The 60,948-nt window shown below is 40.8% G+C and overlaps 4 protein-coding genes across 4 annotated transcripts; 3 read left to right on the top strand and 1 right to left on the bottom strand.

Annotated features, from left to right (window-relative positions):
* Positions 1–478: 478 nt before the first annotated feature.
* On the top strand, positions 479–4,519 carry LOC127180797 (extracellular calcium-sensing receptor-like). Its single transcript, XM_051135104.1, has 6 exons — positions 479–699; positions 824–1,115; positions 1,456–2,244; positions 2,470–2,697; positions 3,377–3,500; positions 3,618–4,519. Exons 1-6 carry the CDS (start codon positions 479–481, stop codon positions 4,517–4,519), a joined length of 2,556 nt encoding a protein of 851 aa, XP_050991061.1.
* A 5,136-nt stretch (positions 4,520–9,655) lies between these two features.
* On the top strand, positions 9,656–13,024 carry LOC127180794 (extracellular calcium-sensing receptor-like). Its single transcript, XM_051135101.1, has 6 exons — positions 9,656–9,876; positions 9,971–10,262; positions 10,529–11,317; positions 11,397–11,630; positions 11,817–11,940; positions 12,071–13,024. The coding sequence occupies exons 1-6, from the start codon at positions 9,656–9,658 to the stop codon at positions 12,973–12,975; spliced, it is 2,565 nt and encodes an 854-aa protein (XP_050991058.1). The 3' UTR covers positions 12,976–13,024.
* A 5,520-nt stretch (positions 13,025–18,544) lies between these two features.
* On the bottom strand, positions 18,545–21,906 carry LOC127180800 (extracellular calcium-sensing receptor). The gene is made up of 6 exons (XM_051135107.1): positions 21,686–21,906; positions 21,282–21,573; positions 20,244–21,032; positions 19,943–20,170; positions 19,575–19,698; positions 18,545–19,440 (listed from the first exon to the last, which is right to left on the bottom strand). Exons 1-6 carry the CDS (start codon positions 21,904–21,906, stop codon positions 18,545–18,547), a joined length of 2,550 nt encoding a protein of 849 aa, XP_050991064.1.
* A 34,465-nt stretch (positions 21,907–56,371) lies between these two features.
* LOC127180804 (extracellular calcium-sensing receptor) lies at positions 56,372–59,661 on the top strand. Its single transcript, XM_051135109.1, has 6 exons — positions 56,372–56,592; positions 56,701–56,992; positions 57,209–57,997; positions 58,071–58,298; positions 58,510–58,633; positions 58,766–59,661. Exons 1-6 carry the CDS (start codon positions 56,372–56,374, stop codon positions 59,659–59,661), a joined length of 2,550 nt encoding a protein of 849 aa, XP_050991066.1.
* Positions 59,662–60,948: the final 1,287 nt, after the last annotated feature.

The following is a 60,948-nucleotide window of genomic DNA, read 5'->3' as shown; positions in this document are numbered from 1 at the left end:
ACCCACACACACAAACATTACTATATAAAGAAAAAAAATCTTTTTTTGTAACTACATGTACTGGGCACTGTGTTCTCCATTTTTTTGATGTAGTGTCTAGCTTTTTTTTTTTTTGATTTTGAGTACAGGTGAAATGGTTTTGAAGCAATTGTTTGATTTTGCCAGAAGAGTCAGGGGTTTTGTGAATTTAGTTTAAACATTTGGATTTGTGTTTTTGGTTTTGAGAAAATGAATGATGGTTTAAAAAAAATGTGTTTTAGCATTTCAGAAAAAAACTATAATAAAAGCTTTTTATTTGTTTGTTTGGATGGATAGAGTCTGTTCTTGGGCTGTGGATAGACGTCTATTAAATTTTCACTGACAGCCCAAATTCAGTCTTGAATTATTATCCTAACCCCAAAGGGCATTTTAATATATGATAAAAGCCAGGACTACCTTTGTTCTACCTCAGAGGTTCCTTCCCTACATACACATTGGCATGGCTAAGAGCACTGTGTCACTGCTGCCACTGTTGCTGGTAGTGCATGGCATCTGTGTACCAGTCTCAACACAAGTCTGTAGACTGCTTGGTCAGTCTGCCCTCCCTCTGGTTTCTGAAGATAGAGACATCAACATAGGAGCAATTTTCTCACTCCATAAAAGTGCTCTTTTGAAGATCCATAATTTCACTTCCAAACCAGAGCCAACAACATGCGGAAGGTCTGTATAATAATGACACTGTAAAACCTGTAATTATGAATAATAAAATTCAAAATAATAATTATTGAATGTGATGATTCTTTTCAACGCATTGTAACATTCAACTGATGCTTTGTTTTCACAGCTTGAACTTGCGTGAATTTAAATTTGTTCAGACTCTGATTTTCGCTATTGAGGAGATTAATAACAGCACACAGCTGCTGCCTGGTGTTTCTTTGGGTTATAAAATATATGACTCCTGTGGTTCAATAACTCAGGCTATCTTCTCAGGCATGGATTTGATGAATGGTTATGAAGAGACACTGAGTGATTCGTCCTGCTCTAGACCACCAGCTGTTTATGCTATAGTTGGAGAGTCAAACTCTTCTCCCACCGTTGGCTTGGCATCTTTGGTCGGTCCATTCAGTGTACCTGTTGTAAGAGCTTGTTATCATGTTGAATCAGTACATTATATGATGAGCATCAGTGTTCCACTGGAACATGCACAAAAAAAAAATATTCTTACTTTGTGTCATATTTAACCAACTAGAGAAAAATGCAGTCTGTTTAGTAAAATTAGGCTTTTAACATAATAGACAGAGTAAAAATGGATAATGAAAAGGTATATGGATAATATCTGTGCATGCACTTAACATAATAATTGTTTTTTTTTCTTTTCTTTTCTTTTCTTTTCTTTTCTTTTCTTTTCTTTTCTTTTCTTTTCTTTTCTTTTCTTTTCTTTTCTTTTCTTTTCTTTTCTTTTCTTTTCTTTTGTAGATCAGTCATTTTGCCACATGTGCATGCCTGAGTAACAAAAAAAGATATCGATCCTTCTTCAGAACAATACCCAGTGATTATTACCAAAGCAGAGCTCTGGCCCAGCTTGTCAAGCACTTTGGCTGGACTTGGATTGGGACGGTCAGGAGTCGTAGTGACTATGGTAACAATGGTATCGCAGCATTTGAGGAGGCTGCAAAACAAGAAGGAATTTGCATTGAGTACTCAGAGGCGGTATTTAAAACTGATCCAGAAGAACAGTTTCTGAAGACACTACAAGTGATAAAAAAGGGCACCGCCAGAGTGGTGCTGGCATTTATGGCATTCGGAGATTTTGTTCTTCTTCTGAAAGTAATTGCACAACACAACATAACAGGAATACAATGGATTGGCAGTGAATCCTGGATCACTTCTCAAAATCTGGCAGAAACAAAGGAATACAGTTTTCTTTCTGGAGCTGTGGGTTTTGCTATAGCAAATGCCAAAATTGTGGGCCTGCGAGAGTTCCTACTAAATGTGCACCCTCATCAAGAACCAAACAATGAACTTTTAAAAGAATTCTGGGAAACAGTTTTTCTCTGCTTTTTCAGGAACAGTGGCAGTGGTGGCTGTACTGGCTCAGAGAGACTTGCAGAGCTGCAGAATGAATATACTGATGTATCAGAGCTACGGATAGTAAATAAGGTGTATACGGCTGTATATGCTGTCGCACATACACTACATAATGTATTAAATGATTTCAGATCCTCCATCAACACCAGCAAAGGAGAACGGCCCACACCACAAAAGGTATGTGAGAGCACAAAGAGTAGAAATAAGTAAATAAAGAAATAAAAAATTGATAATACTGGTAAAACTTTATTGTATAGTGCATATGCATATTCAGATGCAATCCCAATCATAACTCTGACTCCATACATTGTTGGAAATTTTTGTTCATTGTTATTGATTATTGAATAAAGTGTAACCAAAAAACATACTAAAATTAATAATGTTTATGTCATTTTCACTCAGATATTGGAATATATGAAAGATGTGAGCTTCACTGTCAAAACAGGTGAGAAAATCTTCTTTGATGCAAGTGGTGATCCAGTAGCGAGATATGATCTGGTGAATTGGCAGTCTGCTGAGGATGGAAGTATGCAGTTTAAGCATGTGGGCTTCTATGACAGCTCACTGTCTTCAGAGCAATGTCTTCAAGTCAATCAGGAACACATGCTATGGGCAGGAAACAGTGGAGAGGTACATCCATACTATATACACTAATAACATTGAAGGCATGACAAATAGGTGTTTTAATTATGAGAAGGATAACCTTTGAGAAACATGGTATGCCTGAAAATATATGAAAGCAAAGTGGTGCAAAAGCTGGAAAAGTAATTCCATGAGGTCAAGCAAATAATTAAAAAAATCAAATCATCATTTGTGACCTTGAAGCACAAAAACAGTCATAAGGGTCAATTTTACCAAATTGAGATTTATAAATCATCTGAAAGCTGAATAAATAAGCTTTCCATTGATGTATGGTTTGTTAGGATATGACAATATTTGGTCGAGATGCAACTATTGGAAAATCTGGAATCTGAGGGTGCAAAACAATCAAAATACTGAGAAAATCGCCTTTAAAGTTGTCCAAATAAAGTTCTTAACAATGCTTATTACTAATAAAAAATTAAGTTTTGATATATCTACAGTAGGAATTTTACAAAATATCTTCATGGAACATGAACTTAATATCCAAATTTTTCCCTTAATTTTATCCTTAATTTTCCTAAGATTTTTGGCATAAAAGAAAACTCAACAATTTTGACCCATACAGTGTATTTTTGGCTATTGCTACAAATATACCCCAGCGACTTAAGACTGGTTTTGTGGTCCAGGGTCACATTTGGTCTTATTTGAAAATGTATTTTTTCCATAGTTGCCTGTGTCTGTGTGCAGTGAGAGCTGCCTTCCTGGCACTAGGAAGGCTGTGCAAAAGGGGCGACCTGTCTGCTGTTATGATTGTATTCCATGTGCAGAGGGAGAAATCAGTAATGGCACAGGTAAAATAGTACTGATAACTCTCATGAAAGTGTGATAAAGTGAAGCGTAAAAATTGGTCAAGTAACCTCATGATTCATTTACTATTCATATAATCTGTTCTTGAAATTCCTTCACAGATTCTAGTGACTGCTTTCCTTGTGATTTGGAGTACTGGTCGAATGAAAGCAGAGACAGATGTGTATTAAAAGTAGTTGAATTCCTTTCCTATACAGAAATCATGGGGATGGTGCTTTGTATTTTTTCCTTCATTGGGGCGTTATTAACAGCAATTGTATCTTTTCTCTTTTATCTTCATAAAGAAACACCTATTGTCAGAGCTAACAACTCCGAGCTGAGCTTCTTGTTGCTCTTCTCACTCTTACTTTGTTTTGTCTGTTCACTTACTTTCATTGGTCGGCCCACTGAGTGGTCCTGTATGTTGCGTCACACAGCATTTGGGATCACTTTTGTCCTCTGTATCTCTTGTGTTCTGGGGAAAACAGTAGTTGTCTTAATGGCTTTCAGGGCTACACTTCCAGGAAGTAATGTCATGAAATGGTTTGGGCCTCTTCAACAGAGACTCAGTGTTGTTTCCTTAACATTAATACAGGTGCTTATATGTGTGCTTTGGTTAACGGTATCCCCTCCTTTCCCATACATGAATCTGAGCTATTATAGAGAAAAGATCATTTTAGAATGTAACTTAGGTTCAGCTCTTGGATTCTGGACTGTTTTGGGTTATACTGGGCTGCTATCAATCTTGTGTTTTGTTTTAGCTTTTTTTGCTCGTAAACTGCCTGATAATTTCAATGAAGCCAAGTTCATCACATTCAGTATGCTCATATTCTCTGCTGTCTGGCTCACATTTATCCCAGCTTATGTCAGTTCTCCTGGAAAATACACTGTAGCTGTGCAAATATTTGCAATTTTAGCATCAAGTTTTGGTTTGCTATTTTGCATATTTGCCCCAAAATGTTACATAATTTTGCTAAAACCGGACAAAAACACAAAAAATCAAATGATGAAGCAACACAGATGATGCAAGAAACACACACACATATTGTTAATGCTGTCAAAACACAGACAATGTGATTTTGGTATCTGAAGCATTAAAGCCCATTTTAAAGTAACTAGGAAATGTTCTTGGAATTTATACTTTAACTTGTACTTTATAATCACTACACAGGTGGATTTCCATGTCTCACAGCAATAAAAACTACAGCAACACTACTTTCAGGGCTGTCTGACCCATTAGTTCTGCTCTCCACAGGCTGTGGCAGGCTCTGCAGTGTAGGCTGGGTCAGCACTAGGCACAGTGGACTCTCAGTGACCATCTTCTTGACAGCCATGTTCTGGACCTGCATTATATACTTCCTAATAAAAAATGATATTGACTTTTTGCATTTAACAAGACATGGGAATTGAATGTAATGGCCTTTACTCCTTACAGCTTTCATTATTTTGTAAAGTAAACCATATTGCAAAATATTGTGTTCATAATTTGAATGTACACAATTTTCTGCATCCTATATTCATGTTATGTGTTACTCCTCACACGTCATATTAAATGCAAACTTGTAAACTAAATGCAAATGAAGTGAAGTTATTTATACTGACAATTTGTTAGTCAATCAATTTCACTTCTTGCTCCACTATACATGCTCCAGTCCTGTTTTTATTGCATTCATCCATTTAGACCATTTCATAGTACTGAAACTACACTACATCAGAGTTACAAATAATTTGTTATCATCCGATCATCTCTTTATTAGTGTTGTATGGGAAACAGGTCAATTTAGCTCAAAGGGAATTATTTAAGATTTTATGGGGAAATTTGAACAGAATCACTGTTCTACGGCTAAACACTGAGTCGGCCATTGATTCATTTGAACAAGCCGTATAACATCAACTCTGTAATGGATACTAATATCCAAAATATAGTGAAAACGCTATTTATTAGCATGGTAACAAGGTTGGTAGTTCAAGACATTAACTTGTAAACACAAAACACAAGATACTTCTCTTTTGCTTAGTGCCACAAGCTTAGTGCCCTCCTCATCTTCTGCAACGACTTCAGAATCTTCTCTTTAGCAGTCCTCTGCTTGCAAGTTCCAAACCTCCAGGATCCGCTCCAATGACTTCGGAATTGTCTTGTCAATGATCCTCCCTCCTGCACGTTCCAGGTTGTCCAGATCTTCTGTACAGACTTTAGAACCTTCACCTTCAAGGCTCCTGTTTGCGTATTCCAGACCAAAAGGCCTTCTCGGCGGTCAGGAGTTCACCAGTGCTTTGGGTTCAAGACTGAAACAGATCAAACTCCTTGCTTCCCACTGCAATGTGGCCCAGGTCAAAAGTGGAAGATGTTGCCGCCCAGATGTGGAACGTAAATATATCACTCTTTCCAAGAGTGTTTTGTCAGTGTATGTTACTGTTATCTATCCCTTTGTTAATAAAACTCCTTTTATTACACTTGTGTTTTTCTTGTGTTGACAATACAGTGAAAAGTCTCTACAAGTTAATTATATCTCATAAATCCTTTAGAATGGACTACAACTTCCTATAATTTAAACATAATTTGTATTTAACAATCTTCCGTAATTGTTTTTTATTCTCAAGGTGGAAATACTTGGCTGGTGCCACGTAAAATGGCATGACCAAAATTAAATATTAATATTAATATTTCAGCCCAAAACCATTACACTGGTGGTGCTACTTAAATCTAAAATCGCAACATCTAGTGGTGCCCTGTGTGAGGCTATCTAATGTCTGAAACCATTACATGACGTTTCTGTTATGAAGTTTCCACTGTTATGCTGATGATACTCTATATTTCTTTGTGGTCTTATTAAACATACCAACTCACAAAACTAATGGAATGTTTAAAAAAAAAAAAAAAAAAAAGTTTTAATTTAGACCAAACACTTCTGCATGTAGTAACCTGGCCTGTGTTTCCCAAAAGCATCGTAGTTGATCGTAGCTCCATTGGTTTCAATGGGTATACGATGTACTTAAGCTTGTGATGCTTTTGGGAAACGCAGCCCTGGAAAACTGTTTAACACTTGGTGGCTGTCCTGTCAAAGCTTTGTCTTTAGTTAGGAACCTAGGTGCACTATTTAAAAGCCACATTTCTAACATTTGTAAAACCAAAATTTTCCATCTTATAAAAAAAATATATCTAAATTGTGACATGTGTATTCCATATCTGTGACATATGTGAACCAGAAAGTACGACCATATTAGCCCGGTTCTGGCAACACTGTAGTAGTTCTATGGAATTACTTTTGTGCCAATAAAAATGAATGTCAAACTTTGACAAAAAGTAGTCTTTAATAAGTAGTCTTTAATAATGCCTAAACATACAAAACCTAATACATAATAAATAATTAGACTGAAAACAGTTTCTAGCAACTAACACATTCATGGATATACATTTCCAGAGATTGGAGCAACTTTTCCATAAACAAAATTCAGATGCTGACCCAGAGGATGTAATGGTACCAGAGATCTATTGCCCCCATCAGACAAGAATCTTATTTTGTTCAGATTCTTTCAATGGGAATTGATAACAACTTGATAATGAAAGTTCAAACCTTGTTTCATTCTTATCTGGGAAGTCCCATATGTCCACATTTCTTTATTAAATAATTTATTAAAATTAATTTGGAAAATTGTCTTGGTTTTTAACTACAACAACATACACACGTTTTGTTGCAGTCTTGCTGAGATCATACCAGCACCTAAAAGCCAACAAATGCTGGTGCCAGCATGCAAAACATACCTTATGCTGGTCCACCAGTACACCTGCGTACCGTGCTGGGGACCAGCAAACCAGCAACCAACATCCCATACTGGGATCCAGCAAACCAGCAACCAGCATCCCATACTGGGATCCAACAAATCAGCAACCACCATGCCGGTCCCAGCATGCAAAACATGCCTTATGCTGGTGACCAGCAATGCTGGATTTTTCAGCAGGGTATACAATATTTTCAGCATTATATACAGGTGCATCTCAATAAATTAGAATGTCGTGGAAAAGTTCATTTATTTCAGTAATTCAACTCAAATTGTGAAACTCCTGTATTAAATAAATTCAGTGCACACAGACTGAAGTAGTTTAAGTCTTTGGTTCTTTTAATTGTGATGATTTTGGCTCACATTTAACAAAAACCCACCAATTCACTATCTCAACAAATTAGAATATGGTGACATGCCAATCAGCTAATCAACTCAAAACACCTGCAAAGGTTTTCTGAGCCTTCAAAATGGTCTCTCAGTTTGGTTCACTAGGCTACACAATCATGGGCAAGACTGCTGATCTGACAGTTGTCCAGAAGACAATCATTGACACCCTTCACAAGGAAAGTAAGCCACAAACATTCATTGCCAAAGAAGCTGGCTGTTGACAGAGTGCTGTATCCAAGCATGTTAACAGAAAGTTGAGTGGAAGGAAAAAGTGTGGAAGAAAAAGATGCACAACCAAATGAGAGAACCACAGCCTTGAGAGGCTTGTCAAGCAAAGTCGATTCAAGAATTTGGGTGAACTTCACAAGGAGACTGGTGTCAAGGCATTAAGAGCCACCACACACAGACGTGTCAAGGAATTTGGCTACAGTTGTCGTGTTCCTCTTGTTAAGCCACTCCTGAACCACAGACAACGTCAGAGGCATCTTACCTGGGCTAAGGAGAAGAAGAAATGGACTGTTGCCCAGTGGTCCAAAGTTTTGTATTTCATTTGGAAACCAAGGTCCTAGAGTCTGGAGGAAGGGTGGAGAAGCTCATAGCCCAAGTAGCTTGACGTTCAGTGTTAAGTTCCCACAATTAAAAGAACCAAAGACTTAAACTACTTCAGTCTGTGTGCACTGAATTTATTTAATACATGAGTTTCACAATTTGAGTGGAATTATTGAAATAAATGAACTTTTCCACAACATTCTAATTTATTGAGATGCACCTGTACAGTACTTTGTTCACGTTTGATCTTTTGTGCTCCTAAAAGCTTATGTTGACAAAGTAGTATTAATACCAGCAAATAAATACAGGAACTTGTCACAAAAATGAACTGAAACTCTGCAAAATCTAGTCTTTTTTTTTTCGGAGAGAGGAGCAGTGTTCAATTTTGGGCAGAACTAAAGCCGTTGACAAGACATCCTTTGATCTCCTGTGGTTCATGGAGTTCTCAATATATATTTATACATATATATATATATATATATATATATATATATATATATATATATATATATATAAACTATACGCTGTCAATCTATTTGAATTGGTTTAAGCACATGGACAGCAGTTTCACTATATTTGAAGAAATTTCTGGTAGATGTCAACACATAATGTGCATTGATTGTGCATTGATTACTACACTGACTATGCTTTACAGGTGCATTTTATTCTGGGGAGTGATCAAGAGAGAACATTTATTTATTTATTTATTTATTTATTTATTTATTTATTTATTTATTTATTTATTTTTCTCTTGAGTTTCTTGATTCAACTTGTCAAAATATTTACACTTAATTTTTTTTAAGGTTTCTGGGCATGTGACTTTTGTCTATGTTACTTAGAGAAGTAAGAAAAAAACCCTAAATGGTTAAAATAGGGGGGAAAGTTTTTAAATTCCAGTAGTCAAATTTATGGAAGCCTGTTTCCACAAAAAATAAATAAATAAATAAATAAATAAATAAAAATAAAAATAAATAAATAAATAAATAATAATTTAGACTTTTTTTAATCAAAACAAACAAACAAACAAACAAACAAACAAACAAACAAACAAACAAAAAAAAAAACACCAGAATTGTGAGATATAAACTCATTGATTATGTCAGGACGTTATGTAATAGAATCATACTATAATTATGTGCAATTTCCCTGCTTGTGGAAAGTGCAGTATACACACAATTGTAGAGTTTTACAATGAAGTTCCCCTGGGGGATATAGCAACAATGTTGTCTTCCATTGTAGGTGAATGTACTAATTATAGCACCATCTACAATTCAGTCAATAAGGTTTCAGCATCTATGCTTTAATTCCTAAATATTTAGCTGTACAACTGTTTATTTAATAATGAGTTCAATTTGCCAACCCTAGAGCATTCAAAGATATAATAAAAGGTGCCACTTTCCCTGTAATACCTCAGAGGCTCCTGCTCTGCATACATATTGACATGGCAAAGAGGACTGTATCACTGCTGCCACTGCTGATAGTGGTAGATGGTATCTGTTTTACAGGGTTAGCACAAGCTTGCTGCCTCCTTGGTCAGCTTGCTCTCCCTCCACTTTCTGCAGAAAAAGATATCAACATTGGAGCAATTTTTACAATCCACAGAAATGCTCTGCTAAAGATTCATCCTTTCACTTCCAAACCAGACCCACCAACATGTATCAGGTCTGTATGATGATAGTATGATAATAGCTGAATCTGACTCTGTGATTATTCTTTTAAGAATGTAAAATAGTCACACTATGGTTTCTTTTTACAGCTTGAATTTGCGTGAATTTAAATTTGCTCAGACACTGATTTTTGCCATTGACGAGATAAATAACAGCACACAGCTCTTGCCTGGAGTTTCTTTGGGCTATAAAATATATGATTCCTGTGGCTCTATAGCTCACACAATCCAATCAGGCATGGCTTTATTGAATGGCTATGATGAGACTTTGAGTGAAACATCCTGCTTTAGACAACCAGCTGTTCTTGCCATTATTGGAGAGTCAACATCATCTTCCACCATTGGCTTAGCATCTGTTGTTGGCCCTTTCAGCTTACCTGTTGTAAGAACTCTGATAAACCAGTAAAATAATTTAAAATTTACCTAGATAATAATAATAATAATAATACATTTTAAAAGTTTTAAATTGCATAAATCTCTTTCGAATTAAACATTGGAAGAATATATAGAAATGACATTGTGGGAAAAGAACTGTAAAAACAGTATGTAAGAAGTTGGTTAACACGTGTGGCTAATATACTCTCTCTCTCTCTCTCTCTCTCTCTCTCTCTCTCTCTCTCTCTTTTTTTTTTTTTTTTTTTTCTTCAGATCAGTCATTTTGCCACATGTGCATGCCTGAGTGACAGAAAAAGGTATCCATCCTTCTTCAGAACAATACCCAGTGATTATTACCAAAGCAGAGCCCTGGCTCAGCTTGTCAAGCACTTTGGCTGGACCTGGGTTGGGACGGTCAGGAGTCGCAGTGACTATGGTAATAATGGTATTGCAGCATTTGAGGAGGCTGCAAAACAAGAGGGGGTTTGCATTGAATACTCAGAGGCCATATTTCGCACTGATTCACAAGAACAATTTCTGAAGACGATAGAAGTGATAAAGAAGGGCACTGCCAGGGTGGTGCTGGCTTTTATCGCACTAGGAGATTTTGTCCCCCTTGTGAAATTAATTGCGCAACACAACATAACAGGGCTGCAGTGGGTTGGTACGGAATCCTGGATTACTTCTCGAACTCTTGCAGAAACTAAGGAATACAGTTTCCTTTCTGGAGCAGTGGGATTTGCCGTAGCAAATGCTAAACTTGCCGGCCTGCGAGAGTTCTTAGTGAATGTGCACCCTGATAAAGAGCCGCACAATGAACTGTTAAAAGAATTCTGGGAAACAGCTTTTCAGTGCTCCTTCAGGAAGAGTGGCAGTGGTGGCTGTACAGGCTCAGAGAAATTAGCAGAGCTCCAAAATGAATATACTGATATATCAGAGCTGCGAATAGCAAATAAAGTGTACACTGCAGTGTATGCTGTTGCACATGCACTACATAATGCATTAAAAGACTTCAAATTTTCCTCCAACACCAGTAAAGGAGAATGGCCCAGACCACAAAAGGTACTGTATGTAAGAACATAAGAAATGATAGAGGGGAAAAAATGAGACTGAAACTCATATTCCTAACATTTCATATTAGGTGTTGGAGTATATGAAGAATGTGAGATTCACTGTTAAAACAGGTGAAGACATTTTCTTTGATGCAAGTGGTGATCCAGTGGCAAGATATGACCTGGTGAACTGGCAGCCTGCCAAGGATGGAACTCTGCAGTTTAAGCATGTAGGTGTCTATGACAGCTCACTGCCTTCAGAACAACGTCAACATCTTCAAGTCAATCAGGAACATATGTTATGGGCAGAGAACAGTGGACAGGTACACTGATACTGTATAACACATTACTGAAAGCAAAAAAACAAACAAACAAAAAAAAAAAAAACACTAATTTATAGGAATATGTCTGCAAATATTATGAAAGCAGAGTGCTGAAAGTGTAGAACAAGTAAATGAATTACTCAAATAATCAATTAGGGTTTTATATGACAAATTATTTTCTCATAGTTGCCTGTGTCCGTGTGCAGTGAGAGCTGCCCCCCTGGCACTAGGATGGCTGTGCAAAAAGGACGACCTGTCTGCTGTTATGACTGTATTCCATGTGCGGAAGGAGAAATCAGTAATGACATAGGTAAACTAGTGCATGCTGGATAACCCTCATGACAGTGTTATGAACTGAAGTGCAATACTGCCCATTAGTCAAGTGATTTCATGATGCACATTCCAATCAATCCTTTTTTTTTTTTTTAATTCCTTCACAGATTCTAGTGACTGCTTTCCTTGTGATTTGGAGTACTGGTCGAATGAAAGCAAAGACAGATGTGTATTAAAAGTGGTTGAATTCCTTTCCTATACAGAAACCATGGGGGTGGTGCTTTGTATTTTCTCCTTCATTGGGGTGTTGTTAACAGCAATTGTATATTTTCTGTTTTATCTTCATAAAGAAACACCTATTGTCAGAGCCAACAACTCAGAGCTGAGCTTCCTGTTGCTCTTCTCACTCTCTCTTTGTTTTTTCTGTTCACTTACTTTCATTGGTCAGCCCACTGAGTGGTCCTGTATGTTGCGTCACACAGCATTTGGGATCACTTTTGTCCTCTGTATCTCCTGTGTTCTGGGGAAAACACTAGTGGTCTTAATGGCTTTCAGGGCTACAATTCCAGGAAGTAATGTCATGAAATGGTTTGGGCCTCTTCAACAGCGACTTAGTGTTGTTTTCTTAACATTAACACAGGTGATTATCTGTGTGCTTTGGTTAACAATATCCCCTCCTTTTCCGTATATGAATTCAAACTATTACAGAGAAAAGATCATCCTCGAATGTAACTTGGGTTCAGCTTTTGGTTTTTGGGCTGTTCTGGGTTATACTGGCCTGCTATCAATCTTGTGTTTTGTTTTAGCTTTTTTTGCTCGTAAGCTCCCTGATAACTTCAATGAAGCCAAGTTCATCACATTCAGTATGCTCATATTCTGTGCTGTCTGGCTCACATTTATCCCAGCTTATGTCAGTTCTCCTGGAAAATTCACTGTAGCTGTGCAGATATTTGCAATTTTAGCTTCAAGCTTTGGTTTACTGTTTTGCATATTTGCCCCAAAATGTTACATAATTTTGCTTAAACCAGAGAAAAACACAAAGAAACAAATAATTGGAAAATCTTCATCATAAGCATGTAATTGAACAACAAAGATGTAGAAAACAAATACAGAAAAATAACAGAAATGTATCTTTTTACGAAAAAAAAAAAAAAACAAAACAAAACAAAAAAAAAACAATCAATCAATCAAAATTTAACATTTTAACGTTCGAGCGAAAATAAATAAATAAATAAATAAATAAATAAATAAATAAATAAATACATACATACATTCATAAAATGTTTCATTGTTGTATTTACATGTCATATCATGACTAACAATACCTAGACAATAGCACCACTATTTTTACGGTTGTCTGAACCATTAGTTCTGCTCTCCACAGGCTGTGGCAGGCTCTGCACCATAGGCCGGGTCAGCACTAGACACAGTGGACTCTCAGTGACCATCTCCATCACAGCCATGTTCTGGACCTGGATTATGTACTTCTTAATAAAAAATGACATTGACTTTTTGCATTTAAGAAGAAATGGAAATTTAAATTGATACCATACATTACTTGCAGCTTTCTTAATTTTTACAGTTAATTATGCATCCAATTATTTGGTATATTATTTACATTTATGTACACAATTCTATGCCTTTTTGTGCATGTTATTAAACATCAATCAATCAATAAGTTGACTCATTTAATTTTTTTTTCCTCTGCAGGGTTGGAGAATGAAGGGAAAAAAATCATCAAGCAGTGTTAAAAGAGTGCTGATAAAACAGTTTAACAGCACTAGTATGTTTTATTCATGTTTGTATCACTATGTTGAATCTTGTCTGAAATTAAAATAGCATATTTGCATATTCAATTCTTACTTTTATATAAAGTATATATATATATATATATATATACTTCAGTATATAAAGATATACAGTACTTAGAGTATGTTATTCCATATTCAGACACATTCTATCTAGAATAATGTTTTTTTTTTTTTTTATTATATATATTTTTTTATACAAAAAATAGGTTATATTGTTACATCAGTAGGTGGCAACAAGTGACAGTCCATCTATCGTCCAAACCACCTGTCCTATAGACAATTGCGGTGTCTTTATGAATGAGCCAGTTAATTATTTCTTCAATTGATTAGCCATTCACCTGGAACAAAACCAATGCCTGTGTCCATTTATGTGCTTTAGAGGTGACTCTGAAGAGAGGAGAGATCTTTTCCCCTTTTACACTTTCAAAGCTAGCTTGCTATTGCTAGACTGTACAAAACTGCACATTTATTTATTTATTTATTTATTTATTTATTTTCCACTTATGACTCTGTAGGTATGTTTTTTTTTTTTTTTTTTTTTTCCAATAATTTATACATAATAGAATTGTGTGAGGCGGGGGTAAAATAAACAGTCATGTTGCATTGTGTTATATGCAGTGGCCTGAAGTGTACATATGAGCAGACTCACTGTCCCTCTGCACCACGTCGTGTATTAAAATCATGTAATGCATACCGAGCTGTGAATTTTTCCTTGCTTAAACCATTTTAACATTATTAAACATACTATTAAACATACTATTAATACTATTAATAATACTACATATACTCAGTGACTCACAATCTTTGTCACAGAACACATTTGTATTTCACAGAGAGTTCACATGCACATGACGTTGCAGTAAAAGACGTTCCTTGTTGCTCATCACATTACTTTAGGGGCTAGCTAGAACAAAAACTCTGATTCACATGAAAGAGACATATTTTCGTGTTGCATCTATTTAGAACGTGCAGCAAACCCACACTCCAGAGAGTGACTAAGCCCGTACTTGGACCTGGATGCTCACCACTCAACGTGATTGGAGTTTAGAACATGCTTCTGCAGAAAGGTGACAAGCATACTTTGGAGGAGTTGAATGTTGTTAAGAGTCTACATATGGCACTGCTAGGCAGGCCTGCCATCATCAAACTGTGCCTTGACAAACATGTTGATGAAATAAGCCTTCACACTTTGCAGGAACACTATCCAGAACTATGGAGTGTGCTAGAGCTGAAACAGAGGCTGCATACCATTAAACTGAGCCCAGAAGCTATCCCATTTTCCCTCAAAACTCCATGACGCATTCCATTCATGCCTAAAATTAAAAATTAACTGCTATGCATGGAGTTCATGGGGGTCATAAGCAGATTTACAGTTTGCAGTTGTACAATTTCCGCCGCCACCAGTGTTTTGAGGGGCAGTGGTCTCCAGTGAAATGTTACATTTTTGGTTGCTTTCTGCCATGTTTTAGGACACCAAACATTTAACATTCCCCCCGGCAAAACAAAGTGTCACAATCCGTGCCCCTTACAGAGAATTTGGAGGCATAGAAGGTACCACCAAATAATCTCTCCTTGAGTCATAAGGACTATAGAAGAAGGCTACAGAATATGTTTTGCAAATCATCCTCTGCGTTTCAACTACATGGTCTCCACTTCCGTGAAACTGGAACAAGTTCAAGGTCATAGAACATCTTTCCCTCCCAGAAAGAGAGTCGGGCTACTGCAGCTAATATTTTCTGGTTCCCAAAAAATGATGGGGGGTTGTGTCCAATTTTACATCTTTGTGAGCTGAACATCAAAATGCAGACAATCAAATTATTGTTTTCTCAGATTTAATCACGGGATTTGTTAGTTACAATTGATCTCAAGGACACATACTTTCATGTAGAATTTTTGCCATAACGTAGAATTTTCCTGAGGTTCACTTTTGGGGGGAAATCTTACCAGTATTGGGTTCTTCCGTATGTAAAGGTAAGGGGTTCTTCCAAAGTAAAGGGCTTCGTACCCTTTTTATGTGGTTCAGACCCCTTTTTTTGGGTCCCACTCTATCTTGTTGTTGTAAGATGCTATAACAGCAGATAAGACTAGATGGTCTTGGACTAGATGGTCATCTCAGACCACACCCCAAACCTCATGGGCTGGGGTGCGGTCTGAGATGACCATCTAGTCCAAGAGATCTTGAGAATCTGGAGTTCATCTTCTTGATTGGCACATCAGTTTCCTCGGAATGACAGCTGTATTTCAGGCTCTGAAATACATCCTCCAGCAGTTAAGGGGCTACCATGTCCTAGTCTGGGGGGCAACACAGTGGTAGTCACTTACATAAGTCGCCAGGGCAGACTGCATGTTCTACTTTGGACACAGGACATGTTCCTGTCCATCAAAGCAATTTACATTCTGGGGCATATAAATGTGGGAGCAGACTTGCTGTCAAGACAAACTGGGAAACACAAAGAATGGAATTTGGAAAAATTTACAAAGCATAGCTGGACCTCACAGGAAAACAGGAAACAGCACAATGTCCAGAGGGGACTTCTTTCTGACACATCCAGCGCCCCTGGATGTGGATGCAATGACCCAGACTGCATCTTTATGCATTTTCCGGATCGCTTTGCTCCCGGCAGTTCTGGCTATGGTCTGTCCACAAGGGTCTCGCCTCTTTCTGATAGCCCCCTGTTGGCCAAGTAGTTCTCATATCTAATATCCCTCCTCAATGCCTTGCCGTGGGTGATTCCAGTCAGGAGAGATTTCCTGTTTCAGAAGTAGGGGACAATATTTTATCCGGGCTCACATGTTCTTAAATAAACATCCCACAGTCATGTCTGAGACCTCTTCAATGTTCGTGCGCACATACTACACAACCTTTGAGGGGTCCAGACACTTCAAGTGTGACAACGTTGGTATTCTTGTTCAAAATTCTCGTTCCCACTTTTTCAGGGAACAACGTTACAATCAAGTAACCCGAGATGCTTTCTTGGTATAGTCAACCAGCTTGGAAAATGTATCTCCTATCTTGCAGAAAAAGATAAACCCCTCAGAGATCTTCTGTCTAAGAAAAACTGTTGGTTTTGGGGGTAGGCACAAGTCAAAACTTTTAAAGACCTGTCATCTGCAGTATTGTAAAGGAGACCCTGTGGCTGACCTGGGCATGTGAGAGATTTTGTAACTTTTTGATTGGTCATCACTTTGTGATAGAAACTGATGACAAGCCCTTGTTAAGTCTTCTAGGTGGCCAAAAACTGAATGTCCGATCTCCCCATATCAAACAATTCTGGATGAGACTGTTGAGCTATTCTTGCAAAATTTATCATGTTTCTGGAAGGAGCCTCTAGACTGCAGACACTGTTGTGTGCTCCACTGTGTCAAAGAAAACATGGATGAGGAGGCTCATGGCAATCACTAACATTTATGTCGACAGTATTGTGGTGCATCTCCCAGCAGTTATTTCTCTGAATAAGTTACAATGCGTGTATTTTGTATGTATTGATTAAGCAACTTCTATTTTAGACTCTTCAAGATCATACAAATTCTACGGCATTTTATTAGCATTACAGTTTCCATAGGAGTATTTTTTTTAATTTATTTATTTTGTTTATGTTGAATTAATTATTAATATAACCAACGTTCGGTGGCACATGAGATGCGGTGATGATGATGATGAAGTGTCGTTGTTACGTTTTAACTGAACCCAGTTAAACCCTGAACCCTGAACAAATTCAGCTGAACCCACAAGATGTGTTGCTGCTGCGTTTTTCATTCAAAACATTAGAGAAATATCAAACCTCAATGTGGAGAAGATTTTGGTTAGGTTAAAACTGAAACCAAACCATTCAAACAGAACGCATATTCTGCGCAACTATGACTGTTGCACTCACATCTCACACAAGAGATGTATAGAAAGCCATGTAAAGTTAAAAGAGGTTCAACTTTTAGAAAACATCCCAGTCAGCAAATTTAATTTGGCTTGGATCTGGCCCATATCAACAGCTAATATGTGGCCCAGATTAGCCTGTGATTGCCCAGAATGTGTTGGTCCGCATCTTTTTAGCCAGAGCTGAACCAATACAGTGTAATAACCCTACCCAAAATTAGCCAAATCATAAAAACAGATGCAGTTGATATATGGACCTTATATGGTATTCTTGTATGGCTGAGTCCTGTAAAGGGATGACAACCCTTATATGGCCCCCATGTGGCTGATAGACCAAAATCCATTACTGAACCATATTTACTTTACTGTCACACTTTTTTTTTTTATTTAAAATACACATTTACACAGTACAATTTATATACATATTAAACACAAAATTGATTCACAAACCTTTTTTTTTTTATTTTATAATAGAATTTTATTGACTTCAAAATTATTTGGATGCATTTAATAAAACATAACATGCACATAAGAGGTTTGTGTCTGTGTCTGTAAATTTCTTGTTAAGTAAATGACCCCCATTGAATTTTGATTAAGAAGTAAAAAAATAAAATGAAATATGCAGGTCCAGATATGCTGAACCAGGAGATTCAGAGAGTCAGAAAGACTTTAAGTGTTGCTACTCAGTACTCATGATGACATGGGAATCCATCAGTTCAGGGAACATTCTTGCTGTGAGATAAAGCAGTAACTTTAAAACTTTTCTAGATTTCATGAAAGCCAGTCTCAGTATGCAAAAGCAAAAATATGTGAATTTGCTAAAAGGTATTTTGTTTATTGTTCACAAATGAAATGAATTTCAGATGCTCTATGTTGTTTTCCTCAAGTTTAGTTCTCAGGCTTTTTTTTCCCCCCTTTCCACTGCATGCATATTACTGAACTTAAAGAGATGTAAATGACTATTTCCTCATCATTTGTTTCTTTGTGTTTTTTTCTGGTTTTAGCAAAATTATGTAACATTTTGGAACAAATATGCAAAATAGTAAACCAAAACTTGATGCTAAAATAGCAAATATCTGCACAGCTACAGTAAATTTTCCAGGAGAACTGACATAAGCTGGGATAAATGTGAGCCAGACAGCACAGAATATGAGCATACTGAATGTGATGAATTTGGCTTCATTGAAATTATCAGGAAGCTTCCGAGCAAGAAAAGCTAAAACAAAACACATGACTGATAGCAGGCCAGTATAACCCAGAACAGACCAGAAACCAAGAGCCGAACCTAAGTTACATTCAAGTATAATCTTTTCTCTATAATAGCTCAAATTCATATATGGGAAAGGGGGAGATATTGTTAACCAAAGCACACAAATAATCAACTGTATTAATGTTAAGGAAACAACACTGAGTCTCTGCTGAAGAGGTCCAAACCATTTCATTACATTACTTCCTGGAAGTGTAGCCTTGAAGGCCATTAACACGACAATTGTTTTTCCAAGAACACAGGAGATACAGAGGACAAAAGTGATCCCAAATGCTGTGTGACGTAACATACAGGACCATTCAGTGGGCCGACCAATGAAAGTAAGTGAACAGAGAAAACAAAGTGAGAGTGAGAAGAGCAACAGGAAGCTCAGCTCTGAGTTGTTGGCTCTGACAATAGATGTTTCTTTATGAAGGTAAAAAAGAAAAGATACCATTGCTGTTAATAACACCCCAATAGAGGAGAAAATACAAAGCACCACCCCCATAATTTCTGTATAGTAAAGAAATTCTACCACTTTTAATACACATCTGTCTTTGCTTTCATTCGACCAGTACTCCAAATCACAAGGAAAGCAGTCACCAGAATCTGTGAAGAAATTATTCCAATATATAAAAAGTGCATCATAAAGTCACTTGACAAACAGGACAGCATTATACTTCACTTTAACAACATTTCATTAGAGTTATCCCACGTTATCATTTTAAAAACTATTATTTTACCTGTGACATTACTAATTTCTCCTTCTGCACATGGAATACAGTCATAACAGCAGAGAGGTCGTCCTTTTTGCACAGCCTTCCTAGTGCCTGGGGGACAGGTCTCACTGCACACGGACACAGGCAACTATAACAAAATAAGCTGTCATATAAAATCTCACAGTGAAGATGGTTTGAATTGATAAAAATAACTTGTCTTCAGTAAAAAGTTTTATCACTATATTGCCACTACTTTGTATACATATTTTGTCATATTTTACTGACTGTTCTTCCTTTACTGACCATTAAATAATTCAAACAGTTATTTTAAAACAAATATTTATTTATTTATATTTATTATATTAATAATTTATTGTATAATATTAATGTACCTGTCCACTTTTCACTGCCCAAAGTATGTGCTCCTGATTGACTTGAAGACGTTGTTCTGAAGGCAATGAGCTGTCATAGAGGCCCACATGCTCAAACTGGAGACTTCCATCCTCAGCAGGCTGCCAGTTAACAAGGTCATACCTCGCTACTGGATCACCGCTTTCATCAAAGAAGATTTCTTCTCCTGTTTTAACAGTGAATCTCACATCCCTCATATACTTCAACACCTAAGAAGGAACATTAGGTACATTATTCCTATATTAATTACTTTCTGCATGAAAATAAATGCTCCTCATTTACCATTTGTGGTGTGGGCCATCCTCTTTTGCTGCTGTTGGTGGAGGATCTGAAGTCTTTTAATACATTATGTAATGTATATGCGACAGCATACACTGCAGTATATACCTTATTTACTATTCGTAGCTCTGATACATCAGTATATTCATTTTGCAGCCAAGCAAGTCTTTCTAAACCAGTACAGCCATCACTGCCACTGTTCCTGAAAGAGCAGTGAAAAACTGTTTCCCAAAATTCTTTTAAAAGTTCATTTTTTGGTTCTTGATCAGGGTGCACATTCACTAGGAACTCTCGGAGGCCCATAAGTTTGGCATTTGCTATAGCAAAACCCACAGCTCCAGAAAGGAAACTGTATTCATTTGTTTCTGCAAGAGTTTGAGAAGTGATCCAGGATTCACTGCCAACCCACTGTATCCCTGTGATGTTGTCTTGCGAAATTACTTTCAGTAGGGGGAGAAAATCTCCTAATGCAATAAAAGCTAGCACAACCCTGGCAGTGCCTTTTTTGATCACTTCCAATGTTTTCAGAAACTGTTCTTGTGGATCACTGCTTAAAATGGCCTCTGAGTATTCAATGCAAACCCCTTCTTCTTTTGCAGCCTCCTCAAAGGCTGCAATTCCATTATTACCATAGTCATTGCGACTCCTGACCGTCCCAACCCAGGTCCAGCCAAAGTGCTTGACAAGCTGAGCCAGCGCTCTGCTTTGGTAATAATCACTGGGTATTGTTCTAAAGAAGGATGGATATCTTCTTCTGTCACTCAGGCATGCACATGTGGCAAAATGACTGATCTGCAATATAAAGAAGCAGTGTATAATGTGTTTATATATATATATATATATATATATATATATAATAGTTTCCAGTTCTTATTCCACCATATAAGCATGCTGCTCTACACAGTTAAACACATTGTTTTCTATATTTACAGCAGTTTCTTTAAATTTTCAACATTTGATGTGAAGCATATATTTTTGGTACATGTTCCGGTAGTTCATCATACTCTGATTACACTAACCAGCAGTAAAGTAAGTTCTTACAACAGGTAAGCTGAATGGACCAACTACAGATGCCAAGCCAATGGTCGGTGAGGATGTTGACTCTCCAACAATTGCATGAGCAACTGGTGGTCTAGAGCAGGATGTTTCACTCAAAGTGCCTTCATAACCGTTCATCAAAGCCATGCCTGAGAGGATTGTTTGAGCGATAGAGCGACATGAATCATATATCTTATAGCCCAAAGAAATACCAGGTAACAACTGTGTGTTGTTATTAATCTCTTCAATGGCAAAAATCAGCGTCTGAGCAAATTTAAATTCACGTAAATTCAAGCTGTGGTGAGAAACAAAATAATAAATCAGCTGTATTACATTCTGCAGAGAATCATCGGAGATTTACATTTAATTTTTTGTGTGTGTGTATTCATCAGTATCATCATGCTTACCTGACACATGTTGTTGGCTCTGGTTTGGAAGTATAATTATGAATTTTTAGCAGAGCATTTCTGTGGATTGAGAAAATTGCCCCAATATTGATGTCTCTTTCTGTAGAAAGTGAAGGGAAGGCAGGCTCACCAAGCAGACTGCAGGCTTGTGCTGAAGCTGGCATAATGATGCCATGTACAATGAGCAGCAGTAGCTGCAGTGACACAGTCCTCTTTGCCATGCCAATATGTATGTGGGGCAAGATCCTCTGAGGCACAACAGTAATGCCTTTATCATATCTGCCTTTTGTCATATCTTGAAAAGTCCTTTGGGGCATATTAAATCCCTGACTCTATTTTGCTCTTTGCAATCATATTTTATTAAGGGTGTCATTGGATGCAAAATTCACTTTTTCATGTTGTTTGAACATTAATGTACGTTGGCAGTGTATGTACAAATCTACCTATAATGATAAAAAGAGAAGAGATGAGAAGAGATGTTTTGTGTTTCAAGGAGGATGGTGCTGGAACCTTTGCATTTGCATTGCTTTCTTTCTTTGTATGTTTCTTGTTTTATCCTATAAAAATGATGAGAAAATCCAAATCAGAGACCACAAATCTAGTAGCATTTTTCCAAACCCCAACCTCTACACAGAAAAGTATGTAACCCTTTATAACGCTTTTCTGATATTTATGTATGTATTTATTTATTTATTTATTTATTGGTATTATTTATTTGTTATTATTAGTTTTTAAAGAGTCCTTCATGACAAAAAGACACTAGGGGTCACACTTGGTAGCCCAGACACCTCTAAAATCATTGAGAAAAGGGCAATGAAATTGGCGAGGAAAATTTGACTATGTGTCTGTACCCTCCATCAGGGAACAAGGGTTACCATACATAATTGAGATGTCCCTTTCAGTTGGTCACTTCGATTTCAGTTGGTCTGTATTAAAGTCTGACTCTAGGGGTCCCTATAATAAACGCCACAGATGCTTAACTGCATTATAAGTCTGTGGGAGCGCAGATATTGACAAGCCTAACGTATCACAATTACATGCACCTCTCCTCCTCGTAACCATCCAACGTCCAAGATTTGTGACCTCACTCTCCACCATATAAGGCAGAGGTCACCTCAGCCAGAGCCTTTTTTCATTTTGCAAAAAAAGAATAAATAGTGGTAGAAAATTCTTGGTTGTTTATGTTGGGGAAGTGTTCATCTCCCCAAGTGGGGAAAGAACAGTACGGAAACCACACCCTACTCGAAGGCAAGTACTACATAGGGAAGGTTTCTGTGGTGGGCTCCATATAAGGGGAGAACTACCAAGCACAGAAATAGGGACAGATCAGCTGTCTGTCTAGGGAAACACTAAATCCTTATTAGGAACAGGGCAGTGGATTAATGTACACATGGGACCACCATAATCAGTCACAACATATAGAGCAGTTCACTCAAGGTATACTTACAAGTAATAGGTTCTTGCAGTGAGTTTCTCTGCCAAACTCAGCTACGCAAAGAGTGCTTGAATGATGGAAAGGCAGTCCAGGGTTAATAAAACATAATTAGCGTAGCTGCTGTTCAAACCAAGCAAAGAAAGATTTGTTCAACCAGAGCTAAAAGATTAATAATGTGCATTTGATATAACTGCAGTAAAAGTTTATGAGATGCATTATTTGAATGCTTGGCTAAAAAGATGAGTCTTTAATCTACATTTAAACAGTGAGAGTATGCCCGATCTCCGAACGTTATCAGGAAGGCTATGTCAGAGTTTGGGAGTCAAATGCGAAAAAGCTCTATGCTCCTGACACATACTATACGTCCATCAAATACTTTTACTTTAAACTCGCTAAATTCCAGCCTCAGTCCAATCAGAAGTACCAGAACTTACACAGAAACCTATACAAAGCAGCCAGAAAGAAATGCTAATTTTAAAGAAATACGTCAGATTGATTTAGAAGCTTTTGCATCTGAACTCTTCATTTTGTAGGTGATGCGGAACCTAATAGGTAGCCAGTTCAGAGACTTTAAAATTGGGGTAATATGATCATATTTTCTTGACCTGGTAAGCTGCATTTTGGACTATATGTAGCTTGTTTATTGAAGATGCAGGACAACCACCTAGTAGTGCATTACAATAGTCCAGTCTAGAGGTCATGAAGGCATGAACTGGCTTTTCTGCATCAGAAACAGGTAACATGTTTCGTAGCTTGGCAGTGTTTCTAAGATGGAAGAATGCTGTTTTTGTAACATGAGAAATATGATTTTCAAAAGACAAGTTTAATATAACACCCAGACTTTTGACTGTAGTGGAAGTAACAGTACATCTGTCTAGTTGTAGATTGTAAGCCAAGAGATTCTGTGTACTGTTTTTTTGGTCTTATCTGAATTAAATAGGAGAAAATTATTGGTCATTCAATCTTTTACATGTTTAACACACTCTGTTAACTTTGATAATTTAGAAGTGTCATCTGGTTGTGTGGAGATATATAGTTGAGCATTATCAGCATAACAATGTAAACTAATCCCATATTTTCTAATAATATTACCAAGGGGCAGCATGTATATTGAAAATAGCAGAGGACCTAGGACAGATCCTTGTGGCACTCCATACTTTACTGGTAATAATTGAGATGTCTCCCCATTTAGATAAACAAAGTGGTAGCGATCGGACAGATAGGACCTAAACCATCTTAGAGCCTTGGATACCCGCATAGTTTTGTAGTCGATCTATTAGTATCTCATGATCTATAGTGTCGAACGCAGCATTAAGATCAAGTAAAACTTGCAATAAGATGCAATTCTTCATAGATATAATTTTTTTGCAAGAAGGAGCACAGTTGAGCAGATACAACTTTCTCTAAAATTTTAGACAAAAACAGAAGATTAGAAATGGGTCTGTAATTTGCCAGTTCACTAGGATCTAGTTGTGGTTTCTTAATAAGAGGCTTAATAACCGCCAGCTTGAATGATTTTGGGATGTTTCCTAAAGATAACGATGAGTAAATAATATTGAGAAGCGGTTCTTCTGCTACAGGTAACAATTCTTTCCGTAATTTAGTGGGTACAGGATCTAATAGGCATGTTGTTGGTTTAGACGCAGTGATAAGTTTATTTAGCTCTTCCTGTCCTATAGTTGTAAAGAACTGCAGTTCTTCTTTTGGTGTGGCGAAAGAAGCTGACGTATTAGACTCTGTAGAATCTACATTTGTTATTGTATTTCTGATGTTATCTATTTTATCAGTGAAGAAATTCAGAAAGTCATTACTATTAAACTGTAAGGGAATATTTAGATCGGGTTATTTTTGGTTATTTTCTATGAGTTTGTGGATATGTTCGGCCCTGGCAGCTTTTAAAGCATGTCTATATCTGGACATACTGTTTTTTCATGCAATTCTAAAAACTTCCAAGTTAGTTTTTCTCCATTTGCACTCAAGATTACAAGTTTCTTTCTTGAGAGAATGGATATTACTTTTGTCAGTAAATGCATCCTAACGCCTATACGTATTATCCTTTGTATTATCAATGTGAATGCTAAAATCTCCAACAATTAGTGCTTTATCAAAATTAACCAATAGTTCTGAAAGGAATTCAGCAAATTCTTTTTGGAAATCTGTATACAGCCCTGACGGTCTATACACAGTAGTTAAAATGACAGATAGGAGAGCTTTCTTTTGCATATCTGATAGAGTAACATTAAGCAAAAGTATTTCAAATGAATTAAACCTGTATCCTGTTTTCTGAGTTACATTGAGAATATCACTATATATTGTTGCAACCCCACCGCCATGAACCATCTGACAGGGCTCATGCTTAATCACTAGGTTTTAGCTAGGTTTCAGTTAAGCAGAGTACATCAAAACTATTATCTGTGATCATTTCATTCACAATAACTGCTTTGGGTGCAAGTGATTTAATGTTTAGGAGCCCAAGCTTTAAAAATGGTTTCTGTTCATTTATTTTGCATTTTTCTGGTTTAATCACGATCAATTTTTTTCTAGATCCTGCATTAAATTTATGTTTTAACCTCACTATTTGAGGAACAGACACAGTCTTTATAGACTGGACAGTGCAAGTACTATCATTTAAGCGTTCAGAACAAAAGCCGTCATAGTAGTTATTTGAGAATTTGCTTACTAGTCAAATAGAGCATAGCATCCTGGAGATGTTGTCCGACAGGAGCTCTGCTCCGACTCCGGTGTAGGCCATCAGCACGGAAAAGCCTAGCACATTCCCAGAAAAGATTCCAATTATTAACAAAGAGCAGTTTCTAGGGGTGTGACGAGACACTTATCCCACGAGACGAGACACGAGAATGAGACGAGACAAGATTTTTAAACTTTTCTTTAGAAATCCTCAATGATGAAATATACAGGGAAAATAGTCTTTTATTCAACTGAAAAAGGCAAAATGCAAAAAAAAAAAAATGTAGGTACATTTTGAACTTTATGAAATTAAACTTCCATTTTAATGAATTATATGCAGTAATAAACAACATTTAAACAAGAGCTTCACGATTCTGGATAAATTGAGAATCCCAGTTGTTTTTAATAAAGTGGAGACCATGATTCTCTCATGATTCTGCAGAAAAAAGATTAGAAAATTAAATAAAATAACAATTTACTAGTGGTTCTGACAAACTGTTCATTGCTTAAGTCTTTTAAAAACATATGCATTTAAACAAAATAATAATAATTTAAAAAAACATTCAATGAAGGAGTCAGTGTCTCACTTCATTAAGACTTATTTGACTACTGAAATCTCCTGAATGAATGATTCAATGACATACTTTTTTTAAGCGGGCAGTTGTCGCCACCTCCTGGCAGAAGAGGATAAGCGTTACTATACATACAAGATACTTTCGTTTTGATCGCTACTGTAGACAATAAGTGTTTATACCCAAACTATAAAGTTTTATCCCAGTACTTCTGTTATTTAAATGTCTGTAACACAGAAATAATGATTATAATGTGGTTGAAAAGACTGCTTATGTTGCTTTTTCTGCGTTCACATTTACCCTGACCCTCTGATTCATTAACATGAGCACCGGCAAAACGTGCTTCTCACTGTGCTCCACTGACACTCGCGATGTGAAACAGTCCTAATAGACATAGCTAAATCGTTGTCATTCAGGAATAAGATTGCGTGGGTGTTTGAATCGAGATCTCCATATTTTAAGGATTAATCGTGCAGCTAAAATGTAAACACTGCTAAATGTTTTGCAAGGATATCATCACAAGATCTCGCGAGATCCGACTGACACCTCAGATCTCGTCACATCCCTAGCAGTTTCTGTTCTTTACACCATGTCAATAACCATTCATTTAGAGCAAGAAGTCTACTGAACCTTTCGTGGCCAAGTCGATATGTGGGAAGTAGTCCTGACACGATGATCTTGATTACTTGTTTCACTTTTTGAGCAGAATTCAGAAAACAGTTTTCAGGAATTATGTCTGTTCACATCTCTGTGGTTAGATCAGTGTGCTTAATGAAAGTCTTTGACCTTCATTATGTGTGTTTTGATGATACTTGTTGTAAATAAAATACAGATAATCTAAAACCCCATTCTTTGAATCTCTTCACAGCCTACCACATCCAGTTCTCAAAAGTATTGTGCACAAATGTTCTGAATGTGTTTCATGGCCTTATTTCAGTGAATTTCAAGTTCCCCTTCAGGAACTCGAGCTGCGTCCGAAAACGCTAGGAAAACGCCTTTGGTGGAACCACACTCTGAACACATGTGTAATCTGGCCAGTCGAAAGGCGGAATGTCACGGGCGGGTGACGTCATCAACCAGGAAGCATAAAAGCATGTGCGACGGAGCCGGCGTTAGCTTCTGTCTTTCAGCGGAGCGCTCTATGTTTGTCTGTTCACCCTGCTTTTTAGTGCAAGTTAACACAACTTTTTTTTGAGGGTGATGTCTGGTAAAGAAGTAGCAAAAAAGAGTGGTCAAAGTGGATCACGTTACAAGCTGTGTGTTCCTCCCTGCAAACGCTACATTACTAGTGGGGATACACACAGCATGTGCGTGGTCTGCTTGGGAGCGGAGCACGCTGCGTCAGCCCTCAAGGGGGCTGACTGCCCGCATTGTGAGCTCCTTCCTTTGCATATGCTCCGCTCCCGGAAGGCTCTCTTTGAGGAGGGAGCCTTCACCAGCATTCCCCAGGGTGCTGGTCCCGCTTCCGCTGAGGCTACACTCTTGGAGTTCGCAAATGGATCTGTTGGAGGGAATGGAGACGGGTGACCCCCTATCTCCTTCCTTACCCGGCAGACCCGTTGCCCGTTCCGAGGGTTCGGAAGCCCGCTCTGCAGCTACTTCCTCCCAAGGGATGGGCTCGTCTCTCCATTTGTCGTCCTCCAAGGAGGGCGACCTGGAGAGCACGATTGAGGAACCACTCCCTCAATCAGTGCAGTACGAGGAACTCCGCAGGACTGCTGATTTAGCTCTCCGCACCACCAAAGAGACCGCCCGGGCAGTAGTGTCCGTCTCTCCTCGGTGCCCTTGGGAGGTCAGTCTGCCACCCCTGCCAGAGTTACAGGGCACAGCGGCCTCCGGCGAGCGCTCGTCCCGGATCTCTCCACCCAAGGACGTAGCGGGACGCTCGTCACCCCCTCGGGAGTCTCTGGAACAGTTAGTTCGGCAGTCTCCTGCCGGTCCGCCGTTACAGGTCTCCGAGCTAGCAGTTCAGTCAACAACAGAGGCCAGCCTTGAGCGGCTGGTTCCCTTAGTAGACTGTTTAGCAGCGTGGAAGCTACTGCCAAATGTGTCTGCATGGGTCCTGTGCACTGTAGAAAAAGGTTACTCCATTCAAGCCGAGCAGGCTTTGGTCATGGAACAAGAAGTAGAGACCCTTCTGAGGAAGGAGGCCATCGAGGTGGTCCCTCCTCACGACAGGGAGTCCGGGTTCTACAGCCAGTACTTCATAGTTCCAAAGAGGGATGGAGGGCTGCGTCCCATTATAGATCTTCGTCGACTCAATCGCTCAGTAATGAGGTTGAAGTTCAAGATGCTTACTGTCAAGCAAGTAGTGTCACAAATCAGGTCCGAGGACTGGTTTGTGACGATAGATCTGAAAGACGCTTACTTCCATGTCTCCATCCTTCCTCAGCAACGGAAGTTCCCGAGGTTCGCTTTCAGGGGCGAAACTTACCAGTATCGGGTTCTTGCCTTCGGCCTAGCACTCTCACCCCGTACGTTTACGAAGTGTGTGGATGCTGCCCTGGTCCCTCTTCATCTCCAGGGCATTCGCATACTAAACTACATCGACGACTGGCTGATCCTAGCAGAGTCAGAGAGTTTAGCGGCTCGACATCAAGATGACGTTCTCGCGCACATGAAAACATTGGGGTTAAGACTAAACGCCAAGAAGAGTGACCTTTCTCCACTTCAGAGAACCACTTATCTAGGCGTGGTGTGGGATTCGACCACGATGCAGGCACGTTTGTCCCCTGCTCGGATCGAGTCGATCCTCGCCGCAGTTGCGAGAGTCAAAGAAGGCCGGTCACTCACTGTGAAACAGTTTCAACAACTGCTGGGTCTGATGGCAGCTGCGTCCAACGTGATACCTTTTGGCCTGCTGTACATGAGACCCCTACAGTGGTGGCTCAAAACCAAGGGGTTCTCCCCGAGGGGAAACCCGCTTTGCATGATCGCCCCTTATACAAGCTGGCGCACCAGATCCTTGTGTGGTCCCAGGACAAAGTCCTCTCATTGCGAGCAGTTCACGTTCCTGGGCATCTAAATGTAGGAGCAGACGTCCTGTCGAGGCAGGGGCCGAGGCCCGGGGAATGGATGCTTCACCCCGAGGTGGTGAAGCAGATTTGGAGAGTGTTCGGTCCAGCTCAAGTGGATTTCTTTGCCATGAGGGAGAATGTTCAATGTCGCCTCTGGTACTCTCTAGTTCATCCAGCTCCCCTGGGGCTGGATGCCATGGTACAGACGTGGCCGAGGCTACGTCTGTACGCCTTTCCCCTGATCGCTCTGCTCCCGGGAGTTCTGGAGAGAGTCCGCCGGGACGGGGTCAGTTTACTGTTAGTAGCCCCGTACTGGCCGGGCCGAGTATGGTTCTCGGACCTGATTTCTCTACTCGACGGCTCTCCATGGGAGATTCTCGTCAGGAGGGATCTCCTCTCACAGGCGGGGAGTACCATCCTGCACCCCCGCCCAGAGCTGTGGAAGCTGTGGGTGTGGCCCCTGAGGGGGCACAGCTCATAGCTTCTGGTCTCTCAACCGAGGTTGTTGAGACCATCCTCCAGTCCAGAGCTCCCTGTATGAGGAAACTGTATGCCCTGAAGTGGAAGCTTTTCACTTCATGGTGTGGAGAACGCCAGCAAGACCCAGTTAACTGCCCAGTTGGTACAGTACTGGAGTTCCTCCACAGGGTTATCCCACTCCACCCTGAAGGTCTACGTGGCGGTGATCTCGGCCTACCACGCCCCTCTTGGTGGTATGTCAGTGGGTAAAGACCCCTTGGTTGTACGTTTCCTCCGCTGTGTGCTGAGGCTGAGGCCTCGGGTATGACCTCATGTCCCTATGTGGGACCTGGCTGTGGTGCTTGAGGCCCTCTGTAGGCCGCCATTCAAGCCTATAGAGGAGATTTCGGTTCGGTTTCTCACCATTAAAACTGCGCTGTTGCTAGCCTTAACCTCCCTCAAGCGGGTTGGGGACCTGCAGGCCCTTTCGGTGGCCCCTTCTCATTTAGAGTTTGCTCCTGGCATGTCCAAAGCCTTTCTTTACCCCAGAGCGGGGTATGTCCCTAAGGTCCCTACCACTACACCACAGCCGGTTGTGCTCCAGGCTTTCTGTCCTTATGCCTTTTGATTGGCCAGATTACACGTGTTCAGAGCGTGGTTCCGCCAAAGGTGTTCCCCTAGCGTTTTCGGACGCAGCGTCTCATTCCCTCGGTGAACCAGGGTTACATACGTAACCTGGGACGTTTTTCACTAACCATGCACAAACGTTTTTTTCTCAAAAACACAAACATGTACATTCATGTTGCTTACATATTATCGTAGCCCAGTTTGTGCTGATTACAATATTGCTGGTCCAGACTGCTGCAGGGTCAGTGAAGTTCTTGCAGGGGCGTCACACTCTCCGATGCTGTGATAGACAACTCATCCTCATCACGAACATGCACTGAGAAACTCTACTAGAGAACGAGCATTTGGTGGAACAAACTTTTTTTCATTACATGCTAAATAAGAAACGTCTTGGTTACACATGTAACCCTCGCTCCGTGAAGGAGAGAACAGAGTTGTTAACAGAGTTGTTATGTCGATACTGATATATTGTGGTCTCACTTTGGAGCATGCCAAACTACTTTCCGTACATATGGGCATATGCATACGGACATATGGCGACATGCATCAGCTTATTCAGATTTGTGCTGAGGAGCCGAGAACACATCCCACAGTTGTGTCAAGAGGGATGTAACATCTCTGTTAACACCTTCAGGGACTAAGGTGTAGTGGACAGCACATTCCAGGGCCCAGTTTATGGCAAGGGGAACCCTCCCTGACCACCATAGTGGACAGAGGTTTGCTACATTTTGATTGGATCTTGGTGAGCTAACATATGCAAACTGTCCAACACCATCAGATAAAAATGCCAGGACAACAGCCAGACATCTCTTAGAGCACAAGAAGAAGACCTTTGATACAAAGCCCGGGAAGGACATAACTTCCTATTGGTCAAAATGCAGTTTGTGCCCTTCACCCACCTTGAGACTGATTCCTAAGGGTTTGGCCTGTAACTGACCATAAAAATTCCTTAGGACCTCCAGATGCAGCAGCAGTGGGTGAAACAAAGAGAGATCATGGAGATCCATCCAAATCCATTCATAACTAGGTTTTCAAACCTTAAAGCTGATGCACACTATAACACACACATTTTATACTTATTTAGAGAAATAAGTACTCCTTGTGACAGCAACGTGTAGTGCAACATCTTACACAAACTTAGCTGTTAATGGACAAATAAATGCATGCATGACAGTTCAATCTTTTCCCATCATGTTTGGACTTAATGTGTTCGTAACATTGCCAAATGCATTCTGGTTATGGTTTGAGAAGTGAAAAATGCACCGGTAAAACTTGTGTGACACTTTTCTAGCTTTGTGTTTGGACTATGCAAATAAATTCCACAGGAGGAAAGAAGGGTGGGCCACCCCGTGTCCCCCCACTCTGATGGAACCAGCCAATCACAGCATGGAAATGGAGAAGCGCCAAATTGCAATCTCCTCCTCATCGGAAAGGGATAAAGGTACCCTTCCAAAAGACACTCCTTGTTCTGAGTCTGCTACCTGTGAAGGAAAAGACACCAACAGAACAAACCCCCGTTCTGAGTCTGTGGCTGGTCGAGGAAACACATGTTCTGAGTCTGCCGCCCGCAAAGGAAAGGACTGTAACAGAACAACAATGTTCTGAGTCTGAGTCCCATAGGGGAAAGACACAAACAGAGCAACAAAGTTCTGAGTCTCGGTTCTGTAAGGGATGAGACAGAAACAGATCACCTTCGTTCTGAGTCTCCCATCCGGTGAGACGATAGCAGATCAACCTCAGTTCTGAGTCTGAGTTCCGAAAGGGAAAAAACTGCAACAGATCACCTTCTTTCTGAGTCTGAGTCCCATAAAGAAAGGACACTAACAGAACAACCTTTGTTCTGAGTCTCCGGCCTGCAAAGGTGAGACAACAACAGATACCAAGTCCAAGTCTCCAGCTTTTGAGGCAGCAACAGATATGACCATGTTCTGAGCCTCCAGTCTGCGAGGAAAGAGATAATCTACATTCAGAGTCTTTGTCCAGCAAGATAACAACAGATGCAGCATCCTGAGTCTCCATCCTAGAGAGACAAAGCAGATTGACCAAGTTCTGAGTCTCTAGCCCAGAGAGGCAGAAGACACACAGATATTTGCAACAAGGTTAAGCTCCGTCGAGCACACCTTCACTTCAGGTACTTTTGCTTGCGTGTTCCAAGCTAAGGACCTTCAGCACCTACTCCAGGGCCACATCTGCGTGTTCCAGATCTTAGGACCCTTGGTGCTCCAGGAGATCAGCATCCTACAGCGCTTCATCTTCAAGGCTGTCGAAACGGATTCCTGCTCCTTTCCCCACTGTACTGCCACCAGCGCAACAACAGATGCAGCGGAAGAAGTCGCCGCCACAGAGAACATAAATATCACTTCCAAACCTCTTCCAGAGACCTTGGCATTGTTGTATATTATCAGTATATGATTTTCTAATTTACATTAGATATTATATAGCTGATTGCAGTTGATAACAAATTTTACACATATTTGTTTGATGCATAATAAGGTTATTCACCTTATTTGTTTCAGAGTAGCAACAGTTTATCTTTCCAGATAACGTAGCTCTGACATAGCAACTCCCAACATTATCACTTGCTTTTTATGCATCTTATGCACTTCATTACTTTTTCATTCATGGTATTCATTTAGTAGTTGTTGACTTGTATATCTTTTGTTAATAAAATTTATTTTATTACAACTTGTGTCTATCTTGTGTTGATAATACAGAAGAGGTTCTACAAGTTAGAGATCCCACCAATCTTTCTTATGTGATGTACTCATAACCACACATTAATTGACGCGATCCAAGAATCATAACATCAGCTGTGACATGAGTACTCATCACTACCCTATTTCACTTCCCTACGTTGGCGAAAGTTAAATTCACTACCTTAATTAGCGTCCCTAGGTTGGCGAAAGGGAAATTTATTACAAAGGGTTACATACATACATTCCCACTGCGAAGGCCTTGGAGGCTGCCATACTCTAGGTTGAGTGCACTTTGACCCCCATAGATGGGAGGCCAGTAGTAAGCACTTAGGGCCGCCACATATATCTTCAGAGTGGAGGGGGATAGTCTTGTGGAGAAACACTCCTGCAGGACCCCAGAACTGTACCAGCTGGACAGCTAGTGCTCGCACTAGACAGAGCAGATTGCGTTGGCCTGCTTCCTGAAAGCAAGGAGGACAGAAGGCATGCAGTACTAAGGGGCATCTTGGTGCAATTTACTGGTCTTAGTCAGGGAGAAGGGCGTAGTAAGCAGCTAAGTCCACTATGTATACCTTCAGAGTGGAGGGGGATAGCCCTACGGAGAAACACTTCTGCAAGACTCCAGAACTGTACCAGCTGGGCAGTTGACTGGATCTTGCAGTCGCTGTCCGCAGCAAGAAGTGCAAGTATCTATTTCAAGGTGTACTGTTTCCTTGTAGTGGGAGCTCTGGACTGGAGTAGGGTCTCAGAAACCTTGGTTGCTGAGACCTGATGCTAAGAGCTGTGCCCCCTCAGGGGCCACGCACACAGCTTCTGTAACCCCGGGCAGGGGTGAAAAATCTCTCCCCACCTGAGAGAGAAGGTCCTTCCTGATCGGAATCTTGAGCCGGCCAGAACAGAGCTTCAAAAAGGAGACAAACCTTGTGCCAGCGTGCTCTCTCCAGAACTTCCAGAAGCATACAGACGAAGCCTCAGCCATGTCTGAACCATGACATCCAGCCCAAGCGGTACTGGATGCATGAGGGAGAACCAGAGTGGACAGTAGATCATTTCCTGCAACACAAATAGATCCACTCCACCTGGCCGAACTCCCTCCAAAGGAGCTCCACCACCACGAGATGGAGTCTCTATTCCCCAGGCCTCACCCCCTCCTTCGACAGGATGTCTGCTCCCTGACTGGGGTGCCCAGGGATGTAGAATGCTCTGAGTAAGAGGAGTTTTCTTTGAGACCAGAGGAGGATCTTGTGTGCCAGCCTGTATAGAGGGTGTGAGAGCAGACCCTCCCTGTCAGTTGATGTAGGAGTTCACTGATGTGTTGTTTGTGTGTTGGACACAGCTGCCATCAGACCTAACAGTCTCTGAAACTCTTTGACAGTGAGTGACTGGCCTTCTCTCACTCTCTTCACGGCTGTGAGATCGATGCCTCGTCATCGAATCCCATACTATGGCCAGATAAATGGTTCTCTGTAGTGGAGAAAGCACATTTTTCTTGGCATTTAGCTTTAACCCCAGGTCTTTCATATAGGTGAGGATGACACCTCGATACCGAGCCGCCACCTGTTCCAACTGAGCTAAAACAACCAATCATTGATTGAGTATGTGGATGCCTTGGAGTCACAAGGAGCCAGAGTAGCATTCACACACTTGGTGATGGTGCGGGGTGAGAGTGACAGGCCGAAGGGAGAACACAATACTGGTATGCTTCACCCCTTAAAGCGAACCTAGGAATTCCCCCTCTTCGGAACAATGAAGTAACAGCTGTAGAACCCGGACTCTGTGTCGAGAGGAGGAACACATTCTATGGCCTCTTTCCTCAAGAGAGTGTCTACTTTTTGTTCCAATACCAGAGCCTGCTCTGAGCCCACCGTTGAACGAGGAAGTCAAGTAGCCTCTTCTACAGTTTGCAGGACCCATTGTGAGACATTTAGGAGAAGTTCTACGCTGCCAGACGTCTACTAAGGGAACCAGCCTCTCGAAGCTAGCCTCTGGCATGGCTAGAGAAGTCACTTCGGTGCCCTGAAGCGAATGACTGGCAGGGAACGACCAACCTGACCGCTCTAGTGCCCTCACTTGAGGAAATGAGCATTCCCGTGCCATATCGTTGCTGGGCAGCATTTGGGAGTTTTGCACGTTGGAGCCCACTGAGCCCTAAAGCACAGATGGTGGCAGGGGTGTCAGCTCGGCTGAGGACGCCAGCCCCTCAGGACTAGCATCTGCTAGAGATCTTAATTTGGTGTCCTGGTCCCGCTCAGCAGCCCTATGGACCTGGGAAAGCCAAGGGAAGAAGTGCTGAAATGCCACCAACTGCCTACTCCGGGTCCTAAAGCAGGTCCGTAACACTGCCATACTGTGCAGACATGCACCGACCTGACCTGCTGTTGTATAATCCCCCCCGCCCCAGGCTGGATGTAAGGATAACTGGCTGGGTGAAAACCCCCGGGGCCTTCAGGGACAATGCTGACAACATGGAGAGATAGCTTGCAAGTGTCTGCTCCACTGCTGGCATCGCCCCATATTCCTTCTCACTCAATCCCACTAGGTTATTCATTACAGCAGGGCTGAAGAGTTGAGATTATTATAGTCTATCCCACGATCTCGACACCTCTGTGTGGAAAAAATACACCACTGCATCATGAAAAAATGGAAGGCCATAGGGTGAAGGTTGTGATCTCATGCACAGGAAGCACTCATCTAAGCACTAATCCTGGGATGAGCATCCTGGGATGAGCATCCTGCTTCTCGGCTGGCCAGTCGATGTTTAACTTGGCTACAGCGCAAGCTACAACCTCCACTAACTCATATGTGAGGGACTGTAGTAGTGAGTCCACAGTCTCTTCGATATTGATGCTCATCACTTCAAGCTCCTTTAGAGGAAGATAGATGAAGCATCTGGCTCTCTCTCTCTGGGGGGGAAGAAAAACAGCGCATGCTTCCAAGATCTCGTGGGTGACAACAGATTATTGTAATGCTTTATTGGGTGGTTGCTCTGCACGCTTAACGTCCTGGGGTCGGCTAAGGCGCCGGCGGGAGTACTCGCATATTTTCCAGATGACAGCAAAAAGAACTTGAATTGCTCCCTCAATTTTGATTGGACACATAGAAGTAATACATCACCTGAATCTGTAGAAAGTTTACTTTTATTTGTGTACGCTCAACATATTAACAAATGTTTGTGGTTTTTTAAAATAAAGAAAACATACAGGGTGTCCTTTCAGTCTTCTCAGTCTCCATGAATATCCAGTTGAAATGTGTCACTAAAATGAACTAAAACTCAGCGAATACATGACACACAAACATGAGAGATATATCTATAGAAAGCTTGAAATGTCTACTTTTAAATGAAGTAAGTTTAATCGAAAACACATATTCTGTGTTTAAGTAATCCGTATGAAACCAATGCCATGTCCTGTTTTTCCCCTCTGAGCTCATTACGTCTAATTAGTTCACGCCCACACGCTGTTCAGCGCTATTGCTATTACAAACATCCACGTGAGAGACACGCGAAATGAATGCCCACATCAACTCGTAAACAAAGCAGCAACGTGTTTGTGTCAGATACTTTCCTTTTTGGAAGAAGGCGCTGAGAAGAAAAACCCTTGTATTTACTCCAGATGAGGACGCACTGAGAGGAACAGGCTAAGCTTGTTTATCTCACAAACAGAATGAGCGTGGCTACAGGCAGCTGACGAGAGGATCTCTTATACAGTGTAAGTAATGTTTCTTGGCATTAGATAATGTGTTGTTGTGACAAACTTCAAAGCATTTACTAGTTAGACTTTTTCAAAACTATAATTTCAAAAATATAAGTTTTATGATTTGTAAACAAATTGACATTAAGGTAGGGCTAATGTTTAGACGATATAAAATTAATGTCTAAGAATGCTTAGACCAGTCTTTACTGTTACTCTACTCTGTCTGCAAATATCTGCTCAAAAGTGTACATAATGTGCTTAATAATAATTTAGTTTCTCAGATGTTGTTTTTGTACTGTATAATAATAAATACAAAGCATGTGTGCATATGATAGTTATAAAATCACATGGGCAATATTAGTGATTGCTAATGTAACAATATTGCTCCAGGCCTATCAACATGCTCACTGATTTATTCATTTATTTATTTATTTTAGTGACCAGATACCTATATGAATATTTTTTGGGATAGAAACTAATAGTTTTATTTAGCAAGGATTCTTTAAATTGTTCCTGATATTAACATGCTCACAAATGCTTTTTGTTTTGCTTTAGTTGTTTGTGGTCTGATACCTGCACAACAGATGAATCCTGCAAACCTTTCCTCTGAGAACGCTGTACCAACATCAGATCTTCAAGTACACTGATTTTCTATTGGTAAAACAAGTTCCTTGACTACTGATGATCAGTTTTGCAAGCACTTAAATATCAGGTATGATTTACTTGTGTTACTTGTTGAACAGAATTCAGAAAAGAGTTTTCAGAAATTACACAATGTCTGTTCACATCTCTGTGGTTAGATCAGTGTGCTAAATAATGTGTCGTTGACCTTCATAATGTATGTTTATATTATACTGTGTTATAAATAAAATACAGACAATCTAAAACCCTGTCTTGAATCTGGTTGGTGACCTGCGGTCCGCTCACCACCAGATGTCGCTCTCGCCCTGTCTATACACACAGACTGCTGCACTACACCCCGGACTACATCTCCCATCATCCAGCGCGTTGATTGAGTCAGCACCTGTGGCCAATCAGGCGCGCTATCAAAGCCCCGGTCTTTCCCTCTGTAGGTCACGGAGTATTGTGATTATCGTTGTGGTTCTTTGCATTGTAGTTTCCTAGTTTCCTAGCTTCCGTGTTCCTGTGTTCCCAGTTCACCGTGTTTAGCTTTCTCACCTGGCCATTTCGTCTCGTCTATCTCGCCGCCTGCCTTCTGGACTCTAGCTCATTTCACGGATTATTCCCTCGTCTCTCACCCTTACGGATTACGTTCGCCACGGATCAATCCACGCCTGCTTCACGGACTACTCTTGTGCCTCGCCCCAACATACCTGTTTGCTGTTGTTCTGACCCTGCCTGCTCGACTATGTGTTTGTCTCGTCCTGTAAATAAAAGCTCGCAAGTGGATCCGCTTGCCTCTCGTCTCTCTATCCACATTACAAACTCCAATCTCTGAATCTTCTCACATTGTTTCTTACCTGACAGTCACAGTCTCATTAATGGGCCATTAGGGGAGGGCCTTTTGTCTCTCAGGTGTGAATCATTAAATAAATAAATATATAAATATAAATAAATATTCAATGGCCATTGTCACTCCCTCGCATATTCCTTTTCGATCACAAAACACATCTTAGAAAATTTAAATAAGTATATTGTTTTTTGTGAACGACTGAATGAGATGATTTTCACATCATTTTGTAGAAAAAACTCTAGCCTACCACATCCAGTTCTCAAAAGTCTTGTGAGCTAATGTTCTGAATGTGCCTTCATAGCCTTAATTCAGTGACTTAAAAATTTTAGTTTTATACTAACCACACATAAACTCAAAAACACATGTACATTAATGTTGCTTGCATATTATTGTAGCCCATTTTGTGCTGATTACAATATAATCAGACTTTAGCCATTAATGTGTTTTTAAGATACTGAAAAAAGCTCAAATGTCAGGGCATGTCAAAACTTCTCCAGGGTGCCAAAACACCCTCAGACCCCAGAGGGTTAATAAACAAACTCTAGCTGGTCCAAAAAGCAGCTAGATTTCTTACTAGAACCAGGAAGTTTGACCATATTAGCTCGATTCGGTCAACACTGTAATGTCTCGCTATTAAACATTGTATAGATTTTAAGGTCTTGTTAATTACTTATAAAACCCTGAATTGTTTAGCACATCAGTACTTGAGCGAGCTCTTATCGCATTATAGTCCTTCACATCCACTGTGTTCTCAAAACGGGCAATTTGATAATACCTGGAATATCAAAATCAAGAGCAGGTGCCAGATCCTTTTCCTATTTAAGTGCCAAAACTCTGGAACAATCTACCTGTTTGGGAGGCAGACACAATCTGTCAATTTAAATCTAGATTAAAACCCCATCTCTTTAACCTGGCTAACACACTAACACATGTCTAATATTTAAATCCGTTAAAGGTCCATAAGGCTGCATCATTCAGATCAACCAGAACCAGGAACACTTCCCGTAACACCAAATGTACTTGTTACATAATAACAAGAATGGCATCTACGCTAATATTAGTCTGTTTTGTTCTTATTCCAAGGTCACTGTAGTGACCCCGTTCCAGTAAGTTTCCAGCCCAGATGGTGAATCAGGACCTAGATATGACCTCTACAGCCCTGAATGTCAGCAGAGACCATGTAAACTAGATGAGCCCCAGAGACAGATCCCCAGCGAAGACCTTGTCACCTAGACCGCTATCAGCACAAGACCATGGGAACCAGATGAGTCCTCTGCATATCTGACTTTGCTACAGCCTGGAATAAACTGCTGGTTCGTCTGGCCAGAGGAGAACTGCCCCCTCAACTGAGCCTGGTTTCTATCAAGTTTTCTTTGTCCATTTCTGTCACAGATGAAGTTTTGGTTCCTTGCCGCTGTCACCTCTGGTTTGGGGACACTTAATTTCCAGCGATATTGTTGACTTGATTGCACAGATACTATTTGAACTGAACTGAGCTGAATGATGAAATCACAGAATCAATGATGAACTGACTTTAATTGAAATCTGAGTTTACTATTGTCCAAGTGGCTCAAAGGGGGCTCTCTGCATTCCTGCAAGGACCACAAAAAAACCAAGATGGAATGAGGCACAATCTAGGGGGATTTAACCTCCTTGTGCCCCTCAGGAACCTGATGATTAGGTTGTGCTTTCACAAGGATCTTCCATCCACTGCATCATGATGCACCGCGATGGCATATACTTGACATACACTTTCAAAGTGGAGGGGGACAGCCTCAACGAACACCAATCAATAAACAAGACTACACTTCAAAGCATAATACTGCCTGGTAGAGGGGGACTCTAGCCAAAATGATCTATGTATCTATAACAGCCTGAGATAAGCCAGTGAAGTCTACAATCGTCCAGAAGCCAGACATGCAGACCTGCATCTGAGAAAGAAGGTTCTCCCTCAGAGGGATTCTCCAGGCAGGGGGATGGCGTCCATGTTCTCCCGGAAGGGTAAGCTGTCATGAGAGTGCACTGGTTGCATGATTTAATTCCTCTGGAACATGAAGGGCATGCCGTGATTTGAGCTGGGTCTGACTCCAAAGGAGGAGATGGATAGCCAGCTGTATCATGCGATGACAAAGAGCATATAAAGAACATATAGCACCCCATCTGTGTTGAAGGCATCTGTTGTGACAACCACATGCCTCTACACTTGCTCCAGGAGCACACATGCCCATAGAAAGGTCTGTCCAAGGCCTGAAGGATGCTGATAGCCTGGAGAAAAGACCACCTGGTGTGCTGTGGCACCATGTCCATCTCATGACTCAGCTGTGCAGTCAGTGCTGAAGCAATCTGAGCGGCATTACTGCATCTGTGGATGCCATATGCCCCTGAAGCTACTGAAATTGTTTTAGAGGAACCACTGTTTTCTCATTGAATGAATTTAGGCAGTTTAGCACTGACTGAGCATGCTCTCCACAGTGTCAACATCTTGAATGGAAGCCTGTGAAGGGACCAGTTCAAGACTCACATTCAGGATTTTACTTCATAACCCACCTGTTATCTTGAGTATGATGAAGTAAGAGCTGTAGAACCCCAACTTCATCTTGGTTGCATCCTTCCCCAGCAGGACTGCAATCTCTGCATGCAAGACAGGGGCATCTATGTCCGCCATCGATGTAAAGAGAATGCCCCTGAACCTGGGGGGTGCCTGCCGAACTGAATTGCAAAGCTGAGTCAAATCATCTGGATGAGCCAGTGAGATGGATTGAAGTGTGCTAGCCAGTCCCTCAAACTCTGGGACAATATTCAACGTACCCACGGTGGCACAGCAAGGGAAAGGAAGGGTTACCAGCCCTGGAAGCATAGCGTACTAAAGTAGAAGCAGGGAAGAGCCCTTACCTGATTCCTCAGATCCCCAGATGAGATACTGGGACGAACGTGAGAGAGACTGGTACCTTCACCTGGAAAATCTATGCCGCCATGCTTCATTACTATTATGAATGAGAGCTGCGACCTCAGCATAGCCATGGGCATGACCTATACAAGAATGCTGTCTCAGCATGCTTACGGCCAAGGTATGTGAGACAGCAATTGTGTCCATCATTTGAGGTAAGGAGACTACAGATTACAGAAACACACAGTCGAAAAGACATCTCGAGAGACACTCATGACCATGCAAGATCTTATAAGAAACTGCTCTCTTAGCTGAGGCACCCAGGGGTGAAATGCAGCACTCATCTGTGCTAATGATAAGGGAAAACACACCGCTAAATATGCCATTCAGTAACACAGCAAAGAAGCTTCCTCATGAAGTGATTGGCTCTGAATCTTCATTAAATCCTGTTATCTTGGGTTTCTTTGAGATGTGGATGAAGGTAGAGCATTTGAAGCAGGCAGGGACTACGCACAGCTCCAGTGACCTGATGAAGATCTGTGAAAAGATGGAGACCAGCTGGTCAGCACAGGATTTCAGACAGTCTGGGCCTGGTGCTTTCTGTCTCCTCTGCTTCCGGAAGACCTGGCACACATTATTTTCACTGATCTGAAGTGCAGAAGGGGGGTTGCTGGAGGTGTTAATGATTGTGTACAGAGATGTTCAGAGCAGGTTTGGGGTTTGAGACTGGGCGTTTCAAATCTACAGTAAAACTCATTCAGGTCTTCAACAAGTTGTTGATTCACCTCAGTGCTGGGGGATTGTGTCTTGTAGTTGGTGATGTATTTTATGTCTTTCCACACTGATGCAGGGTCGCTGAAAGATAACTGATTTTCCAACTTTTTAGCTAGGTCCTCTTAGCCACTCTAATCTTCTTATTTAGTGTGTTTCCTGTCACCATCCCTGTAGGCATCCTCTTTGGCCTGACGAAGTTTTGATGTAAATCATGGCTTATCATTGTTGAATGTTAAATAAGTCCTGGTAGAGATGCATATATCCTCACAGAAACTGATACATGATGTTACAAAATCTGCAAGCTTGTCCAGATCATTGGCAGAAGCTTCAAAAACACTTCAATCAGTGCCGTCAAAACAGGCTTGTAATGCCCACTCTGTTTCGTTGGTCCATCTCTTTACAGACCTTACTACAGGCTTAGCAGATTTAAGTTTTTGCCTGAAGTTGAACCAGGCAGTGGTCAGAGAGTCCTAAAGCCGTCCATGGGACAGAGTAATATGCATCCTTTATTGTGGTGTAACAGTGATCTAATATATCTCTGTTTCTGGTGGGACTCTGGTGGTAACATTCTGTCGGTATTTTCGCAGTTCACGGGAGAGGTTTGCTTTATTAAATTCTCAGAGAATGACAATAACATAATCCGGGTGTTGTTGTTCTGTGCCTGTGATCTGATCGATGAGTTTTGTAAAGCCGAGCTTACATGTGCTTGTGGAGGAATGTAGACACTCACGAGAATAAACGAGGAAAACCCCTGGGACAAATAGAACAGGGCTCCTTTTCCTTTTGCTTTAATTACTGCCTCAATTCGGTGTGGCATGGAGGTGATCAGTCTGTGGCACTGCTGAGGTAGTATGGAAGGCCAGGTTTCTTTGACAGTGGACTTCAGCTCATCTGCATTTTTTGGTCTCTTGTTTCTCATTTTCCTCTTGACAATACCCCATAGATTCTCTATGGGGTTCAGGTCTCGTGAGTTTGCTGGCCAGTCAAGCACACCAAAACCAACTGGTGTGTCATTTAACCAACTTTTGGTGCTTTTGGCATTGTGGGCAGGTGCCAAATCCTGCTGGAAAATGAAATCAGCATCTTTAAAAAGCTGGTCAGCAGAAGGAAGCATGAAATGCTCTAAAATTTCTTGGTAAACGGGTGCAGTGACTTTGGTTTTCAAAAAAAACAGTGGACCAACACCAGCAGATGACATCGCACCCCAAATCATCACAGGCTGTGGAAACTTAACACTGGACTTCAAGCAACTTGGGCTATGAGCTTCTCCACCCTTCCTCCAGACTCTAGGACCTTGGTTTCCAAATGAAATACAAAACTTGCTCTCATCTGAAAAGAGGACTTTGGACCACTGGGCAACAGTTCATTTCTTCTTCTCCTTAGCCCAGGTAAGACGCCTCTGACGTCGTCTGTGGTTCAGGAGTGGCTTAACAAGAGGAATACGACAACTGTAGCCAAATTCCTTGACACGACTGTGTGTGGTGGCTCTTGATGCCTTGACCCCAGCCCCAGTCCATTCCTTGTAAAGTTCACCCAAGTTCTTGAATCGATTTTGCTTGACAAGCCTCTCAAGGGTGCGGTTCTCTCGGTTGGTAGTGCATCTTTTTCTTCTATACTTTTTCCTTCCACTCAACTTTCTGTTAACATGCTTGGATACAGCACTCTGTGAACAGCCAGCTTATTTGGCAATGAATGTTTGTGGCTTACGCTCCTTGTGAAGGGTGTCAATGATTGTCTTCTGGACAACTGTCAGATCAGCAGTCTTCCCCATGATTGTGTAGCCTAGTGAACCAAACTGAGAGACCATTTTGAAGGCTAAGGAAACCTTTGCAGGTGTTTTAAGTTGATTAGCTGATTGGCATGTCACCATATTCTAATTTGTTGAGATAGTAAATTTGTGGGTTTTTGTTAAATGTGAGCCAAAATCATCACAATAAAAGAACCAAAGACTTAAACTATTTCAGTCTGTGTGCATTGAATTTATTTAATACAGGAGTTTCACAATTTGAGTCGAATTACTGAAATAAATGTTTTCCATGACAATTTATTGAGATGCACCTGTAAGTCGGCTCATAGCGCCAATCATCATATCATTTGACTGAAGCGACAGTCATCGATTTGTGTGCAGCTTATAGTGTGGCAAGTGATGCAATGCTCGTTCCGTTACCTCAGGGTAAGTAACCGGAGCGTTCCCTTATGAACATAACCAAGAACATAACCCTCTGCACCCCAAGGGGAAAGAGTGGACGCTTAAACAGAGAGAACCCACGCAGGGCGGGGACATCCAAGTTATAGAATCTGGCAAATGTGGATGGCGACAACCAGCTGCACAAATCTCACTAACAAAAAATCTCGCTGGAACACACCCAGAAGGAGGCCATCATCACACCTATAGGGCATTGCAAGCCTGCTGAAACGTAAGCCAAGGCTATGCCATCAACTATCCAGAGGAAGAGTCATTGCTTTGTGACTGGCAGCCCTTTTTGGCGGCCACCAAAGCAAACAAAGAGCTGCTCTAACTGTCGAAACAGGCTCTAACAGGGCAAAGTAGATTAGGCCCTTGCTCACCTTCTGCAAAGGGGAGCGCCAAAGGGTCCTGGGTTCGAGAGCACCTTCAGGACATAACCATGCCTTGGTTTCAGGATGACCCTGCAGTCGAAACTTAATGATAAATGGTTTTTACCCAACAGCCAGTCTCTATTTTAATGACTCGCTGCGATGGCTGCCACATATACTTTGAGCATGGAAGGGGCTCTCCCCTTATCCAACAACTCCTGTAAAAAGGCTAGCACATGGGACACGACGCATAAACATGGGTCCAGTCTTCGCGCCAAGTACCAATTAAAATCTGCCATTTCTGGCCATAGAGACGTCTCATAGATGGTGCCCTGGCCTTCAAAATTGTATTGCTCACTCTTCCTGACAGCTGTTCAAGCTCCCGTCGAAGGCTCCACAACTCCGGTCGGGAATGCTAAATCATGCCTTTTGCCTGAGAGAGGAGATTGTGGAGGTGGCAACCGCCACTAGGCTGAGCAACCTCTGAAAAACCTTCAAGGGACGCATGAGAAGCCACCAATCACTGAACCATCAGCGATCGTTCCGGCATAATCCAAGCCTGCATCTGAGTCTAGAATGGTTCCTCAAGCTGTCTGGGTAACAAATGGCTCTTGTTTGGGTTAATAATCAACCCGAGGCACTCTAGGTGGCTGAGTAGCAGCAATTCCTGTTCTGATTTGGCTAGAATTAGCCAGTCGTCAAGGTGATTTAGTATGCAGATTCCCATCTGCCTCAGAGGATAAAATCTATGCACTTCGTAAAAGTGCAAGGGGCCAGGGACAGTGAATCTCAAGAATGGTCTGTGATGGCAGACTATGCAGATGTGAAAGTAAGCGTCTTTCAGATCCACTGTCAAAAACTAGTCCCGGGGCAGATATGCGCAAGGATCTGTTTGACAGTTAACACCTTGAATGGCCGGCGCATTAGCGAGCGATTCAGATGTCTGAGATCCAGAATGGGTCTGAGTCTGCCATCTTTCTTGGGCATGAGGAAATAATGGCTGAAAAAGCCTGACTTGCTGTTTGTTGGTGGCACTATTTCCACAACACCCTTTGCAAGCAATGTTTTCACTTCCTGCTGGAGAACAAGAGCTTCGTTGTCTGAAATGGAAGTTTAAACAACCCCTCTGAAGCAGGATGGCCTGCGAACTAAATGCAGTGAGTAGCCTCACTGAATTATAGGACCCAGGCAGACACTCCTTGTATGGCTGCCCAAGCCTTGAGATAGAAGGGGATAGGGTCTATTTTTGCGAATGAGGGCTCACCTTGCAGAGACGGGGATCCTTCGATCACCAAAGTGTTTTTGAGAGTGTGAAGAAAAAATTTGCTCTTTATTATATGTGGCTCCAACTATCACAGTGGTAAAATTCAATTCAATTAAATTCTAATTTATTTGTATAGCGCTTTTCACAATACATATCATTGCAAAGCAATTTTACGGCAAATTAAAGTTTTTACAATATATTTAGTAGTAGTTTACTAAAGAGTGTGAAGAGAAAATTTCGGGTACATGCTGCACCTGCAGTAGGTGACCCACTGAAAATGAAACTCCATTTCTCACAGGCTCTCAGAGGTATGGAAAATGAAAATGAGCAGTCTTTGGGGGTGTTTAGGCCAAGTCGAGAACTGGGCCCCTCTTCCTCTCTGTCGCATCAGGATGGCTTCGAGGGCTCTGGGTCCAGCACTGCTCGAGGGCGGGGACCCTGATGCTTCGGGAATGGGCAGCGCTTTGCCACCTGGGAGCACTGTTGCTGGCTCAGACTTCCTCTGAGGCTGAGCCGGCTTTGCAGGCTGAGAGGCGGGTGTCTTCTGGTGCCCTGCAGCTGCGGGGGCCGAGCGTTTGGGGAGGAAGTGACGCAGCACCACCAAACTGGCCATGGTGGCCATCACCTGCACCGTTGCGTTCGTGGTGCACAGAGCCAGATCTGTCGCTGTGCGCAGCCTTCTGGTGTTGCTGGCCAGACTCATCCATACTGCGAAGTTTGTCTCGAGAATGGACGAGCAAAACCCCCGGGGCAAATAGAAATGCTTAAAGAGCGGTTCTAGATCGGGACAGCACATCTTCTTTAACACTGTTACGTTTGTACACCACCTTTCATTGATAAAAGCATGTCCAGCCGCCATGCAATTCTACGTTGTAATCCACTTTGAACAGCTGGAAGCCTGGTAGATGTAACACACTGTCTGGTATGGTGTCATTTAGCCAGGTTTCCATGAAACACAGAAGAAGCTGGCAGAGCAGAAGTTGTTTGTCAGTTTTATTGGGTAGAGTGCGGAGATTTGCCAGGTGGATGCTAGGCAGCACCGTTTGAAATCCGTGTTGTCTGAGCTTCACAAGTGCGCTGGCTTGCTTTCCCAGTCTGCATGTCCTTACGCGTCTGAACAGTGCAGCTGCTCCGCCAACTACAAGGTTCAGCAAAACTGAATAACCAAATCCAAATAATCAAAAACCAGTAGAAGATTGTGTGGTGTGCTTTGCAGAATGTTCAGCAGTTCATCCCTGGTAAAACTGATCATGTTTGAGAAACAAACAGGAAAAACTAACCAAAAAAAAAAAGTTTAGTTAAATTTTAGTTAAATTGTTCCGCCATTAGCTGGTGACAAGAGATAGTTTTACGAGTCAGAAGTAAAGGCTTTTAACCTCCTGGGGTCGACGGTGGCGCCGGCGACGCCAATTTCATCTTTTCATGACAGGAGCAAAAAGAACCTAAAATGCTTGCTCATTTTTGATCATACATCAGTAATACATCATTTGTAAAGGGTCTACTTTTAATTGTGTACAGTCACAATATCAACAAAACATTATGCTTTTGCAAAACAAAGAAAATAAACAGGGTGCGCATTCAGCAGTCTCAGTCTCCACATGTATCCTTTTTAAATGCGTCATTAAAATGAACTGAAACTCAGCAAATACGTGACACACACACATGAGATATATCTATAGAAAGCTTGATATTTCTACTCTTACTGAATACAAATATTCTCTGATGAAGTAATCCATATGAAACCAACACAATGTCCAGTCTCTCTCGTCTGCTTCATTATTTTTAATTAGATCACGCCCACAAGCTGCTTTCCCTTTTCATATTATAATTGCCACGTGAGGGCAAGCGCAAAACGTAAACGCCCACATCATCGTAAACAAAGCACAGAGACTTTTTTTCCAGGTTCATCTGGGCTACTTGTCCTTTCTGGAAGAAGATCCGCTGTGAGGAATAAGAATTCAGAGGAAGAACACAATGTGACACACGGCGCGATCCATCAGAGGAGATATTTACATACGTTTCATTTCATTGCATCAAAATGTCTCACGACGCCAGGATGTTTTTTTAACGTTCTATACAATAGAAAATAATGCGATATAAAGGTAAGCATGCTTATGTTTATGACTTAAAGATAATATTATTTACTTATTTATTTATTGTATAACAATAGGATATAATATGAGTGTTTACACTGAGTGTATGTTTAGACCATGTTTATTAATACTCTGGTCTCAAATAGATGTTTAACGTGATAAACAATAATTATTAGTTTCTCAGATATAAAATGTCCTTTTTACGTTAGTACAAATGAGTCTATGACTACAAATTTATACACTATATATACACACTACATATATTTTACAGATGCTCCTGATATTAACATGCTCACAGATGCTTTGCTTATGTTGTTTGCTTTTTAGTGATCTAATACCTGCACAACAGATGAATCCTGCTGTCTTTTAATTGAGTCTCTTCAAACTGTTTTTCTCTGAGAGTGCTGTACCAACATCAGATGTTCAGCTACACTGATATTCTAGTGTAAAACAAGTTCCTTGACTACTGATGATGAGTTCCGCAAGCACTTAAAAATCAGGTATGATTTACTCTGTTCACTTGTTGAACAGAATTTATAAAACAGTTTTAAAAAATTACACAAAGTCTGTTCACATCTCTGTGGTTAGATCAGGGTGCTCAATAATGTGTATTTTACCTTCATTATGTATAAATAAAATACAAATAATCTAAAACTCCATTCTTTGAAGATACTGAAAAAAGCACAAATGTCAGGGCATGTCAAAACTTCTTCAGGGCCCCAAAACACCCTCAGACCCCAGAGGGTTAAATTGAAAAATACGCTCTTTTAAGCAAAATATTTTTTCTTTCAAAACCAGCTTGTACATAGCCAACAAATGCACAGAGCAGAGCTTTCATCAGGAATCACCTTTAACAGACGAAAGGATAGTATGAGCCTATCGGACATTGATTTACTGTGATATGAGATTGAACTGAAGAATGAATGCTGTATCAGATGCAGGTAATCGTGATCGCTCAGTCAATCTCTCTCTCAAAACTAAACATAACACATGGCTTTTAATACAGTAATACAGTAATGCAAAGCTTTCAATGAAGCAACTCAACATTTCTTTTTTTTAATAGTTCTAAAGTGACGTTTTGGAATTAGTAACGAAGGCTTGGGCTCAGCTGTTCAACTGTCAAAGTGTTATTTTAATCTGTGGCAGAAGGAAGTAGTTCTGCACAAAAGAGGGCTTTAAAGACATTCACTTGCTATTTTATGTATTTACATACTCGTGCCGTCTAACTGTTGTATAAATGGAATATCACACAAGCAGACATAAGATATGTCTGTATATCGGCACACTGTGGTTACCTACGGCACTCAGGCTGCGGTCGAATCACAGCTGTGCCTATATACTGCCATATCTCACGTCTACTCATCTACATAGATAGATAGATAGATAGATAGAAATATCAGAGGTCGCGTTAACCAAAAATTGTCCAAAAATTAAATTTTTAGTGAGGGTGATCTAATTACTTCTAACTGTAATTCCCACGCCTGTCCAATTAGTGGCAAGTGCAATCCAGTGTAGCAGCAGAGCACTGGATCCAGAACAAAAATGAAACCATCATGAATGTTTTTCTATGCGTTTGAGAAGTTACACAGTCTCATCTGTTCATCTGTTCTCTTCAAAATAAATGCATAAGCCTATATCGTCCTGTAGGTTTACAATTAAAAAGGAAAATGTGAACAAAAATAAAAGCAATTAAATGTGTATTATAATTAAAATATGAAATTTAAAATGATGGGTAATAATAGATTATGATGGAATTTTTATGACCCTGTCTGTGAAAATGATAGACAATGTTAAAGGGTGGTCTATTGTAACTTCTAACTGTAATTCCCATGCCTGTCCAATTGGTGGCAAGTGCACTCCAGTGTAGCAGCAGAGCACTGGATCCAGAACAAAAATGAAACTGTCATGAATGTTTTGCTACATTCATAACGGTTTCCCTTCTCATTGCTTTTATTTTTGTTCACATTCTGAACAACAGAAAAAAAAAAACAGAGACTCGTAATAAGCGTGTAAGATCCAAGTGCGAGCTTTATTACACAGATCGTAGTCAAACAGGCAGGGTCAATATCCAAACAAACAGTAATATCCTGGGCAAGGCGAGAGCATAAATCCAATAGCAGGCAGAGTCCAAAACCAGAGAGCAGTTCGAAAAGTAACAAATAAACAAGGCAAGGAACAATGGCAAAAACTAGACAGAACTATGGCGGTGAACTTGACAAAACAATGGCAAAAAACAAAGTAAAAGCCGTGGAGCTGTGGCAGATAGTGGAACACTGGAGGTCCTGGGCCGTGGAGCAATAACAGACAGTGGATCCTTGGAGGACCTGGGCCGTGGAGCAATGGCAGACAGTGGAACACTGGAGGGCCTGGGCTGTGGTGCAGTAGCAGAAAGTGGAAACTTGGAGGACCTGGGCCATGGAGCAATGGCAGAGTAGGAAGCCATGGCGAGGCAGGCAGGCAGAGCAGGCAGAACAGGAAGCCATGGCGAGGCAGGCAGAGCAGGCAGAACCGGGAGCCATTGCGGGGCAGGCAGAGCAAACAGGAGCAGAGATATCCACAGTGGGACTAGTGACATCCATAGCAGAGCGGTGTGTTCATGGATAATTTCCTTGGCCTTGGCATGACAGGCAGAGAGTTCATATTAGGACGCCGCCCCCATAGGAGGTTCTGCAGCCGGAGCCACCACCTCCGGGGGCATTGGCGCAGACTCATGGTCAGACATGGCAGTGAGTTCATGAGTGGACGCCGCCTCCTTTGGAGGATCTACAGCGTATGCTGACACCTCAGGAGGTATAGGCACGAATTCATGGACAAACAAGTCCTCAGGAGCAGACTTGTGGTCAGATGAGACCTCTGGAGCAGATTCGTGGACAGACGAGGCCTCTGGAGCAGATTCGTGGACAGACGAGGCCTCTGGAGCAGATTCGTGGACAGATGAGGCCTCTAGAGCACAGTGTGCAGCCCACACACTGAAAATGGCGACAGCCATTACAGGCAGCGCAGTAGATAGTGGGGTGTCTGTTGACCTTGAGGGTGTGCATGCTATGGACATGTGGCTTGGGAGTGTGGGCTCTGCGTGGCTTGAGAATGTGGGCTCTGCGTGGCTTGGGAGCGTGGGCTCTGTGGTTTCAGCTGATAGGTGTGGTTCTGGTAAGACAGCCAGAACTGACTTGATTCATGGAGGTCTGCCGTGACTTGACTCAGGGAGGTCTGCCGTGACTTGACTTGACTCAGGGAGGCCTGCCGTGACTTGACTTGGTTCATGAAGGTCAGCTGTGGCTTGACTTGGCTCATGAAGGGCAACTGTGGCTTGACTTGGCTCGGGAATAACAACAGTAACTTGACTTGGCTCATGAAGATCTGCTGTAACTTGGCTTGGCTCATGAAGATCAGTAGTGACTTTGCTTGACTCAGGAACCACAGCTGTGACTTGGCTTGACTCAGGAACCACGGCTGTGACTTTGCCTGACTTGAGGGCTACAGCTATAGCTTTACTTGACACAGGAGCAATAGCTGTAACTTGATTGGACTTCGGAAGAGCAGCTCTGACCTGACTTGACACAGGAAACACAGCTTTAACTTGACTTGACGCTGGAACAACAGCTGCAGCTTGCCTTGACACTGGAACAGCAGCTGTAGCTTGACTTGACTCTGGAACAGCAGCTGTAACTTGACTGGACTGAGGAAACACAGCTGCAACTTGACTTGACTTGGAAACTTGACTTGACACAGGGGACGCAGCTGCAACTTGACTTAACTTGGGAACTTGACTCAGGAGACGCAGCTGTAACTTGACTTGACTTGGAAACTTGACTTGACTTGGGAGACACAGCTGCAACTTGACTTGACTCAGGAACAACATGGCTTGACTCGTGGGGCACAGCTGTGACCTGGCTGGACTCGTGGGGCACAGCTGTGACCTGGCTTGACTCGTGGGGCACAGCTGTATCTTGGCTTGACTCGTGGGGCACAGCTGTATCTTGGCTTGACTCGTGGGGCACAGCTGTATCTTGGAGAATAATAGCTGTATCTTGGCTTGCCTCATGGAGAACAACAGCTGTATCTTGGCTTGATTCATGGAGAACAACAGCTGTATCTTGGCTTGATTCATGGAGAACAACAGCTGTGTCTTGGCTTGACTCATGGAGAACAGCTGTATCTTGGCTTGGCTCATGAAGAACCACAGCTGTATCTTGGCTTGACTCATGGAGAACAGCTGTATCTTGGCTTGACTCATGGAGAACAACAGCTGTATCTTGGCTTGATTCATGGAGAACAACAGCTGTGTCTTGGCTTGACTCATGGAGAACAGCTGTATCTTGGCTTGGCTCATGGAGAACAGCTGTATCTTGACTTGACACAGAAAGTGTAGCCCTGACTTGACTTGACACCGGAGGATCAGGCATCACTTGGTTTGATTTGGGTGTGGCAGAGATGATGTGATGAGATGCGAATGAGATGATTTTGGTTTGATGAGGCTCAGACGGGGCAGCCATCTTGTGAACAGGCTTGGTGATGGTAGCCATCTTGTGAACAGGCTTGGGGATGGCGGCCATCTTGTGAACAGACTTTGGGATGGCGGCCATCTTGTGGACTGGCTCTGGGATGGCGGCCATCTTGTGAGCTGGTTGTGGGAGGGCGGCCATGACAGGTGCAGGCTCTGGACGGGCGGCCATGACAGGTGCAGACTCTGGACGGGCGGCCATCACAGGTGCAGACTCTGGACGGGCGGCCATCACAGGTGCAGACTCTGGACGGGCAGGCATGGCGTGAGCAGGCCCTGGAGCGGCAGGCATGGCGTGAGCAGGCATGGCGTGAGCAGGCCCTGGCTTGGTGGACGTGACTTGAGCAGGCTTTGGCTTGGCAGGCATGACGAGAACAGACTTTGGCTTGGTGGACGTAACTTGAGCAGGCTTTGGCTTGGCAGGCATGACATGAGAAGGCTCTGGCATGATAGTGACAATACCGGACGTGACATAGGAGCATTTAGGTTTGGCTGGTACGGGAGGATGGTAGGCTTGATCATCAGCAATCCCTACAGTAAATGCAGATCCAGCCAACAACAGAGCATAGTTAACATAACGGATTAATGACCAGTGGTGGTGATGTCTTGGCAGTTTAACTGAAATGTCCTTGTCCAAACCAAAAAAGAAAATGTCCTTAAGAAAGCTGTCTTGAAAATCCACCAAGTGACAGAGCTCACAAAAGTCCATAACATATTGTTCAATTGACCGGTTACCTTGGCAGAGTCGAACGAGGCGTGATGCTGGGTCAATGGTGTGATCTGTGTAGAGGCCGCTGGATCTTTGGTAGGCGAAGTATTCTGTAACACGGACTCGTAGGAAGCGTGTAAGATCCAAGTGCGAGCTTTATTACACAGATCGTAGTCAAACAGGCAGGGTCAATATCCAAACAAACAGTAATATCCTGGGCAAGGCGAGAGCATAAATCCAACAGGCAGAGTCCAAAACCAGAGAGAGCAGTCCGAAAAGTAACAAATAAACAAGGCAAGGAACGATGGCAAAAACTAGACAGAACTATGGCGGTGAACTTGACAAAACAATGGCAAAAAACAAAGTAAAACAATGGCAAGAAACAAAACCAAGATAATCAAAACAGGGCAATGAAAACAGGGAAAATGCTTGGTAGAGTCCGCAAGAGGAAAACAATACTTCGCGCTTCCTGTTTGGTGTAGGCCTCCTTTTATGGCCACCAAACAGGAAGCAACCAACGAAGCAGCAGAGGGAGCAGCAACAGTCAGTCAGTGGGTGAGGGCTCCCTCTGCTGGCGTGGCGTTACAGCCATAAAATCTGCAGTACATATATACATACAAGGAATAAATTCTTAAAATATATTTAATTTAGTTAACTGATAGACAATGGAAAGAAAAATGCAATACGTAACGTAGCCTATATTTGCTGAGTTTCAGTTCAGTTTTGTGACAGAAAGGAAACTCAAATGGCAGCGCCATTCTATTTGTTTTTTAGGTTGATTTTGCTGGTATGAGGAAAGTTGAAGTAATCGCGCTGGTGCACACAAACACAAAACATATCAGTTCCAGGCTTTTAGCTTTGCTAACATGACAGCGCAGTTGGTTCTTTATTAAAATAAAACACAGTGAACCAAACAGTGCGCCCACCTCACTGTGTCACCGTTAGAATGCGACTGAAGTACAAAGTCTATAATTTACATAATAATAAATAATAGTTTAGCATTTGGATGCATCTCAAATATGGACATTTTATGGAATATTTGGATTTGTGCCGAATGAGAGAGGTAGGATACAAGAGCACAAAGCTCCATTTCGCAGACAGTTGAGTGCGCAAGCCTTTAAAGTAACATTATACTTATTTGTCAGTGAGAGACAAGTTCAGAATCAGCACATGGTCACTGTCTAGTAGGCTTTGTTTTCAAGTGTGCAACTCCTGGCATTCGCATATATATATACATATATATATATATATATATATTAGGGGTGTAACAGTACACAGATGTCACGGTTCAGTATGTACCTCGGTTCAAGCGTCACGGTTCGATACAATTTTTTTACAACAGAAAAAAAAACAAATCTAGATTTATTTTCATTTATGTTAAACAGACAGTAGTACACATTACAATTTTTTCCACCTACATGTGAAAATACTCAATATTATATCAAATGTTAATGCCATATATAGCCTATAAAATCTTCAGTACATATATACATACAAGGAATAAATACTTGACATATATTTAATTTAGTTAACTGTTAGACAAGGGAAAAATACACGTAATGTAGCCTATATTTTCTGAGTTTCAGTTTATTTTTTTTGACAGAAAAGAAACTCAAATGTCAGAAATCGACATCCTATTTGTTTTTTGGTTTAAGTTGATTTTGCTGGTATCAGGAAAGTTGAAGTAATCGCGCTGGCACACACAAACACAAAACATATCAGTTCCAGGCTTCTAGCATTGCTAATTTGTCAGCGCAGTGGGTAACGTTACTTTATCAAAATAAAATACAGTGAACCAAACATCAGCACACCCGCCTCACTCCACCATAGGAACGCGACTGAAGTACAAAGCCTATATTTTACATAATAAATAATAGTTTAGCATTTGGATACATCGTATATATGAAAATATTATGGAATATTTGGATTTGTGCTGAATGAGAAAGATAGGATACAAAAGCACAAAGCTCTTTAAAGTAACGTTATACTCCTTTGTTAGTGAGAGACATGGTCAGAATCAGCACATTATTACTGTCTAGTGGGCTTTGTTTTCAAGAGCGCAACTCCTGGCATTTGCTGTTCTTCTACTGCCGGTTATCAAACAGCATTGCATTACTGCGGGCACCCCCTCTGGATTGGAGGTGAATTGCCTGTATTTGTTGTAAGGCCTCATGCACCGAACCGAGATGCCGTGGTGGTTCGGTACGAGTACACGCATCGTTACACATCTAATATATATATATATATATATATATATATATATATATATACTACCGTTCAAAAGTTTGGGGTCAGTACATTTTTATTGTTTCTTTTTTTTTTTTAAGAAATTAATACTTTTATTCACCATGGATGTATTAAGTTAATAATTAAAAGTTTAATAAAAGTTAATAATAAATAATTTACATTGTTATAAAATATTTATATTTTGAATAAACACTGTACTTTTTAAACTTGTTATTCATAAAAGAATCCTGAAAAAAAAAAATTACAGGTTCCAAAAAATATTTGGCAGCACAACTGTTGATATTATCCAACATTGATCATTCTAATAATAAATCCGCATATTAGAATGATTTCTGAAGGATCATGTGACACTTAAGACTGGAGTAACAGCTGATAAAAATTCATCACAGGAATAAATTCTATTTTAAAGTATGTTAAAATAAAAAAAAACATTATTTTATATTGTAAAAACATTTTGCAATATTACTGTTTTTTTTTTTTTTTTTTAATCAAATAAATGCAGCCTTGGTGAGCATAAGAGACTACTTTAAAGACTATTACAAGTCTTACTGACCCCAAACTTTTGAACGGTAGTGTATATATATATATATATATATATATATATATATATATATATATATATATATATATATATATATGTGGCCAAAAATGTTATAGAATATGTTTTAAAGCATAACCCAGAGTCGACTTGCATGAATAGAGGTTGGGATTTGGACAGAACTGACTTTTTCTCGTCTCCAGACACTTTTAGGGTCAAAGATCAAAAAGAAAAAAGATCAAGTAGAAACCCAATACAAAAACAGTAAGCTTCCAGCACCATCTGCCTTGGAACACATATCTCCTCTTTCATAATGAAACATGAGTGCAAAGAGCAAAACAGAGTTAAGGATTTAATATGCCCCAAAGGGCATTTGAAGATATGACAAAATGCAGGCATGATAAAAGGCTGCACTGTTTTGCCTCAGAGGATCTTGTCCCACATACATACTGGCATGGTAAAGAGAACTGTGTCACTGCAGCTACTGCTGCTCGCTTTACATGGTGTCTTAGTGCTAGCTTCTGCACAAGTATGCAGTCTGCTTGGTGAGCCTGCCTTCCCTTCACTTTCTGCAGAAAGAGACATCAATATTGGGGCGATTTTCTCAATCCACAGAAATGCTCTGCTAAAAATGCACAATTATACTTCCAAACCAGACCCAACAACATGTGCCAGGTCAGTATGACAATACTTATGAAAAAGAAAAAAGAAAAAAAAGGTTAAATATGACTGATGATTCTTTTCAGAATGTTATACAGTTATGCTTTTTTTTTTTCACCACAGCTTAAACTTACGTGAGTTTAAATTTGCTCAGACAGTAATTTTTGCCATTGAGGAGATTAATAACAGCACACAGTTGTTGCCGGGTATTGCTCTGGGCTATAAGATATATGATTCATGTCGCTCTTTCACCCAAACAATCCTATCAGGCATGGCTTTGATGAACGGTCATGAAGACACTTTGAGTGATACATCCTGCATTAGACCAGCAGCTGTTCATGCCATTGTTGGAGATTCAGCATCCTCATCCACCATTGGCTTGGCATCTGTAGTTGGTCCATTCAGATTACCTGTTGTAAGAGTTTACTTATCTGCTGCTGGTTAGTGTAATCAGATTATGATGAACAACTGGAACGAATACCAAAAATATATGTTAAAAATCAAATGTTAAAAATTTTAAAGATACTGTTGCAAATATAAAATAGCAATGAACTGTGTAGAGCAGCATACTTACATAGTGGAATAAGAACCAAAAAGTACAGATGTTATTCACTGCTTTTTTATATTACAGATCAGTCATTTTGCCACATGTGCATGCCTGAGTGACAGAAAAAGGTATCCATCCTTCTTCAGAACAATACCCAGTGATTATTACCAAAGCAAAGCGCTGGTTCAGCTTGTCAAACACTTTGGCTGGACCTGGGTTGGGACGGTCAGGAGTCGCAATGACTATGGTAATAATGGAATTGCAGCATTTGAGGAAGCTGCAAAAGAAGAAGGTGTTTGTATTGAATACACAGAGGCCATATTAAACAGTGATCCACAAGAACAGTTTCTGAAGACACTGGAAGTTATCAAAAAGGGCACTGCCAGGGTTGTGGTAGCTTTTATTTCATTAGGAGATTTTCTTCCCCTCCTAAAAGTAATTTCGCAGCACAACATCACAGGGATACAGTGGGTTGGCAGCGAATCCTGGATCACTTCTCGAGCTCTTGCAGAAACAAAGGGATACAGTTTCCTTTCTGGATCTGTGGGTTTTGCTATAGCAAATGCTAAAATTATGGGCCTGCAAGAGTTTCTACTGAATGTGCACCCTGATCAAGAACCAAAAAATGAACTGTTAAAAGAATTTTGGGAAACAATTTTCCAGTGCTCTTTCAGTAACAGTGGCAGTAAAGGCTGTACTGGTTCAGAGAGACTTGCATGGCTGCAAAATGAATATACTGATGTATCAGAGCTACGAATAGTAAACAAGGTGTACACTGCAGTGTATGCTGTCGCATATACACTGCACAATGTATTAAAAGACTTTAGATCCTCCACCAACAGCAGCAAAAGAGGGTGGCCCACACCACAAATGGTGAGTGAAGAACAATTAATTTTATAGTGAAACTAACTAATATAGGAATAATGTTCCTGATGTTTCTTCTTAGGTGTTGAAGTATATGAGGGATGTGAGATTCACTGTCAAAACAGGTGAAGAAATCTTCTTTGATGAAAGTGGTGATCCAGTTGCAAGGTATGACCTGGTTAACTGGCAGTCTGCGGAGGATGGTAATATGCAGTTTGAACATGTGGGCCTCTATGACAGCTCACTGCCTTCAGAACAACATCTTCAAGTCAATCAGGAGCATGTGCTGTGGGCAGAGAAAAGTGGACAGGTAAATGAATATTATACAATTGATTATTAAGGTCATGTAAAATTACTGTTGTAATCATGCAATAGACAGTGACCAGAGAACAGTCAGTTAGCTGAATATGTGTGAAAGTAGTGGCATTAAAGTGATAAAAGTTATTATTGAAGACAAGTTATTTTACCAATTTAAACCATCATTACTGTGAGGTTTTATATGACAACTTATTTTCTTATAGTTGCCTGTGTCCGTGTGCAGTGAGACCTGTTCCCCTGGCACTAGGAAGGCTGTGCGAAAAGGTCAACCTGTCTGCTGTTATGACTGTATTCCATGTGCAGAAGGAGAAATCAGTAATTTCACAGGTAAAATCCTACATGATTGTTAACTCTCACAAATTTGATTTTAAAGTGCAATATTGCCCTGTCAAATGACTTTATGATGCACCTTATATTCAGTAATATTATGTTTTATATATTGGAATAATTTCTTCACAGATTCTAGTGACTGCTTTCCTTGTGATTTGGAGTACTGGTCGAATGAAAGGAAAGACGGATGTGTATTAAAAGTGGTTGAATTCCTTTCCTATACAGAAATCATGGGGATGGTGATTTGTATTTTCTCCTTCATTGGGGTGTTATTAACAGCAATGGTATATCTTCTGTTTTATCTTCATAAAGAAACATCTATTGTCAGAGCCAACAACTCAGAGCTGAGCTTCCTGTTGCTTTTCTCACTCTCACTATGTTTTCTCTGTTCACTTACTTTCATTGGCCAGCCCACTGAGTGGTCCTGTATGTTGCGCCACACAATGTTTGGGATTACTTTTGTCCTCTGTATCTCCTGTGTTCTTGGGAAAACAATAGTTGTTTTAATGGCTTTCAAGGCTACACTTCCAGGAAATAATGTTATGAAATGGTTTGGGCCTGCACAACAACGATTCAGTGTTGTTTCCTTAACATTAATACAGGTGATTATTTGTGTGCTTTGGTTAACAATATCCCCCCCTTTTCCATATAAGAATTTTAGCTATTATAGAGAAAAGATCATCCTTGAATGTAACTTAGGTTCAGCTCTTGGTTTTTGGGCTGTTCTGGGTTATACTGGCCTGCTATCAATCATGTGTTTTGTTTTAGCTTTTCTTGCTCGGAAGCTCCCTGATAACTTCAATGAAGCTAAGTTCATCACATTCAGTATGCTCATATTCTGTGCTGTCTGGCTCACATTTATCCCAGCTTATGTCAGTTCTCCTGGAAAATTTACTGTAGCTGTGCAAATATTTGCTATTTTAGCATCAAGTTTTGGTTTACTATTTTGCATATTTGCGCCAAAATGTTACATAATTTTGCTAAAACCAGAGAAAAACACAAAGAAACACATGATGAGGAAATAGTCATCTACAGTTATTTAAGCTCAGTAATACTCATGAATTGAAAATAATAATAATAATAATAATAAATAAACAGAATACCTTTAAGCAAAATAACAGGCTTAGTGCTTTTGCATACTGAGATTGGCTTTCATAAAAGTGATGTGATGTGTAGCCAATTATGGTGTTCCATGATTAGAATTTGCGCTCTGCATTTATCCCATCCAAGAGCATTTGAGAGTTTGGTGGCTTGCTCAAGGGTCTGACCTCAGTCGTGGTATTAAGGGTGGAAGAGAGTGCTGGTTTACGCATTTCTATGTCAACACAATCAATGTCAAGGCATGCGCATGCTTGCAGAACTAATAATTTCAGCTTGTAAGTTGGGAATGTTCTGAGAACTATTACTTGGACCACATGAAGTGACTGCTGTACCACCTGACTACAACTGGCCTTAAGAAACATTGTGCAGACTGATCAGCAGGGTTTGTTCTAAGGGGGGATTGGAGGCTGGGGGGCAATGCTCTCCTACCCCAGATTTTCCTTGTGCCCCATTTTTTTTTTTTTTTTTTTTTTTTTTTTTTTTTTTGTGATAGCACACAATATATTAGCCCTTGTGTTGTGTTCAAATCCCTATCACTTTTTTGGTTTTTTGATTTATTGGTCAAAAATGACTGTCCATTAAAAATGATTAGGAGAGATCGGAAATCTGAGAAATATGTAGTGTTCAGAAGCATGTTGATTACATGCACCCTTTTTGATTCAGTCGGATTAAATTCATTCCGACTGATGAATCGGAATGTAGTGTTTACATGAACGCTAAATTAAGTGATCGGGTTGATGTGTGTGTTTATATGTCACAAGCTTTAAATCGGAATAGTTTTTTTTTTTTTTTTTTTTTTTGACATGCGCACACTGCACAAATATAGAGTTTCTCACTGTTTGCACATAATAACCACTCTCCTATACCGTTACTTTATTTGTATGGATAAATATAAACCGCTTTGCTGTGCTACTCATATTTATCACGCAGTAAAAATGCCACTCCCCGTGCCCAAAACGGGTTGCCTGTGGATGAGAATCCAAAACAAGGACTGGTGGAAGGTTGTCTTGCTCCACTTCACAGACGCCGAGTGAAAGGAGAGATTATGACAGGACACGCATTTATTAGGGATGCGCATTTTAACCGGTTAACCCTTTAATAGAATTTTGACCAATTTAATACAATCAGTTTAAAAGGTTTAACAGTTATTTTTCTGGATTGTTTAAATAAAATTAAATTGGATTTTTAAGAAGAAAAAAAAAAAAGATAAA

The sequence above is a fragment of the Labeo rohita genome, chromosome 18, assembly GCF_022985175.1.
Source record: "Labeo rohita strain BAU-BD-2019 chromosome 18, IGBB_LRoh.1.0, whole genome shotgun sequence".
NCBI classification, from domain to species: domain Eukaryota; kingdom Metazoa; phylum Chordata; class Actinopteri; order Cypriniformes; family Cyprinidae; genus Labeo; species Labeo rohita.
The sequence above is the reverse complement of the archived record's forward strand: the minus strand, read 5'-3'. Positions and strand labels throughout refer to the sequence as shown.

What these genes read in the sequence shown, in the direction of transcription:
- LOC127180797 (XM_051135104.1), top strand. Translation starts at nt 479, where the DNA reads ATGGCTAAGAGCACTGTGTCACTGCTGCCACTGTTGCTGGTAGTGCAT. An exon ending in GAGCCAACAACATGCGGAAG is followed by an intron (nt 700 to 823) that starts GTCTGTATAATA and finishes TTGTTTTCACAG; the next exon opens with CTTGAACTTGCGTGAATTTA. An exon ending in AACGGCCCACACCACAAAAG is followed by an intron (nt 2,245 to 2,469) that starts GTATGTGAGAGC and finishes ATTTTCACTCAG; the next exon opens with ATATTGGAATATATGAAAGA.
- LOC127180794 (XM_051135101.1), top strand. Translation starts at nt 9,656, where the DNA reads ATGGCAAAGAGGACTGTATCACTGCTGCCACTGCTGATAGTGGTAGAT. An exon ending in GACCCACCAACATGTATCAG is followed by an intron (nt 9,877 to 9,970) that starts GTCTGTATGATG and finishes TTCTTTTTACAG; the next exon opens with CTTGAATTTGCGTGAATTTA. An exon ending in AGAAATCAGTAATGACATAG is followed by an intron (nt 11,941 to 12,070) that starts GTAAACTAGTGC and finishes ATTCCTTCACAG; the next exon opens with ATTCTAGTGACTGCTTTCCT.
- LOC127180800 (XM_051135107.1), bottom strand. Translation starts at nt 21,906, where the DNA reads ATGGCAAAGAGGACTGTGTCACTGCAGCTACTGCTGCTCATTGTACAT. An exon ending in GATGGCCCACACCACAAATG is followed by an intron (nt 20,171 to 20,243) that starts GTAAATGAGGAG and finishes GTTCCTTCTTAG; the next exon opens with GTGTTGAAGTATATGAGGGA. An exon ending in GGGCAGTGAAAAGTGGACAG is followed by an intron (nt 19,699 to 19,942) that starts GTACATTAATAT and finishes ATTTTGTTATAG; the next exon opens with TTGCCTGTGTCCGTGTGCAG.
- LOC127180804 (XM_051135109.1), top strand. Translation starts at nt 56,372, where the DNA reads ATGGTAAAGAGAACTGTGTCACTGCAGCTACTGCTGCTCGCTTTACAT. An exon ending in GTCCATTCAGATTACCTGTT is followed by an intron (nt 56,993 to 57,208) that starts GTAAGAGTTTAC and finishes TTTATATTACAG; the next exon opens with ATCAGTCATTTTGCCACATG. An exon ending in GGTGGCCCACACCACAAATG is followed by an intron (nt 57,998 to 58,070) that starts GTGAGTGAAGAA and finishes GTTTCTTCTTAG; the next exon opens with GTGTTGAAGTATATGAGGGA.